The following is a 72089-nucleotide window of genomic DNA, read 5'->3' as shown; positions in this document are numbered from 1 at the left end:
TACTTATTTAAAGCTGCTTTGTGACAATAACCACTGTTAAAAATGCTTTATGAAAACATAAATCCATAAATAAATTGAATGGCAGACAGACGTTGTAATGTCATATGTCAAAGGTCAGTACAAAATCAGCAAACAGGTTAGCTAGCAAGCTTAGGAATTAATAGGAGTTCTGGTACTGTGGTGATTTTGAAGTGAACCACATGGCTGGCATGCAACAAAATGTGTTAAGTATTTTTAGCTGAAGCCATATCAGTAAGAAAACGAACTAGTTCATTTTAGTTCATATAGTTAGATCACACAGCTGTTACAGTCATGCTAAGTGTCAGTAGTTAGCTTGCTAGCTGATATTCCACTAGCAGATCAGATGAAAGACAGCTTGAATGAAGGTGGCACCAAACAGGAAGAACGGATGAATGTAAGTGGAATAGATAAATGCAGAAGAGAAAAGTCCCTGAGGAGAATGTCTCTTTGGGAATGTCTCACAGACTGGCATGTCTCTTTTTTCTTTTTATTCACCAGAAAAGACAGCCACGGCTCATCAATGTTTCATATGCAGATGAGGCTCATTAGAATTAATGATTGTCCTCATTTAACCAGAGACAGGAGATGAGAGAAAGAAGACATGAGAGAGAGAGAGAGAGAAAGAGAGAGAGAGAGAGAGAGATGATGTAGAGGAAAAAAGTTGCATCTCAGTGAAGAAAAACGATGTGGAGAAAAAAGATGAAGTGAGGAGAAAGCAACACAATAATGAAAATGATGTGGAGAGAAAGAGAGAGAGAGAGAGGAAGATGCATCTCAGTGAAGAAAGACAATATGAAGAGAAAAAGACAGTTTGGAGAGAGACCTAGTGTAGTGTAAAGAAAGAGCAAGAGAGAGAGAGAGAAATAAACAGTAGAGAGAGACAGTTCAAAGAGAAACATATTCGTCTCAGTAAAAGAAAGGGGAGCTGGAAAGATAGGTTGTAAAGAGAATAAGATCTGTGGAGATCCTGAAACTTTTTTTTTTTTTTCATTCTAACTCAATGTTAATTTCTTTGTATTTCTTGTGGTTAAAACAAACAATAAAGCTCCTTGAATCATTGAATCTTTAAATTCTTGAAACAAGACAGCCAAGACAGTTACAGGGAGACCATTGAGTAAATAGACACATAGATAAACAGGGAGAAGGACAGAGAGTTGGGCAGACAGACAGACAAACAATGAGATAAAAGACCGAACGATAACGCTATCAAAAAGACAGACGGGCTGGCAGATACACAAAACAGACAGACAGATGGGTAGGTAGTCAGACAGTTGGACATAAACAGGTAGGAAGATAGTCAGATATGCAGGCAATAGAAAAGACAGATAGATGGACAAACAGACAGTCAAATAGTTATATACAGAAGGTAGTCAGCTAGACAGACAATAGATAGTAAAGAGACAGACATATAGAAAGTCAGACATGCAGACAATTAGACAGATTGAACAAATTTGTAAAATAAACTGATAATTAGACTGGTTGATAGACACCTGGATAGACAGACAAATTAGTCAGATGAACAAACACAGTCAGACAGGCAGTCATAATTACAGACAAACTGATAGACAGACAGGTGTATAAGCAGGCAGAGAGATAGACATAACCAATAGACAGACAAACATGTGAATAGACTAACTAAACAAAAGAACAAATAAATAAATACACTGCCTGGCCCGGAAAAAAAAGTCATAGACTCTTTAGGCTTTGATTACAGTGCACAATGTGGTGGCTACTTCATACGTGGAAATGATTCCTCATGTGCCCTGAACTATTTTTATTTTTTTTTTACAGAAAAAGGTCATCAGCTGACTTCATTTCATTGAAATATAACTTTGCTAAACCTTGACCTGACCAACTGACTTGGCTTGTACAGTGAGCACTATGCATGATGGATGCATCGATTTATGAACTTATCAACTTTTCAAACTAAACTCACCAGACCACATGACCCTTTTCGTGCTTCCTAGCAATTTAGAGCCTTTTTTTTTCTGATGAGGCCCATTATGTTTATTTTTCTTATGGCCACATAGCTGTTTAGTCTCAATCCTGTAAATTCCAGTCACATTGTTTGTTAACATGAATTCTTACTTTCACTATTAGACAAAACTACAGTTTTTCCAACTCCCCTAGGTGTTTAAGTCATCTCCGATCTTCTTATTATATTTGCAAATACATTTCCTTTACAAAGTTGACAGTATTTTTTTGATACACTGCTGCTTAGTACCTATCCTGTGAGTTCTCATCATGTTGCGTGTGTTTATGTGTGTGTGTGTGTAAATGCTCTTAATTTCACTATTAAACATAGCTCTGATTTTAGATCCAAAGCAACTTCACCAAGCATTTTAGCCATCTCAGATCTTTTTTTTTATTATAATTTTTTTTTACCACATTTCTTTGAAAAGTTGATAACACACCACTTCCCTTGCAGGGTTATTAATGCATTGGACAGTTCTTAGCCCAATTTCAGAAATTTCAAGAATCTCCTAAGATATTTTCATTGCTTAACGCAGGTCCTTCTGAAACTTTCTTCTTCTTTTTTTTTCTTTGAGCCAGGCAGTGTATAAACCAATAATAAGACTAAATACATGTGCAGTGATGTGACACACAGGGGGTGTCCACAGGGGCCTGAAGAACTAAATTAAGGGTCTAATCTGTGTGTGTGTGTGTGTGTGTGTGTGCCAGAAGCAGGAAGATGGAGGACTGGAGTTTTTTTCTTCTTTTTAATCTTCTGGGTGGAGAAATGGAGAGATAATCCCTGAGAGGGTGCAGTGCAGGGTAATTCACAATAACAGGATGATTAGATAAATGGTTGCCACATTGGAGCTCAACACATGCTCGCACTCTCTCTCTCTCTCTCGCTCTCTCTCTTGTGCTTTTTTACTTGGGCTTTACTAAATCAGAAGCACCTGGAGGAACACCTCGGTTCTCATGTGGAGGAGATTTACAGAGAGATAAAAAAAAAAGATGCCGATCTTTATGGTTCTGTCTCATATCCTGCACTGCGCATTGCATTCATACACTATTTGGAGCTCAATTCTTGTGTGTGTGTGTGTGTGTGTGTTGTGCAGGCGGTAATGTTGGGGGGCATCTCAAACCTTTCAGTAGCATAAACAGAAATGACAGATAAGTGTGCTGTGCCTCCACAAAAGTAACTGACCATTTTACAATCTAAAACGTGTTCTATAAACCTTTTTCTGTTCTGTGAGCTCATAATGTTGCTGTGCTTGCCATTTGGAAGAAAAAAATCCCCCATCACCTTTAATACTAAAAGTGGTCTGCTTGCAAGGTACAAGTTTTAAGTTAGACTTGATTACCCAGTTCTTATCTTGATTGCATAAAGTTTAAACATTGGTTACCTAATGTGAGATAATTCTTTAACAAAATGAGATTAGGAAACATACACACAGCAGTATGCTATTCCCCTGTTGGTTGCCTCGATAGCCGGGATTTAAATTATGAGGAAGTATAGTTGGTTTAATGGTAAAGGAAGTTTGATGATTAATTGCGTAAAATAATAGTAAGTCTTAGTCTATGATTGTTTATTTGATAGTTTGTTTCTTCCCATAACTTTTTATTTAAAAAAAGAAAGGACTTTAAAAACATAATGCTTTTGCTTAGGTGGAAGGTAACTTAATACATTTACTGTGTTACTTTGTTATGTACTAAGTACAGTACATATTTCATGGATCTGTAACTTATTTGAGTAATTTTATTAGATGATATGTTTTACTTGTACTTTAATACATTCTACAACAAATACCTGTACTTTCTACTTCACTACATTTCTGCATGCCATTGTGCTACTGTACATAAGTAGAAGGCTCAGTAGTATTTGAAGGTACTATCGCCACCTGCTAACTATTATGCATAATTTTATGATTTGCAATATCATAAAATATACTTAATCACGTAGCAGGTGTTTAAAGAGAGAGAGAGAGAGAGAGATTGATTACTTTTACTCAACCACAAAATAAATGAAAAAACAATAAAAAAATTGAGAATGAGAAATAGACGTTTTGTTATTATCAGGATTGCTAACATCAAATTTAGTCATAAATTCTAAACATATTTATGTGGTTAAAAAAAAGAAAAAAGCTACTTCTACTTTTATTAAAGATCAGTAAAACGTTTTAGGGAAAATTTGTGCCACATGTGGTTTTTATCAATGTCATGACCCCAGGGTGGATTTTTTTTTTTTCCTCGCTTTTTTCTTCCTTTGGTGGTTGGATTCTTGCTCTGTTTTTAATTCTGTCCAGTGTGTGTCTGTTTGCTCGCATGTGTTGCTTGAGTCATAATGAAATTACAGTCGCAAAGAGTAACTTTTGGAGTTTAATGCTGTAATGCATTTTAGGAATCACAAGACCACAAAACCCCCGTTTTTTTCCTTTGAAGTGCACATTAGCACGGAAATCACAGAAATACTATACACTCTAGTAACATCAAACCACAGTGTGTGTGTGTGTGTGTGTGTGTGTGTGTGTGTGTGTGCGTGTATGAAATATTAGTGTAATAAAAACTTGCTTCTGATTGGACTTTGCATTAGAAGCACCAAATTAAAGAATTTAGTTTTTCTACATTTTGCATGGTTATTCATCTTAACACATTCGTTCCATCATTTTTATCAACTCTATATACATGAAGTATGAAAAGTAAAAAAAAAAAAAGTAAAATGAATGTTAAATATAGTGTGTGGTATGGTTGACATTTTTAAAGCCTCTTGCTCACTGTTAGAGCCTTTGTGGTTATTTTATGTGATTTTTTTTTTCTTATTCTCCACGTAATGGCTTTCTGTAAAAATAATGGGCTGGGGCTTTATTTAAACATTTTCAGGCGGCAGTGCATGTATACAATTAAACAAGTCCAAAAATCAGCTCTATATCAAACCGTTCAGCAAGTAGATTATTAATCTTAAAATGATAATAATAATAATAATAATAATAATAATAATAATAATCAGAGATCAACTTAAAAAGTGCACTGATGAGCTACGTTAACAGACAACACAGTAAAACTGAATATTAACTATATATCAATAAACTGGTGACAAGATTGTGAACCCCTAAAGTTTCCCCTGGCCCACTGGGACCATGGGATGCCATGGGATGCACCAGACAAACAAGTCCAATTTACAGAGGCCCCATCCCACAAGCCACAGCACCAAAAGAATCTGTTGCCAAGGTACTGTGATCTGTGCCAGGCACCTCAGCACACCTCCAGACGACTTGTGGAGTCATGCCCTGAGGGGCCAGAGCTGTCCAGGCAGCATAAGTGAGGAACCTACACAATACTGGGCAAAATGTTTTGCATTTTAATGCTATGGGTGATCGTTGTATGTGCATTATTGGCATGCAGTATATCAGGATAATTTTGATTGTTCAGGCTTTTGAATGTAGCTCATGACGTGCACATATGCCAAACAAAGTGGGCGGAGTTTTGTCTTTGCTATTTAATACAATTGCACCTTCCATTATAATAGGAGGACCTGTACACCTTGTAATTTATACAATTATCCAGAAAGCTGACCTTGTGGAAGCAGCACAATGCATTCAATTATGCAGATACTGTAGAGTGCAAGAGTGTTATTCGATGTTCATACCAGATATTAGAAAAGGGATAATAACAAGCTTATCTTGTTTATCTTCTAGGTTTTTTTACAATGTCTAGAGTTTTAAACAAATTTTCAAAATCACAGTGTGTGTGTGTGTGTGTGTGTGTGTGTAGAGAAACCAATGTTAAAAAACAATTCCAAGTTCTAACAATAGCTTGAAAAAACACACTCGTTTAGGACACTGTGTGTAAAATCTGACATTATACCTGACATCTCATACTTCTGCTTTCAGTGTGTGTGTGTGTGTGTGTGTGTGTGTGTGCATGTGTGTGCCCTGCAGGAGATTTCAGGTTTCATGCCGAGGCAACCTGACCTGTGTCTCTGTTTTTACTTCAGCTGGGGAAAAAAATGTCACACTGATTTACACTCAATAGGCGAGTGTGTGAGGGTAAAAACTTTTTATAGCAGTAATATATATATATTTTTTCAAGAGAACAATATCAGTAATAAAAAGTTTTAATTTTCAAGTTATTACATAGCCATAGTAACAATTTTAATTTATTCTGTACTAGCATATGTCATAGTAGTTAACACAGTCTGAATATAAGTAATTAATATACTCATTTTAGAATATAAGATAATCAAAACAGGATAAAATTTATATATCTCAATGTATTCATTAGAATGTGCTGAGATAAAAAGTTAATCATCTATATTCTTGTTTGTTTGCATTTTTGCCCCAAATACTGATCATGTGCCTCTGAACTCATTCACCACCACTTCAGTATATACGAATAGTGGTGGTTCAATCTGCTAAGGCTTTTGTTTACTGCTGAGAAGTTCAGGAGTTCAAGCCCCAGCAACACCAAGATGCTGTTTTTATCCTCTTGAGACCTAAATGTTGTTACATGAAGACATGACATTTTCTCCCACCTACACTTACAGTTTTTTCAGTATCCTTGTGCCATTCTCATGTTGGGACCTTTTTTTTTTTTGCCAAACTTTGATATGAAGACAGTGATTAAGTTCATAGTTATTAGGTGTTAATAAAGAGAAGCCTTTAGGCTTTGTACATAACATTAGTTGCCAGTCTCAGGAGGTTGAGGACAAAGACAAAGTTAAGGCCTTGCAAGACCTCTTAAGCGTTTGCCAACTTTTATCACTGTTTCAGCAGAAGCTTCAGTATATAGCATCCTCACTGACCAACTTTGTAAAAAAGAGCAACAAAGAGCTTTAGTTAAATACATCACCAGAAATGTCTTATTTGGAACCTTAAAAAAAGCTTTCAACTCAACCAACAAGCTAAAGCATCATAATTTGTCCCAGACTTTCATCTTGGAGGCCGATGTCTCAAAAACAAGTGTGCGAGACAAAATTTGCAGTAGTATGAAGAAAAAGTCCTTAGTCTTGACAGGAGTGCAATGGACTGGAAGTGCTTCCGTCTTTTAGCAATTCTATCAACCACAAGAACCTAGACTGCTGTACACCAAGTTGGCCAAGAGATTAAATTCTTGCCCTTGGCCATGCATTTAGCCTTGTTCTTTGTTTAGAATTCCCAGCAGTGTTCACTGTGTTAGTTTGTGTTCTCGTACTTCTGAGACAGGTAAATCATCAGGATCTATATGTCTCCAGACACAAGATACCCTAGCACTCACTGAACGCAGGAAATTAAACAAGTTGCTGGCGACACCATCTTGTTTAATTTGTGTCCTGGTCAAAGTTCCTTGCACCCGTCTGGCAGATAAACTCCTTCCCCTGCCTACACTGCAAAGACAAATGTTAAAAAAGAAATCTGTACCAGTAAACAAGAGAACTGCACACATTTTTTTCTATGGTCAGACAATGTGCAGAACTCTCTTAGGCACCCTCCAACCAATGCCACATCCTTTCAGTTGGTCCTGAAGTACAAGCCACCTTTGTTCGCATAGAATGCTAATTCCACAAACTGAATCATTGTAGACAGCTGGTTTACAAGGAGTCACCAATTAATTAAACATAATCATCTGCACTTTAGGGCCAGGGGTAGCTCAGTGGTTAAGGCATTGGATTACGGTTCGGAAGATCCCAGGTTCAAACCCCACAACCACCAAGTTGCCACTGTTGGGCCCTTGAGCAAGGCCCTTAACACTTAACTGCTCAGATGTGTAATGAGATAAAAATGTAAGTCGCTCTGGATAAGAGCGCCTGTCAAATGCCCAAATGTAAGAGTTTGCTGTGAGAGCTGGACAACCTACAGTATATGTTGAGATGTAAGAGTAAGAGTTTGCTGTGAGAGCTGGACAACCTACAGTATATGTTGAGATACTTGATATGAACCCGGGCAAATGAGTATGTCTTTCGACTAAGGGCCTAAACATCATGGGGGGGTGCAAAAAGCTTTTTTTTTATTGGGTCATTAAAAATACTGCAATTGTTATCTACCACCCCCAACTGCCAACCACCCAGCCATTTCTATCCATGTACAGTATCATGCCTTTAGCCCATCATGCCATGTCCCTTTACAGATTCTACTCCTCTTTCCACGTCCCCAAATCCTCTTAACATTAAAGGCAAATGTGTGTTCATATATGTATGATGTAGAGAGGGTGAATTTTAATATCTGTTGACTGGGAGGGCTATGTTCTGTGTCAGGAGTTCCAGGCATGCCACTCAAATCATCCAAGTTTACAGCCTAGTACAATGTGTACAACATGGCCTACAAACACAGCTGCCACAAATTTAGCACACGTTCATTATAAACTCTCCCATGTTCACATTCCCAGACTACTGATCAAACAAAATCACAATGAATGCACTGTATGAAGACTTTCTCCAGTTGTAATTACTGTAAAATATGATGGTTTTCTCAGTTACTCAGCCCTTACCTGTCCTTTTTAGATTGCTAGACCACTATCTGCATCTTGATCTTTACCTTAATCCAGATGGTAGATTTGTTTGCTATGATTATAAAGATTTTTTTTTCTGCAGAGCTCTGGGCTCACTTACATTTCTGCACAGCTTTTCTGTGCACTTTCAAAAGCTTTAAATTAAAACCTAACAGAAATCCACTCCAAAAGTGACTGTAGCTCATGGCTTTCACCTCATTTGGGCATTAGATTATGCTCTATGCGTGGGTGTGAATGTGTACTTTGCAAGCTCTGCCAGCCATGCCACTCTCGCCACTCTGGCTCACAGCAGACGCTGAAAGCACAAAGAAATACACAAAATAGACTGTAAGTAATAAACCACAGGTGAGAAGTCACACTTAATACCTACCTCTACCGGTTCAACCTGCTTCCTCTCCATCCAAGCTTGACCACACCCCCACTGCCACGTACTCTGACTGCTCAACTTAGGCCAAGAAGCCATCTGGCTTGTAGCTGGCAGGAGAGGTAATCAGCCACCACCATCTGTGCCCCCAGCCTGTGGACTACCTCAAACTTTAAAGGCTGAAGTGCCAGCTACCAATTCGTGCAGTGGAACCATGGAATGGGGCACAACAGGAACAAAGGGGCAACATACAGTAGTAGATAATATCAGAGAGTAATGATTGTCCACAGTATGGCCTAACACTCATATTGTTCTTTCTCTTAATAAGAATGTCTGGCTGGTGTGCAGCATTGGATACGCCTCATCCTCCAATATACCAGCCCTTTGTCCATTACATCAGTCTGCAAACCAAAGTCTTTAAACATAGCCATGAATAGATGTGAGACATGAGAAGGTAAAGTTATTCTTTAGTATAGGTGTTCTGTGTCTCATAGTACATGACATGTTGTAGAGTTTGGTGAAGGCTGGTGAAGATCTTTATTACATCAAAAGGTTTAAAGGCAGCGTTTAAATTTTCCTTGACTATGGGTTATGGCAGCAAAGTTGAATAAAATGTCATCACTGGCTCATGGCTTTTTGCTTGTTCAAGGTTAAAGTCACACACAGAGCATAGATCTGAGAGTGCATGGAACGCTGTGCTGGATGTGCCACTCCCGCTTTGGCTCAGTAGTCACCGAAAGCATTAAAAAAAAAAATAATAATAATAATAAGTAGGCTGGTGGTAATAATAATACTGGTGAGAGATAAAAATCATAACACATTACTATCAACCCACCTCCTCTCTGTCCACAGCAGATGCTCAAACATGCCCCTGCTCGTATGAATGATAATGAAATTGCAATAAAATGTATCTAATTGTGCTTTGTTATTCTTTATCTAGGTATTTTTTCAATCCTTACAAACAGACACATTTTTAATAAAAACAAAATAGCACAGATTTTCTATAGCTGCTGTTTATTTACCACTTTAATTGGAATGTATTTAATTTTATGAAATGTTTATCAGCATTATTAACATTGTCATTAATATGCCAATATTCTTTCAAGACTGTAATGTTAGAGTGCATTCGTACAATAATATGGCATTTCATTTAGCAAGGAATTAAAACTCATTAAAACTTAATACACACTCTTGCACTTTGTTTTAGTTTTTTTTTAATGGCCAAAATACTGTACATACTAGTAATAAGTAATAATAATCCAAAATGAGTTTATATAATTTAATAATTAGCAGGGATATTTAGCAGAAATAAACCACTTATGACTTTTGACCTCTGTCTTCAGTGTTTTACCTTTACACTTTATTTCATTCACATACTCATTGCTTAAGTGCGGGGTAACATGGGTAAGATTCACACTGAATATTATTAGTGTGAAAAAACAGTACAGTAATAGTGATCAGCAAATTGTACTCTGGTAAGTGTAGGAACAAGGCCACATGTTTATTTCCCTTGTCTCCAAAATGACTAAAATGCTTTCTCATGCTGCTGCTGTCAGACATGATTTATTAGCATTTACCCCATTAACATTCTCATGGAGGATCTGCAATGTGAAATAAAGTTGGGCAACTCAAGGTAAAGTTAGGAATATGGGTCAGAAATTATGCAAATTAAATATGAAAGCCAAATAGGTATTTTGGCTGTTGGCCTAAAAAATAACACTCTTATTAATAACACTCTGACATAGTGAACAAGAACGAGTTCCAGATTTTTTATTTTCCCTGTAAAAGATGAACAATATGGTCACCATTGGCCGTAATGGCCTATATATATAATATTCAGTGGACAGACTAGTGCAAAGTGTGATGTGCAATTGAGGTATATACTAGTTATAGCAATTATAGTTATAGATTGAGGTAATGAAGGTCAAATGCAGATTAGGGTAAATGATGAATAGATAAATATGACTATGAAAAATGAGTCTGTTATTAATGAGAGCTACGTGTGTAAATGAGGGTGTTGTAGTGGTTAAGAGACCACCATGACCAAGAATCCCAATCACATCCCCAGGCACCTTAAATAGGTGTTAAATCAATGTATTACTCTATTAACAAATAATTTCCTGAGTCTGTCAGTAGAGAAGCTTCATGGAAGAAGTCTGCCACTGGGCGTGCTACATACTGCATGGTTGGACTTGAAGGACAGCATTTTGTTCAAGGTCCTCCTTACTAGCACTAATTAATAATGAAATATTATTCCAAGCATGAGGATTGACTACCTTGTTCTCTTCTCTCCGTTTTTAATTGTAGCTTGCAAAACCAGGTGCATACTACCACCTGCTGCACTGGAGAGTGAACGTACACAAGTATAGAGAATAATACTTATTTAAAACTAATTTCATCACTGGATATCTTCTGTTATGCATTGTTGAGTACTAACAGGCAAGATATGGATAATATAGACTTCTGTCATGTAAAAAACACATGGAAAGAAGACAGAAGTGGAACAAAAGCTATCAATTGCTAGGATACTCCTTTCTGTTTAAAAATAGGCAATCTTGCAATAAAATCTATTTAGTTAACTTCTTACTTTTGTCATCTGCTGTTGTGACTGATGTCATGCTAGTCACTTGAATACAAAAGGTCCATAAAGACATTTTAAAATGTGGATCACAAATGATTATAACTAAATAAAAATAAACTGTTAATCTGATCCCAAAGTTAATATGAGTCTGGGAAATGGATTAAGGACATATTTATTTATTGCAGATACTTTATTTCACCTTTAAAAGCAATCCACAAGAGATGGAAAATAAAATCTAAGTCTGTGTCTAATTTTCTGGTTAAAAAGACTAAATTAAAACCATAAGCTAAGCGCACGACCTGATCTTCGCCAGCCAAGCAACACTACATATAAACTTCTCTATTTTAGAAGAAGCTCAATGTCCAACCAGAAGCTAATTATTCTGCTAAGAACAATGACAATTTTGCTAAAAATAATCATCACTACTTACTTAGAACAATCCTAGAAAGCTAAAATCTGTTACACATTGATTTTCCCATATTTAGCTTCTTAAGTAAAAGAAAATCAATCCCACATGTTTGATTCCTCTTTGTGGGGAAACAATATGTGAGCAAACATTGTAATCTGTTTCTCATTTCCTGGCTATAAGCATGGTTTAGAAGAAAGAATATGAAAGAGAAAAATGGAGAAAAAAAAGCATAACCTCACTAGGCAACACCGCATGCAAATAAGACACTAGTTTTTAAATTTGCTGTGGTTTAGCATTAGGAGCTGCATAGCCATTCCCTGATTGTGCCCAAGAAATATGCAAATGAACCATTAACGAGGCTTCATGGGAACTTATTCAACAGATTCATGAGAGAGTAAAAACACAAACTCAGCTATATTGTTTTCCTTACCACAAAAAAAGAAAAAAAATCAGGAAACTAAGGAACTAGATATCTAGCTGCACTCACAGGCCACTATAATAGGTACACCTGTTCAACTGCATGTTAACACAAATATATAATCAGCTGAGACTAGTTCACATGGCAGCTCAGGGCATTTAGCCATCCACAATGACTTGCAGAAGTATTCATATCCCTTGAACTTTTGCATATTTTGTCACGTTACAGCCACAAACATAAATGTATTATGTTCGGATTTTATGGGCTAAACCAACACAAACTGCCACATAATTGTGAGATGGGAAGAAAATGATAAATGTTTTTTGTTGGACTCTATTTAATAACTAGGTGACTTCTGAAGGCAATTGGTTCCACTGGGTTTTAGTTAGGGGTATCAGAGTAAACGGGGTTCTGAATACAAATGCACACTATACTTTTCAGATCGTTATTTAAAAAGTAAAAATGAAAACCATTTATCATTTTCCTCCCACTTCACAACTATGTGCCACTTTGTGATGGCCTATAACATAAAATCCCAACAGAATACATTTATGTTTGTGGTTTGCATGACAAAATGTCAAAAAGTTTAAGGGGTATGACTTTGAATATAGCATGCCAGACTGCTTGGTCTGTATATTTCCAAAACTGATACATAAAACGTATTCTATTGAAGGGTATATGTCTGGTGAATATCTGGAATTGTATTAATTTATAAGATGAACACTGCCATTCCTAAAGTGAATAATATAATTAACATTTCATAAATTGTTACCTATATATTAAGTAGAAATATATCCAGTTGTAGATTTATTATATATTTTATTGTAATGCATTCTACAATGATTGGCATGTACAATTACTTATAAATTACACTCTGTAGCATTTTTTATTATTCTTGTTCCTAGACAGAAAGTGTTATCTCCCTATTGTTTATGCCTAAAGTAAATAGAAAAGACCTATTTTTATTTTCAGACTTTGCTTTTGTGACCTTCATAACAAAATGCGCTATTTTTTTTTTTACTCATAATCCATAACCTTTCAGAGTTATCCAGAAACTTCAGGGGCTCACCGATCATCACGTCAGTTTAGCTCTAGATACCTAAGTAAATATATAGATCTATCCGAATTTATCAAAGACGACGTCAAGAGATGCCATCTGCCAAAATATTTGATGCCTACAAGACATAGTTTGGCATACTGGACATTTAACGCTGCTATTAAAAAGTGTATACAAAAAAAAAAAAAAAAAAAACATGATGGGATATATTTGATGAATGAAAGTGATTTACATTACAGTCACAAATAAAAAAAAAAATCTCACTTCTAAATGTTTGTTTATTTTTGTATACCTTTAATGTTTCTAAAGTATATAGGACACAAAAGCAAAAAATGAAGCAGATAAAAGCCGTTTTCTAAATTTTTTAACATGAGTCCCTGAGAAATATAACAGACTATCCAGGAATTTGTGATTCTTCTTCTTCTTCTTATTATTATTATTATTATTATCATCATCAGTATTATGTCATCATACTGTTTCTCCTTTACTTCTGGGTAATTTTGCTTGGCCAATTCTGGGTAAGTGATGAACCATTACTCAGTTTTTCCGTACATTGCTTACAGTTCCCTTTGAACTGAGCAGTTTTCCTCCCTACAGTTTAGAATTTTATTTAACATGGCTTAATAGCCTGTTCAGTCCACTTTTCAGGGAACTGACTACTAACCTATTGGAATGCAGGCATTGTGTTCTGATTGGTTCCAGATATATTTTGTGAAGGTACTGTACTGTGGTCTGATTAGCTACAATTACACTTTAAAAATTATGGGAATTATGTTCTAATTGGTGACAGTTGGTGACAGGAACTGACTGTAGTGAAACTGGTTACAGTGCCACATGGTTGGTAATTATACACAAGTGATTAAAAACACCAATTTGAAGAGTAATGTAAGTGCCTTTGATTACTTAGACGTTTCGTTCATAAACTTTGGTCTGATTGGTTACAGTGACAATTTGGACAGGAATTTTGGTTTAATTGGTCACAATGGCTGATTCTCATAATTCTCATACAATAATTGTAGTCTGAGTGCCTCCAAATAGTTAGATGAAAAGGTGTGCTATTCATTTAACCCAGCTCTCAGCTAATAGATTTCCTGTACAAGGTTATGAGGGCCTGAAGCTTATCCCATGGACCTAGGAGGCATGAAGTGGGGTACACCCTGGAAGTGGTGCCAATCCACTACAGGGAACATACTGTATTTACACACATGCGCACACGCACACGCACACACATTCACATTCACACATACAGTAATGAGTAATTGTGTAAGTGCCCCTTAGCCTAATGTGCATGTTTTTGGATTGTGGGAGATCCAAGTGGAGCATCATGCAAACTTAAGACATGCACCTCAGACAGGGATTAAATTGTTACCCAAGAGTCCAACATACTAACCACTACACTGGTTTTAATTTTTTTAGAAAACAACAAGTGAAAAATAGTCCATGAATCAAATTTTATGCAAATTGCAAAAAAAAAGAAAATCTGAAAACAAGCATTCTGATATTTGAAACTGGATTGATTATCATTAAACGTATTGCTGTGCTATTATGAGGTATTGCTGAAAAAATCTTTTCTGCCATGACATTTTGTGAGTTTGGTCCTGTGAGACAGCAACAAAAGGTTTTGATAAATTAAAAAGTCAGAGGATTTCAAAGTGGACATTTAGCGGTTAGTGTGAAGCTGATGCCTTGCTGACAGACTGACAGGCTGCTGAATCACGGCCGATGTCACAGGACGAAAATGTCAGAGTGAGAAATGGAGCTCAAACTCAAACCCTTACTCTTGCAAGGAGATCTAAATATGTTTCTGTCTGAGCAAGAACTTTATTTAATTTAGAGAAAAAGGAAGGCTTATTTGCTGAAATGAACAGACATTAGTAGAAATTGAATATTAAATGTTAAAGACAGCAACAAACAAAGATAATTTCAATAGTGGAGGAGCAATTTTCATAATAATTTAAGTTAATACACTTTGCGAATTGTTGGAAATAATTATAATTTGTATATTTTTTTGTTATTTTAAAAACATAGTTTGAAAATGTCATCACGGTCTATCATAAAACTAGAACAAATAGAAATGATAAGAGCAGTGAACTATTTAACATTAAGCCACAGTAAAAATATGAATAATCAATAGTTTATCTGTTCCTAAAAATGAACAACAGCAATGTAACAATGAAATATATATTATAAAGTATACATTAAGTAAAGCCTTAGCTGTCTTTAACTAGCCTTTTTATAGCATTGATTGAAAACTAGAATTAGAAAATTGTTGAACTAGAACTAGAAATTAGAATAGTGGATTAATTGCTAGTTGTGTTTGTATTATTTATTTATTTATTTATTTATTAATTAATTAATTAATTAATTTATTAATTTATTTATTATTTTTTCTGCATGAAGTGATAGGCAGTTGCTTATTAGCATGCAAATTAGCATAATTGTTTAGCCAATTATTTTGGACATTTTGAAAACAACAAACAAAGTAATATTTTTACCATGACAGCATATGTATAATCGAAGAAAATTTAAATGCAAACATTTGTATGTTAGTCAAGATTTTGTAACAGCAATTAGAGTCCAACAATAAAAAGGACTCTCATAAAAACAATAAAAAGGAAAAAGGCTATGGATAAAGATATATAGAGATTTTTAAAGTTTGAACACACTCATAAAGCCGTGTGGTAAACATTTTTTGCTTACTACATAATTCAGTGTATTATTTTTAATGTCATCAGTATTGTTGTGCAATGTAGAAAATGTGGTTTGCATTGTGTTCAGTAAAATGCAATGCAAATTATGACACACATTTCAGTACTAAAAGCTTAGTGAAATAAATAAATAAAAAGACGTTGATGCCGCTGTGGTTGCTATTTTTATTTACTGTATTTGATTCTTTCCATTTAATTACTACTCATCGCTTAGAGTGGAAAATAGGAAGCGAATATTAATACACTGCAATTATCCCTAATATACAAGGTTTAAATTACAAGGCATCATTATGATGATTTATATTGTTATAACAAGAAAGTGTAGTAAAAAACATTGCTCATTAGGGTATTATTATTATTATTATTATTATTATTATTATTATTATTATTGTTGTTGTTGGTGGTGGTAATTCCTTTTGAACATTTGACATGAGTTCAACAAAAATTATACATAAGCATTGGAAGCCAATAGAAAATTCAAAACAGGCTTCACTTTTATTAAATGCAAAAAATAAAGTATGGTCATAAAATTTCACAATTATTTTTTGTTATCCAAGTTTGTTACTGACTTTTATTATATATATAACATGCATGGAAAACATTGTTTAAACCCTTTACAATGAAGATCTGTAAACTTATTTGGATTTTTACAACATTATATATATATATATATATATATATTTTTTTTTTTTTTTTTTTAAGTAACATATACTCAGCAAAAAAAGAAATGTCTCTTTTTCAGGAGTGTGTATTTCAACAATAATGTTGTAAAAATCCAAATTAGTTTACAGATCTTCATTGTAAAGGGTTTAAACAATGTTTTCCATGCATGTTCAATTAACCATAATCAATTAATCAACATGCACCTGTGGAATGGTTGTTAAGACCTTAACAGCTTACAGAAAGTAGGCATTTAAGGTCACAGTGCTAAAAACGCAGGACACTAGAGAGACTTGACCCAGGGTCCCTGCTCATCTGCGTGAACGTGCATTAGGCATGCTGCAGGGAGGCATGAGGACTGCTGATGTGGCTAGGGCAATAAATCGCCATGTCCGCACCGTGAGACGCCTAAGACAGCGCTACAGGGAGACAGGAATCCTCGGAATCCTCATCCTCGCAGTGGAAGACCACGTGTAACAACACCTGCACAGGATCGGTACATCTGAATATCACACCTGCGTGACAGGTACAGGATGGCCACAACAACTGCCCGAGTCACACCAGGAACACACAATCCCTCCATCAGTGCTCAGACCGTCCGCAATAGGCAGTCCATGAGGAGGAGATGCACTGCAGTACTTCAAGCAGCTGGTGGCCACACCAGATACTGACTGGTACTTTTGATTTTGAGCCTCCCTTCATTCAGGGACACATTGTGAAACATTTTTAGTTTATGTCTTATGGTGTTGACTCTTTTAGTGTTCATACAAATATTTACACATTAAGTTTACTGAAAGTAAAAACAGTTGAAAGTCAGAGAAAGTTTTTTTTTTTGCTGAGTATATATGGAATATACGCAGCACAGTGGCACAGCACTGCACCTCAATTCCTTGCCAGGTTCAATTGCCACCTTTGTGTGCTTGGAGTTTGCATGTTTTCCCCATGGGTTTCCTCCAGGTACTCTGGTTTCCTCCGACAGTCCAAAGACATGCAGATTAGGCTAATTAGCATTACCAAATTTTCTGTAGTGTATAAATGAGTTTGTCAGTGTGTATGTGTGTGTTTGCCTTGTGATGGATTGGCACCCTGTCCAAGGTGTACGCCGCCTTGTGCCCTAAGTCTCCTGGGCTAGGCTCCAGGTTGCCCGTGACTCTGTAAACAGGATAAAGCTGAATAGATGATGAGTAAATACGTGAAATATATGGAATATGTGTTGCCACATACTTTTACTAACCTACAGTACTTAGCAAAACAGTATTTTTTTGTTCGAATGATTCATTGGTCACTGTATGGCTTAACAGACAAACAAACAAACAAGCAACAATCCTCTGAAACTGCTCAGGTACAGGGACTGAACTGAAAATCAGAGCCAAAGATGAGAGCCAAAAAGTCTTTCAGGAATCCTGAAGAATTATTTCTTAATTTTTTCATAGTATTGTATTTTTATGCTTTTTAGTATTAGTACATTATAGCTGCCTATGTTATATAAACATATAAATAGTTTAGCAAAATGTTTGCACACAGTTATGCATGTTGACATAAGCAGGTGTACTAAAACAAAAACCTGCACCACACACACCTTCTTACTGCCAGCACAAAATGCAAACATGCCCACACCCCTAATGTGCACACAGAGTAAACAGATGTTCATGTACACACACATAAATGTAACACACATTAATTTGTTTAACCTGTGCAGGAGCACCTGTTTTCCTTCAGGGAAAAAAAACATACTGTAAACATGCTGCATTGTAAAAATCTGTGTGTGTGTGTGTGTGTGTGTGTGCACATGCGTGTGTGTGTGTGTGCGCATGCGCGTGTGTGTGTGTGTGTGTGTGTGTGCGCGTGTGTGTGTGTGTGTGTGTGCATGTGTGTGTGTGTGCGTGCTTGCGTGCATGCGTGTGTGTGTGTGTGTGTGTGCGCGTGTGTGTGAATTGTGTAGGTGTGTGCTACATCCCACTTGCATAATTCAAACCAGGTCATTTTTTTCTATTTTAGTATTTGGTTCATAAATCACATATTATATCACCATGACAACAAAATTATGCTATTATTTTAAATGTCAATTGTGTTGCGGTTATATGCAGGTGTGTGGGATGATTATTTTTTATTAATTTATTGTAATTTTTATAGACATATCTTACATCTATAAAAAAGTATTACTTTTAATATCCTCTTTGGCAGTGAAGCATAGAATGATGAATTCACCTCATTAAAAATGGAGAATTTTAAATGTTCAGAAAAGAAAATCCACAAGGTGAAAGAGTGACTGTGTCATCATGGAAATGACAGATGATGCTGATTTTTTTCCCCCTTCTTCTTTCTTCTCCAAAAGACTAGAGCTGACCCAGTTGAGAGCATAAGAACTGGCTTTAGTTAATTTTGAATCTCTATGATCTTTATGATGAGAGTAAATGAAGATGAACATGACGTTTAAAACAGGGATTTCATGACTAGTGTGTACAGACTGTACAAAGACTGACTGGTAAACTTTGTTTAAAAAAAAAGCTACGTTTACTAACAGAATTGTTAGTTGTTGTTAGTTGTTTATTATATCCAGGAAGAGATTAAAAAGCAGAAAGTAAATTTTAACACTAGTGTGTGGGATATTGATTTATGCAGCATTTGTTTGAGCCTTTCACTCCTTCCTATTCAGAAAGTGTGAAATCCAAAGAAAGCTTCTTCACCAGACAGGTGTTCTTAAAGGATCAGGTAAAGCCTGAATGCCTGGAGGCTTAAGCCTTTACCCCAAAAGAGAAGAGCAAGTTTTATATGCATCTGCGTCTCATTTGGGCACTCCTGACAATCCTGGAATTCATACAGAACTGTTAGTGTTTACATTGTAGCCGTGTTTGTATTGACTGGGGCAACCTTATTACAACATTTAAATAAAGAAGAGTACTGTCAGGGCTCTTGTTAAGGCTAATGAGATTAGTTATCCTGGCATTGGACAAAGCTTTATATCATTGTAAGCTTTGATGAAACCTGATAAAAAGGATTGATGGAAGAAGAAAAAAATGAAAAGGAACAAATATAAATAAGTACTGACAGGGAATCAAAAAGGCAAAAAAGAGAAATGATTCAACTTTAAATAAAAAATAATAAAAACGTAGGCAAAAAAAAATGAAAACAATTCCAAAAAAGAATATGAGTACAGGATTGAAACGTGTCTTTCCACTCCACAAACCATGAAACCATGAAACGCAATGAAATGATTTGTGCACTGAATTACTTCCCATTTTGGAGAAGTGAATTTCTGATTGAAATGCAGTAGATCTTTTCAAGCTTTTCGATGTCTCATTTTTAGATTGAACCAAAAATGAGTAAGCTGAGACTCAGGGGAACAAAATGTGTGTCTGCACAGGTTAAAACGGAGTATTAGAATATTTAAAAGGGAGATCGGGCTTAGGTTTTTTAGGGGTAAGTGCAAAATTCATGAACATATGGCAGATATGTGAAAATATGGAAAATATGAAAGATTTGAATTTTGATCTCTTTGAAAAGTAATAAGACACAATTCCAGTGGGGAAAGAGGATTGGGCTGCTTCACTAGTAATCGATCACCCAAGTTAAAAAAAACAAACAAACAAAAAAAAAAAACACAATAACATTAGTAGGGGTGCCTCAAGGGCAGCACTTCAGGGGAATAAAGAAGAAACAGTAAATAAGTGTGTGTTGTGTATAAAAGTGAAAGTGCTTATTGGTTGGCAGCTGTCAGCTGCAAATTTAATTCTTCATAATTCCCTTACTATTTGACATTTTAAATATAAAAACGCTTAAGCTCTATAACATTTATACCAAAATAAAAAAATTAATACATGAATACACTAATAAATGCATAAATAAATAAGAAAAAAATCACAACACCTCTTGCCAACCAATCAGAATTAAACATTTATCAGCACCATTGTAATAGGTATTAACGTCTCTATACAAACTCATTTTCTGTTCCCACTTAATTAATTTTAATAAAAGGATATTTAGTCCACAGATACATTTACTTTTATAACAAGCTCTTGATCCTTTTATTTCCTACATACTGATCCTTAAAGGATTTGGGAGGAGCTTCACAGAACAGCATCCAGCGGGATGTGTGAAGAGAAAAAGTGTACAGCTTAACGAGGCAATAATACATCAATGAAAGTCTTCTGTTTAATTATTAACACTTAGGACACGTCCAATTTGGTCTAGTTTTATCTCCAATGGCTCTGAATATTTAATAACCACATCCACCAAACGCCAGCATGATCTAAAGCCTTAACGAGCTTCTCTTTATCTCACTGAAAATGGCCATCTCGTTGTTTTATTCAGGAAGCTAATCTTGGGATCTCACATTGATTTGGAGTTAAGCTTGTGATTGAGTTAAACATGAAGCCGCATATTCAACAAGACACATTCAAATTACTATATAATATGCAGGTCCCTTTTAAAGATAAGGCTTAAGCTTTATGATAACATCTTAAAAAAAAGCCATTAAAAGACTGTACAGGTCACTACCACTAATTTGTGATAGCTACTGTATAGCAGTTATTGTGTTTTTCTGTCTTACTAAAAATATATACATTTTTATAAATAAATATATAAATAAATATGTGCATACACACATACAGTGTGTACAGGGTACACATACAGAACCCTGGATTACGAGTATAATTTGTTATGGAAGTCGGCTCGAATTTCAAAACACTTATAAATCAAATCAATTTTTCTTTTAAGAAATGATAGAAACTCAAATTGTTCATTCCACATCCCCCTAAAAGAAATACATAAAATAATTAACACAAAATTTTATTTACAAATTAACCTGCACTTTACCTTAAAAAAAAAAAAACTCAAAATAAATCCTGACAGATAAGTGTTTCTATTTGTGTGCGCAGGCGCTGTGTGTGTGTGTGTGTGTGTGTGTTTGTGTGTGTGAAGCTAAAGTAAGCAGCCCCTCCTTCTCTTTCCCTTCTCGTCTTGCACAGTTACTCTTCCTCCACTCTTTTCACACACGTGCGCACACAAAGGAAACACTGTTTTATCGGAAAAATAAACAAGAAATCTTTCTAATGACACTTGATTGAGCGACATATGAACAAAAGTAAAAATTAAACAAGTTTACCTGCACTTTACCTTTGAAAACAATCGCGAAAGAGCAGTGTTTCTGTTTAGAGCAGAAAGAAAGAGTGTGTGTGTCTGTAAAGGCAAAAGTAGGAGGGGTTTGTGTGGCACCATGTCCAATGACTCACATGCACACAGACACAAAGAACAGGCTGATACAGAAAAAGAAAACGGATCTTTAACCTCTCTAATGAGATTTGTTTTTGCTTTACACGTGCGCTGTACACACACGCATACAGACATAAAAATAAAATATGTTTTACACACACACCCGTGGTTACAGTGTTATAGTAAACAGTACACAGATGTTAATTATACCAGTGAGAGACGCGCGCCAACAAGGGACCAGCAAGACAAAGCAGCGGAAACGATTACCCACAATTCCACAGCGCCAAAGAAAAACCGTTGGCTTAGTTGTGATCGTGTGATGCTCGGCGTCAAAACAAGAAGCACGATACATGATACTCGGTACTCGTAAACCAAGACTTGTTCCTTTTCCAAGTCAATTTTTTTTTAAAAAATCTTTGCTCGTCTTGCGGAACACTCACAAAACGCGCTACTTGTAATGCAAGCTTTCACTGTAAGACACCAACTACTGGGGTGTAGTCACTGGCTGTAGTCACTCGGGTTCTGTGGTGTGAGATTATTTATAGCTTTATAGGTCAAAAATAGTATTTTAAAATCACTGCACCTTTTTTTCTGGGTGTGGATAAGATAGAGGTGCTTATATCTTCTGGCTCTAGTGAGGACTCGCTGTTGCATTCTGAACTAATTAAAGCTTGTCCATGCACCTTGTTAAACAGTCAAAGAAGTAAGGCATTTGTTAAGGCAATAGTCCGACCTAGATGGTGATAAAAGCATGAACTAATTTTCCTGCATTGTGTAGTTACAATATACAGTATTCCTTATCGTGCCACTATTTCTGAGATTAAAGAATGCTATCCTGATAATGTTATCTACATGAGCTTCAAAGGAAAAAGTGAAATGTATAATCACACCAAGGTATTTTACTGTTGTACTTGAAACAGAAATGCCATCCTGAGTTAATGTATGATCAGGAGAGGAGAGAAGAGGAGAGGGTCTTTTACAATTTTTCTATGAAGGAAAATACTACAGTATGTAGTAACATGAGCAAAAAGACTCAACCATGATTAGAGGCCAATAGAAGGTCATCTAGTACTTTAACAAGCGCTGTCTCTGTGCTGTGATGAGGCCTAAATACTGACTGATTCATTGCTATTTCTACGTAGATATGAACATAGCTGCTGCGCTATTATCTTTTCCAGGATCTTTGAGATAAATATACGTGTATGTGTGTGTGAGATGAAAAATATATGTATCAGTCTGCTTCACAGACATTTTAATTAACAGTAAGCCCTGAACAAGGGTGCTTTTTGCTGTGTGGAATAGAGGGATTATATAATCTACATAGTGCATTAGCATTCCATTTTATACTATTTCATTAGATTCATTAGTTAACTGAAGCTATTCTGAGGTGGAATAATAAAGGGAAACTTACAGTACGGTTGATAAAGAGATGTACTAGGATGTCTACCTCCTCATGTGTATCTTTTTCTCATCTTTTGGCTGGATTGGGAAGTTTTGATTCCAGATACCAGATGCTGGATTGATGCAGTATGCTTGGTAGTACCTACCAGTTTGCTGTTGTGTTTGTTCACATGGAAAACTTATAAACTGACTAATATTGATAGTAAGCCAGTGGTAAAGATATTAGCCTATGGATCAGAAGGTCACAGAAGGTTACATAGGTCAGAAGGTCAAAGATTCAAACAGCACAACCAAGCTGCTACTTTTGTGGCAAAATTTCACATACTGTTCAACCTGATGGTTGTTCCCTGCCAACCATCAAAAATGCCAACCATTTCAAATACCTGGATAGCCAGAGGAATGTATGGACCAAATATAAAAAGCTTTCTTTTAAATGAGTTTCAAACATTTGTCTGGAAAAGGGTCATTATGGTGAGTCATCAGAATATGCTGCCTCATTTCCCATCATGGAGGGGCTGCAATACATGATTCATTGAGATGGCCTCAGAAAACTGATTTGTCTGAGAACCTGCATCGTATTGCATCTGCTTTGCCTGGTCTGCATGGTAATATGGGTGAAAAAAGTAGGCAATGAGGGTTTAATCACACTGCTAATTTGACATACTCAAGATTTTCTGAAAATGATGAGAATGCGGAACAACAGTCTAACCAGAATAGCCATTCTTCCAGTGTTACCTCAAAAGCTAAGTGTTTTAAAGATCCCCTCTCCTCATAGCTTATTCAAGAGGAAAATGAGTACCTGACTACCTGAATGTACTCAGTGACCAGGTTATCACATCTACAGTATGTAGTTTTTTTCTTCCCTGATGGCACAACTATATTCCAGGACTCAGATTGTGAAAGAGTGGTTCTGGGAGACTGAGGAATCACTTTCACACATGAACTGTCCCCCTCAGAGTACTAACCATAAACCTATCAAAATCTAAGGGATTTTCTGGGGAAAACTTTACTGAATAATTTGACTCATCCGTCATCAAAACAAGCACTCTGGATGGAAATGAATATTTTTCATGGTGCATAAGGTGTCAAATTGTCAAATATGTGTTGTAATCAAAGCATAAGGCAGTCCAACAATATATTAGTTCTTTTTGTTGTTGTAGTTTTTAAAGATTTTTTTTTTTACTTGATTTGTTTCTTTTTCAGATGTCTAGATGATTATGATGTCATTAATGAAGATGATTACACAGCAATTCAGAAACGCTCTAAGGATTTTATTCATGAAGAGCTAGAAGACAGATGGCATGTTTATGAGGCCATATGGCATTATCAAATATTTGCAGTGGCTAAAACTTGGAATAAAGCCCATATTATCCGTGTCACCCTTTTTTATGTGAATGATGGTAAGTGTGGTTTAGTATTAATAAATTCTCTTCTCCTCTTATCTTCTTCAGGGCTGATTGGACCACTGAGAGAGGATACTGGTTACATAGTCACAATCAATACAACAGTAGCACAAATTCTGCCATCTTCGATCTGCTCTCCATAAAAATGAGACCCACTGCTGTGGATGAAGTGGATGGTCGGAAGCGGCCTTGAGATACCAAAATGTATTCTTCCACAGCTTTAGTTTCAGGAAGGGACACAACTTCTAGGGCACCTGCCATACGGTTAATCACAGTCCCAGTGCAGTGCAATTTCAACTAACCACTTTCTACTTCACTGAAACTCCACACCCCTTTTCTAGCAAAAGCTCTCTGTTGCTTTTTTGACTTGTTCAGTCAATCCAATGTTTACATTTACATTTAGACATTTAGCCTTTAGACACCCAGAATGACACACATAAGTGCTTTAAAGTTTCCGTCCATAGATAGACACTGGTTACTAGGTTACTAACTATGAGTACCATCATCAAACACACTTGGGAACTTCCTTCCACCCCAAATCTCCTTTAGTGGACGTACAGATCCTGAACTGCATCTTTACTCACATCGTAGACTGAACCCTGAAACAAGGATTTAAAATACATAGCAAACATTTAATGACTAAATAAAACAATAGAAACAAATAACGAATAAATAGGGGAAAGGAGGGAGGAAAATTGTTGGAGGGATATAAATGTTCAAAATAAAAGCCAAATGACAAATAGAAACATACAATGAATTAAAGAATAAGAAATTGATGCAAGGAATTAAAATAAATGGTATGTAGGTATAAGAAAGAAAAAAAGAATTGAGGAAATTCAAGAAAAAAAATACAAAAGGAAGAGAGTATCACATACAATGGTTTCCAAGAAGTAAGAAAAGTCTTTGTTCTGTGTGATCCTTTGCGCTGTAGTTGGTAGTGTAAAGCTCTCGATGGAGGCACTGAGAGCTGGAACACATCCTCAGATTTCAGGAGAAAATCCCACAGCAGCATATGTGACATCAGCCTCAGGCCAGACGCTGTGTCTGTTCACGTCTCTGAGCTGACTCGCATTCCAGATCCTGCAGATATGCTTGTTCTTCATCTCTCCACATTGCACTATCTCTTTATCCCTGTTGGCTTTTGAAGTGTGCGATCACTGCCCTAAAGTCATGGGTAAAGCTGATGATTTAACACATACCACATACAATATACATACAAAACACTGAGTTCATTAAGATCATTATATTTAAGGGGTGCTTTTTTATTTTTGAAAACCCTGTTTTTAGTCTTGAATGTTGAGCAAGGCTCTATGTAGTGAATAACCTGCTACTACGTAATCAATAATGAATTACATTGAGCAGATTAGTATTTATTAGCAGCTTACTTATCAACTTATTCATGTTACAGCTAAAACAACTGTCCAAGTCATCCTGGTATACACAAACAATGCATACGTTATGAAAAATTTCAGCATTCAAACATGCTCTGATATAAAGAAAATTAATTTTCACTTACTGAACTGACGACTTAGAATCTAAGACTTAACAGTGCCCTGACGTACTCTATGTAAGGTTTTCTTTAACTAAACAACGCTGATAACAAATTGTACACAAGTAAACTGGTGACAGGATCATAGGCACCCAAGTCTCACTCATGTCTACAGGGACCCAAGGCTGGCCTGTCTTGTCCAATCCCACAGAAAAGCCAATGCAGCACAAATTGTCAAAAATCAATCAGTCAATCCTGGCCATGACAAAAGGCACCAGAACACCCAGTGCATCACAATCTGACATGTATGGGACTTCAAGGTTGTTGATCCGCCTCCAATTTCCCCATATCTCAATCTGCCTGTGCATTCATGGAATGTTCTCGACAAACAAATCTGATCACTGTAACCCACAGCACTCAAAGGAGTCACTGTAAACATTCCGGTGCCAGACCCCTTAGTACATCCCCAGAGGTCTTGCGGTGTCTCTGACCAGCCAGAGCTGCCCAGATGGGGCAAGAAAACCCTACACAATACGGGGCTTAATGTTCTGTGTTACAATGTTATGGATGATCAGAGTATATTCTATTCATTTCAGATGTGTTGGCTTAACTGATATGGAGGACAAATTAAATGACACTGATTTTTGTACAAAGTAACCATGTCATACATAACCATGACAATTAGGCAGTACATAACAAATATGCCAAACGTACTAACTTTAATAGCCAACCAATATTTTAATTGTATTTATGAGATACTTTAAAGTGATTCTTCATTTCAACCCAATTGTTCGTTCACTGTCAAAAATTACAAAAATAACATGAGCACTTATTTAAAAACATACAACACTTTGATGCTTTAACAAACACATGTAATGATTGAATAAAATTATACATTTTATGTCAATCAATCAATCAATCAATCAATCAATAAATTAATAAATAAATAAACTGCCTACAGCAGATTTTCTTGTTCCCTATGTGATGTTCATGTAATAAAAATGAGACCCAGTTGTACAATTATCACAGCAGGAATTTATTCAGTGGTTAGTCTTCTGAAGGTCATCTTTCAGTGGTTTAATTTGGAGAGTATAATTGCATGTGTCACTGGCCAGAAATGTGATCTAAGCTTGGAGTAAGGGAGAAACAGAAACCTGAGCAAGTCTACTTAGTCATAAAGAAGCACAGCTCATGCTCCCTCTTTTAAGCTGATACACATACACACACACACACACACACACGCACACGCACACACACTCAAAAAGATAATAATAAAACATAAAGAGTCCAGACTGAAGATTTACACCAGAAAACCTCACATTAGTGCAGTAAAGTACAGAGGTATATATGCAGGGCCAAACATCTGTAAAAACATCTGTGTGTGTGCGTGTTTGCATGTTTTGTGTGTGCATGGGAGTGTGATTGGAAACTGTGCGTACATATTTAATAATCATTAAAATGTATGTAAAACTTAAAAAATTGGGACTCTGAAAGAAGGAAATGAAAGAATAAGACAGGGACAAGGGACAAATAACGACATCAAGGAAGACAAACATGAAAAAGAAATGCCTCGGTGGGGGGGGGCATTGATTGATATAGAAAAAAAGAAAGAAAAAAAGAAAATGAAAAACAAACCATATAGATTTCTTAAATCAGAATAACCGTGGTTACCAAAACAAAAACCCAAGAGAGCAAAGTGTAAAAGGATAAAAAGTAAAGCAAGACAGAAAGACAGAAATTGATAATGAAAATGAAGAGGAAGAAATAAATAAAAAAATTAAGAACCAAGGGCATAGAAGAGCACAGTGATGGCAATAAAAAAGAAAACACAGTAAACATTTCAAATTCAGTTTAGAGAAGGTAAATTGGTCAGATGGTGATGTGTGCACAATTAAACATGTAGCATGCGATAATGAGCACATATTATTGTTTTATTATTTAAAGTACATTGGCTAAACTTACTTTCTCTCATTGCACTTCCTGCCTTCTGTCCCTCAGATGGAGTCATTAGAAGTGAATTAGCTAAATCACTTACACGACAGCTATTTGATTATGACCTCCAGTGCCCATGTTGAATTATTACACACACACACACACACACACACACACTTTTTTTTTTATTATTTATTCTGGATCCTGGAGGTCTGTTCAATAGCAGAACCACTCATTTAACATTTTATGCTAATCAAGGCCACCCAAGGACATTTCCACACTTTCTTGTGGGATTTCAGTTCCATTACAGATGACACTGAAATTCCACAATCCCTCTTTTTATAATTTTAGGTAATCTACAAGAACCCCACTAGCTGCTAAACTTAGAAAAGGCAGCATTAGCAAGCTGTCTGCTGCAGTTTAGACAGCCATGACTGCTAAGACACCGTTAGCACTGAGCTAGCAGCTTTGGACATTATTAGAGAGACACAGGATGATAGCTGTGCTTGTAAATACCCAGTGGAACATAACTTTACAAAAAAATACACATTCTTCTAATATGTATGTATACAACACTGGTAGTTCCAAAGAGCTTAGTTGTGTTCTTTAATTTAAAAAAAATGCCACAAAATGTAAGTGTTATAAATATTTGCAATATTTTTATGTCCTACATGTCATATATCAAGGGCAGGACAAAACATTAGTGCTAACAATAACCTTTATTAAATAAATAAATAATCAAACACCCCCCTTCCCACAAGGTTGAAGGGTACACAGTAGCAATTAATGAAATTTCATGACATCCCCACCAAAATCTGTGGTTTGTCTGATGCTGGTTCATGGGGCCTGGAGACATTGGATGAACTGGACATATGTGTGGGATATGAGCACAGGGACATGAGACCTCGGTACCAGCTTGACATCCTTATAGCTGTGTGGTGGCTCCAGCATGACATCTTTGAAGCATCTTACATTGTGCTTACTGTGCATCCTATCTTTGAAGACATCATGTTTAATCAATGCCCCTGCTCTTGCAGCTTCTGTACCCATGAACAGTACGCTGTTCTCAGAACACAGCCCAGCAAATGTCTTTCAGTATGACAAGCTGTGGTGCTTGCTGCTGGATGACAGGGAGCTGCACCCATTGCTCTGTGCTGTAGGCCCTTTGTTTACATGTGGTACACAGACACTCTTCAACCTGGACCCTCTGCACCAATCTAGTCAGCCTTTTGTTGACATGGAAGTGATGGGAGTCTCCTAATCCTGGACACCTCTGCACCTTGCAGCGTCAACCATTTATATGATACACAGTACTTGGAGTAATATCTTGACACTCTTTGCCAACAGTTTTTTTTTTTCACTGACAAGCAGGATGAGGTTTCTTTTCACCCTAGACACCCATATGCTTTTTGCCTTTGGCGCATCTCATCAGCGTTCCATGCGAGAAGCTTATCTCTCTGCTTTTGTGCTGTGATTAAAAAGGCTTGTGGTGAAACACAGGCAAAAAGAACATCTAACTAGGCTTCCTTATTCACAATGTGTTGCTCATGTTTTTTCTGATCACCCTTCAGAACCCTCCTTGCTGGCCCACCATCATGGCGGCTTTGCATTGCCACATGTTGAGGGTGAGGCAGGACATAAATGCAAATAATAACCTTTATTAAACCCATAAACTAAACATAAGTAACAAAAATTATAAACAGTGGCATAAACCAAACCCAACAGAGATACAAATAACAGATTAACTGTAAAGTTTAAAATTTTATGAATGAACTGATAGATCTATTTGCTGTGCTTTTACTGGCCTCTTGGGAGAGAAACAAACATGCATGCACACAATGGAGTGTCAGAGAGTTCTTTTGTTTATTCACAAATGAAAAGCGCTTACTGTATGTGAGACCCAAGGCAATGCCCTGAGTAAACATAAAGTAAATGCATGGTCCTAAAATCACATGCAGACCCTGTGAGGGGGGGCATGGGGTACCCCTGCTACTACTACTACTGTACTACTGTACTACTACTACTACTACTACTACGCATGTACTATAGTCAGAAAGTACAGGAAGTATTGCCATATAAGGAATGTGTTAGGACTCAAGTGAACAAAGAGCAGGGAAACATGCTGATGTTTACATTTGTTATAGAAAAATATCAGAAAATAATAACATTAAATTAAAGCACAGGAGGACCAACAACTTAAATAAAAATGTTACTAAATTAAACTAAAACACCCGTTAGAAAAACACAAAACAGTGAATAACTGGGTTAAAATAAAAGTACCAACCTAAGGTCAAAAAAAAAAAAAGGCAAACAAACAAATAAATAAATAATGTTAAAAAATAAAACATTCTTTATTGAGAAAAAATCTTAAACTATTTTTCCTATGAGAAAATATGCATGTGGTTAGCAGACAGATTTTTTTTTTTTGAGTGTTCTAAATATTTACAATATGTTTATTTTCCACATGTCCTGTATCAGAAGGAAGAAAAAGGATCTTTGCTAACATTAACTTTTGTTAAATATATACTACCCCCCCCTAAAAAAGGTCCTAAACCATGTAATTATATGAAACTGCCAGTCCAAAAAAGGACAAACAAACAAATAAATTAAGAAACAACATAAAAATTATTATTATTATTGTGGAAAGACAAAAAAGCTTATGAATGTAAAGACATGCAAACAGTTCAATGAATCTGGGGTGAATTCTCCCACCTTGTGCCCAATGTTCTCAGGATTCACTGTGATCATGAACAGGATGAAAGAATAAATTTAATAAATAAAAATAAAACAAAAAATTATAAAACAAGTTGTTGTAATATAGCAACAATTAAATATTTTTTGGGGAAATAAAAAAAAATCTGAGGGAAGAAGTCTTATGAGTTTTAACCAAATTTACAATGTTACAATGTGGTTTTAACACACTTTCATTAATAATTGATACAAGTCAATATTAAAACCCAGACATCAGGAGCATGTGGAGTTTAATAGTGTTGGCAACATATCAGGAGGGGTTTATTAGCCAATCTGGCTAAAAAGCTCAAGCTAAGTGTTTCTGCTGCTGCAGCACTGTAAACGTTTTTCATTAAACTTTAATATGTGATGTTTTATTTCATTCATTTTGATGTGGTTTTCATTAAAAAACTGCAGTAAATAACTCTCGCACACACACAAAACCATGCAGAAAAAAAAAATGCGGCAGCTACATGGAGAACTGCAGCAGTAATAGGGGTCAGAATGCTACCATCAATAAAACCAGGTATAAATCGCAGTGTTCTGCAGAAAAGAAAGTGTGAATAAAGAAGGCTAAGTGGCACACACATAGGCATTTCAGGCTGCTAATGATGTTGATGCTGACTTTTTAATATTTTTGAAAACCATCTAAGTTTGTGTGCGAGAGTTGGTGAGGGTTTGGGGTTACGGGTACAGAACACAAATTCCTTACACTCTTACACTGAATGGATGTGGGTTTGGGGTACAGATACAGAACACTCAGTCCTTAAACTGATACATAACAGTGTAAAAAACAATGACACATTAAATATTATCTGGACATCGGAGGTGCTAAAACATAGAGCTAGATAAACATAGAGATTCCCAAGAGCAAATATTACTCAAGTAAAAGTAAAGGGTCTCCATGTGTACTTAAGTTAAAGTACAAAAGTACTTAACTTCATATTTGACCCAGTTATTGAATTCAAAGTTCATACAGTACATGGACTATGCTGAATTTTAAATGCATTTTTTATGTAAAGTTTTTAACACAGTTAACAGATGTTTTCAAGATAATAAATAAAAAAATATTCATATGCCAATGAAACAACTAAATAAAACAAAAAGAAAAGTCCAGGAGCAGACATGATCCTATGATCAATACAACATCTCTAACACAACACCAACTTCCCTCATAGGAATTTCTCATAGTCCTTGTGGTAGAAGAGAATGAGAGGGAGAGACAGAGTGAGAGAAAGAGAGAGAGAGAGATGTAATGAGCAGAAAAAAGAACCAACTTGACCTTTTGCAGTTTTGCCTTCAAAGAAAAAGGAAGCAGAATCCCATGAAATATTTTTATTTATAGATTGTTGTTGAGGTATGAAATACCTCTTTTTTGAAGAGCAATTTACTGTTATTTTAATCTTTGACGATCATACTAAAGTGAATCCTTTTGATTAAGTTTTGAGATTGTAAAAGGCTGTTTATAATGATTATTTGTCTGTCTCACAAACAAAATATGTGAAGTATGTGAACATGTTTTGCAAATAACTGATGTACCCTACAGTTTTGTGGTCAGTTCTTAGTTTTTTTCTATACACTGGATATTTTTTCTATACACTTACACCTAGGTGTGTTAATCAAGTTAGAACATTTCACCTTTGGTTAATGACTTTTTACAGTAAGAACAGTATATGAACAAAATATATTAAAGTAAATTAAAATGAACACTTAAAGTTGCCAAACTGTTGCATTCAGCTTTTTGTTTTGTTTATTTTAAAATATTTCAGGTTCCTTTTTGATGAGTTAAATCCATGTTAAATGGGAAAACATCTGGTGATTGTCAAGCCTAAAGGGTTATTTTTTAATTCCCCCTGATAAAGGCCTTTGTTGTGCTCCTGAGTGTTTTGGTTCACTGTCAAGTTCTTCTAAAATACATTAGATGCAATTCCCTGTAAACTGGCAGAGAGACTGTAGACTGTAGACTTTTGAAGTCATTCTCCTATGCTACGATCACTAGGTGCATCATTAATAAAGATTAGTAAGGCTATTTTAAAAAGCAGCCATGCAAGTCCAAACCATGCTTGAGAAGTGAGCTTGTTGATGTTTTACTGCTGTTGTTTTGGATTCTTTGTTTCTCCAAATGTAATTTAACTTTAGTTAAGCTTAATTTTGATTGCTGAACTTTTTCAACTTACCTATGCATTTATTTTGCAAATTACACAATTTTCTTGAGAACTTTACTGCTTATGAGTGGTTTGCATCTTGAGGCATCTCCATATAGCTGCTTTTAAAGATTCCTTCAAATGATGCATTGAAACCTTCCCTCCTGCCCTGTGGAAGTTGTTAATGATGATGCTGACTGTTGTTTTTGGAGTATTTTCCACAGCTATTACAAAAATGTTTCTGTCATCAGCTATTAATTATTCAAATTTTTAATCTAACAGTGCACATGGGCACCACCAAATACTTGTCAGTCACATATTGTAATCAGAGGGGGTAGAGTAGCCCTAAATTTACTTAAGTAAGAGTAGATGTACTTTAAAATAAGATAACTCAAGTAGAAGTAAAAAGTAATCTTCCAAAATATTACTCAAGAACTGAGTATCTGTTTTAATTGTAATATAAAAATAAATTATAATAATTATATATTAATAGGTGTATATGGTAACATAGGACTACCAGAAAGGGGCCATTTGGCCCTATCCCCCTAGCTCTACCAGAGAGGGGCCATTTGGCCCGGTTGTTTTTACCTAATATCCTTAATCACGTGTGAACAGTTGCCTTTGTTCTGTAAATGTGGCAATTACTTACTTAATTACTTACTTAAATGAATGGGAGTCAATTGTCGGTGATTAAGTTGTTAGTTTAAAACCGAGTGTACAGTTAAGGTTAACATTTTATTACAAAAACATGAAACAATCATTCTATATTGACCACAAGATTGTACACTAACCACAAGATCCTACTAGTAGCAGTAAGGATTTATGGCTGTTTCGCAAAATTAGAGAAAGATGCAGAAACTTTTGCTTTTGCATGCGCAATGAGCGTATGTAAGACGGATTCACAGGTAGAAGACTGGCTGAAGACCTAATTGGTCAAACAGATCATTGTTGCTGCGTATGATTGGTGAAACAGTCAGGTGGTAGATCCCCTGGATACATGTGTAGAATAAATGATTAAAAAAGTAACAAGTCAAGTGTAGCCGAATGTAAAGGATTAAAAGTAGTTTCTTCTTCACTAATCTACTCAAGCAAAAGTAAAAAGTTTGTAATACTTCCAGTCATTAAATTTAAAAGCCGGGGCATATAGATAATGGATGGATGGATTGGTTGATATAATGGATGGATGAATGGATGTATAGTTCAACCATGACAAAATATGAAACTATATATATAATATATATGAAAAATATATACAGTACATGTATGTGATTTATTATCCAACATACTTGTCATTTATTTAATTTCTTGTAATTTAGCAATAAATAACTACAGGAATGTGTATTATGTCACACCAAAACTTTTTCTTCCATCTTTTTCTTTTCTTAAAAAGCTAATCTGTTAGAATAGCTATTGAAGAGCATACACCTTATGAACTACTATGCAAAATGACTCAATAAGTAGTCCAAGGTAACATTATAAAATTTACCTGCTTATTTTACCCATTTACACCTGAAGTTGAAGCGTTGATGATTTTAAAAACACTCTAAAGAAATTTCATCATATAAGTCTGAAGTGTTAAAATCCATAAATGTAAATACTGTAAACAGCAGTTCGTTTATGGTCCTCCTGTCCAGAATTGACTTCAGAGAGTCAAGCTCCAAGCCAACCAAAGAATCAACTCTTCTGACATCCTTGTCAAGACGTGTGTCATTCCTGCTCTTAAGACACTGAGCTCTGTGTTGCAATCCCACATTCTGATGTATTGTAGTCTCCTTTTGATGTATCTGTAATCCAGGTCACAAAGTTTGTGTTCACATGCATTTTAGTCAGTTTGGTTATTAAAAACAGGAGCTGGATGGTGTTCAGGGCACTGGGAAGTAAAATTACATGATAAACACAGCACCCATCCCCTTGTTCAGATAAGAGTAGGTCCACTTTAACAGATTTGTATTGGAATTGTCTATACTACTCTCGTAAATATCAACTGCATGGTAGACTCGAGGTCTGACAAGTTTTCATGATGTGAGAAACCAGTTCCATTGGTCTGTATTTTTTAAGCTCTATCAGGTAGCTCGTATTATGGACTAGAACAAGGTACAATGGTTTCCAGAGTTTAGAAAAAAGTCTCGGGTTACTTTGCTGTAACCCTGTTCCCTAAAAAGTCAGGAACGAGATGCTGCGTGAAAACGCTATAGGAACATCTTGTTATGTTTCCGGTTGTGAAGCATGTGTGTATCAAACACGACAAAATTTTGGCTTTTATAACCTTGGTCAGGTGACGTCATCTGATAGGACGCACCTGCAGGTTATAAATAGGAGTGAACCGGAAACATTCCTCAGATTGATTTGTCTGAACGGACGTCCGGTCACGTAGGCAGTGCGGCATTGGGACGCAGCATCTCGTTCCCGCCTTTTCAGGGAACAGGGTTACAGCAAAGTAACCCGAGACGTTCCCTTTCAAAGGCTACACCCGATGCTGCGTGAAAACGCTATGGTAACGAGAGTGCCAACACCGCCGCACTGCAAGTGTCTGGAGTCCTAGGTTGTGTAGCATGTGCTCACAAGGCTGAGAAGGTCTCAGAACTATGTCTTGGTAGCTGACTCGCGGACCCGTGGGCCCGGAGTAGCATGAACATCCAGACTAAAAATGTAATAAATGTGTGCGGAGAGGACAACCCTCCGTGTCACACACTTGCTGCAGGGGAATACCTCTTGCTAGTGCAATAGTTGATGCGATCCCCCTGGTTGAATGAGCCCTGATACCTAGAGGCGAGGTGAGCCCACGCGTCTCATAGGAGGGGGCAATAGCCCAGTGTAGTGGGGGCCACCCCCCGTTGCGGCCCCAGACCATGTAAAAGCTGCTCTGACTTACGCCACTAGCTGATGCAGTGGACGTAAATGTGAAGAGCAGGTACTGGACAAAGTAAGTGAAGTCTTTCCTGCTCCGAAGCTGTAAAGGCGGAGGACAGAAGGCTTCAAAACAATAGGATGAATATTGGCAAATGTGTGCGGAGAGGACCAACCCTCCGTGTTACACACTTGCTGCAAGGGAATACCTCTTGCTAGTGCAATTGATGAGGCGATTCCCCTGGTTGAATGAACCCTGATTCCTAGAGGCAAAGTGAGCCGACGCGCCTCATAGGAGAGGGCAATAGCATCTCTCACGCAGCTTGTGGCCCCGAAACATGTAAAAGCTGCTTTGACTTACGCCACTGGCTGATGCGGTGGACGTAAATCTAAAGAGCACGTACTGGACACAGTGAGTGAAGTCTCTCCTGCTCTAAAGCTGTAAAGGCGGAGGACAGAAGGCTTCAAAAACAATAGGGATCTCCGATCCGCTTAGAAAGGTAACACCATTTAGAAAAACCATCTTAAGGGTCAGAAACCTGAGGCGCTGACTCCAGTGGTTCAACAAGGGGGCACAAGCCAGAGGACAAATTTTTCCTGCAGAAACTCCAGCACTGAAACAATTTGGCAGTGGACTGGGTCTACCTGCTTCGTCATGCACCAACTTTCAAATACATTCTATTTGAGGGGAGGCAGCCCTAGCACTTAGAATAGTCTTAATTACGCTGGCTGGAAGACCAGCTTGACTAAGTTGGTCCTGTTCAGGGACCGCCAAGGCGTCCAGACGCAGGGGCTGGAAGTCAGAGAGTAGTAAAGGGGACATTTGCTAATCTTGCGAGGCAAGAGGTCCACCTTCGCTACATGAAATTTTCCCAGAATGTAAATCGCTCTGAGGGACAGGAACCTGGTGCGCTAGCTATTTAGCGGCGCGAGCACAGTCCGCCCTGGCGATTAATATATGAGACTGCCATAGTGTTGTCCACCGGCACTAGGAGATGGTAGTCTCAACTGCTGGAGGAAGTGCTTTAGGGCCTGAAATAGAGCCATGATTTTGAGGCAATTGATGTGCCGCGCAAAAAGATGGCCTCCCCAGCTCCCTTGGGCTGGACGGTCATTTAAGACCGCACCCCAGCCCATGAGGGAAGCGTCTGTCGTTAGCATCTGCGATGACAAGCTGAACTTAAAGTGGGACCCGAGTTAACGACATCGCCAAGTAGGCCGGGAGGCGAGATGGGGCATCGAGGAGGAATACACGATCCTTTTCCTTAATGCCCCTAAGATTCAACCACAAATGCCTCTCTGCGGAGACCATAGCAGCCATAAAATGGCCAATAGCACGAGCCGAAGAGACAAGTCTGTGGCCCAGCGTAGGTCCAATACGCCTTATCTTGCAGAGCCCCGCCAGTACTCAAGTCTCTCAGCAGGTCAGCCTGGTATGCGTGCAAAACCGCCATGGTGTGCAATGGAGCACCACCCTGACCTGCTGCCTGAAAAGCTTTTCCCTCCAGGGAAGATAAAGAGTCTACACAGCTTGAAATGAAGTAATAGCTTTTCAGGAAGGATGATGTCCCAGAGGAGAGATAGCCTGGAAGCGTCTCTTCTATCTGGGTGTTATCATATAACTCCGCGTTTATCCCTCAACTATATTTAAATAAATAAATAAGTTGATGGCAGGAAAACACGGGATGAATACAGCTTACTCCATGAAAGGGTTAACTCATATGGAGATTGCTAAGAAAAGGGGAGAGAGGGTCGTTAAGACTCCACCCCCCGGCCACCCGACAGAACCTGCCGTCTATGTTTTTATTTATTCATTTTAATTAATTTATTTTCAAGTGCTTAGAGGCTATTACCATCTCCGCGGAAGCAAGAGAGGATGTTTATCCTTGCCCATTCAGAAGAAGTGCAGCGCGCGCTTGCGAGCGGACAGAGGGATTTCCCGATCCGATGAGAACGCGAAAAAAAGGAGTTTTTAAATCCGTCTCTTACTGCTCTGCCGGATGCACGAGTTTAAGCCCCAGGAATGCGCGGCGGCTCGAGGCTTCTCAAGGAATGGGAGGCGCGCGCGTAGCACTTAATCGAGGCAATAAAGTGTAAAGATCGCCCTCCGATATGGATTACACACACGGAGGGACATCTCGTTTAAACTCTGCCATTATCGGTGAGTTAAACACTTATTTTGCTGGTTAGACACAACACGCTCACAACTAGGTGAAGACAAGAATCTAAAAAAATTTTTCCGGTTCACTCCTATTTATAACCTGCATGTGTGTCCTATCAGATGACGTCACCTGACCGAGGTTATAAAAGCCAAAAATTTGGCGTGTTTGATACACACATGCTTCACAACACAGCATTGAGTGTAGCCTTTGAAAGGGAACAGACTAGCTGCAAAGAGAGGCTGAATATACACTGAAGGGGATCTCTCAGTTACAGGGAGCCTTTCAAGTCAGGGGTGAGAAAGTCAAACCTGTTGTAGACCACCTGAACTCAATGGTCCTTTCCACATCTCAGTCTCCCCACTACACTGTTGCCATTCTTCTTAAAGCCTATGATTTTTTATGCCATCCCAGATCCCAGACTTCCTTTTTTTTGGTTTCTGGCAACTTCTCTTTACTTTTGTATGTTTCTTTGGCCTGGCTCAACCTAATATTAAGTTCCCCGAAATCCACCTGAGCCCTTCTTGCTCCCCATCTTTAAACGCCTTGTTTTTTCAGGTTAAAGAAGTCATTGACCTCACTGAAAGCCAGGATTGGCTAATAGGCAAGCAGCACACAGAAACAATGATGTCTAATGTCTGTCCACAACAGAAGTTGAGGTAGTCAGTCATGTAGTGTAACCCCCTCAGTGAAGTTGATGCAACACACTTCTGTTCTGTAATAGTCCGCAAGGATCTCCTCGGCTTTAGGAGATCATTTACTAAATATATGTGTGGCTCAAATCGACATTTACACTATTAGATACTAATTTGTACTATAGGTCTGTTAAAATTATTGCTATGTTAAAACTTTATGCACAATACATGCATAAAGAAATGCATAAAGAAATAATTAACAAAATGTAAAGACAGAAACCCATGTGCTCAGATGTGTCTCTTTTGAAGCTGGTATTGTTGGGGGTGTTTTGTTGTTTTTGTTGCTGCAATACAGATTTCCCACATGGGCAATAAAAAACTGAATTGAACAACTGAGCATCACACACGTACAAACACGCGCACACACACACACACACACACACACACACAAAGCTTCAGCTGAAAAACATTTGAGCTTGCAGGTTCAATGATCCCATTGAGGGTTATTTCATTTTCTTAAGTCAATAACAAACAGTGATTAATGACTTTTGATTAAAAAACTAAAAGTCCAATCTTATTGTTGACTGATTTATTATTTAATTTTGTTTGATCAGTAATCGATTTTTGTCAGCAAGGTCAGGTACTGTATTTAAACTTACAGCATTAGTAAAAGATTATGTATTTAAATATTTTAGTGATCTGTGTCTTTGAGATGCAATACAATTTGTTCAGCCAATTTAGAGGATTCTCTTCCAACCCAATCTAACACGCCATTTGCCAGAATGCACAAAAACAGTGAAAACCTGCTTAAAACCAAATAAAATGTAGGAGTAAACGAGAGAAAGATTCAGTGATATAAAAGATTCACTATGTCTAACAATGATCCATTGAATGGGAGTGGAACAATTGTTAGTAATGACTTGAAGGACTTGCTGATTCTAAGAAATTACCTTCTTCTTACTCTTACCTATTAAAAGAGAGAGAAGTGAACTTCAAGTCAAATGATTTGGTGCTTCAGACAAAGACCTGTTAATTAAGAAAAGATATAATCAAATGTCATTACCAAAATTTTTCATTGAATAAGAGAAAATGGATCACAGTTATCAGACAAAAACAAAATCACCAGATCACCAAAGTAGGCACTGACCTGTTGAATTACAGATGGATGGAGCTCAATCATGACTAAAGGATCTGCTGAGGCAACAAACATGTAGTACGTCAAATCAATTGTTTAATAATCTTGATGTATGTTGGTAAAACCCATCTGTAGCAACTAAACAAGATCCTCTGTAACTTATTTAAAATATTATTCATTAAAGAAGCAGGTCTAGCATAATCCATTACTTTCACAGCAGATCTTATGTTAGCATCATCACTATCTTGAATGTTGAATTACTTCTTTGGTTTCCTTTAACAGGCAACATGGCATAGTAGTTCAAGGTCTCCAGGGTCAAGGGTTTGATTCCTATCTCAGGTCTCTGTGCATAAAGTTTGCATGTTCTCTCCGTGCTTAGTGGGTTTCCTTATTGCGCTAAGCTAGACTAATTGGCATTCTCAATTTGATTAGGTATGTGCTTGTATGCCCTGTAATGGACTGGCACCCCAACCAGGGTGTAGCTCTAGGATAGGCTCCAAGCGCTATGGACAATGAGTGAACGAGAGTGTCTCTCAACAACACCATCAGACTCGAATAAGGGGTGTGTCTTGAAATCTGAAGGTGAAATTTTACATTGGATTTGAATGTAAAAAGAAAAGAAAAAAAAGCTTACATAAGTTTTGTATAGGTGCTGCATACACACTAAGTTCAAATACTTACTGTAAATTGTTAATTAAAATTTCATGTCACTTTCTGTATAAATAATTACATCTGCAGATCATTAAGGTTTCGAGGGGTGAGGATATAATCCTGCACATGGGAACAAATAACACTGCTTTTTTTGTCCCTTTACTTTTTCTTTATTATTACCTTTTCACTTACACTTCCTGTGAAATATGCATGTAGCCAGGTTGGGCAATAAAACCAGCTGCAGGTGCATTAAATATTCACGACTTCCCTGAGATAACATGCTCATTCTGGCATAAAACCAGGCGAGCGCTGAGTGAGTCATCTGCTACTCGCTGTCTGCTGTCATTGAGACAGGAGAGGCTACACGCTACTAAACCCTCAGAGGAATTCCGTTATTTATTTCTTTATTTTTATCTGAGGAAGGCCGATATTGCCCGAGAAGATAAAGCTGTTTTTTTTTGGTTTTGAATCCATCTTTAGTGTCTTTGCTGAGAAAACAATAGAAGTCAATCGAGCAGCAGCTTTAATGGTGCTATAAAACTACTCACAGGACAAGACACAACAGTAAAAAAATACTACAATAAATAACTAATCAACATTTTTTTACAATGGTATTTACCACACTGTGATGATTAGATGACTTGATCTACCCATCTACAAAATGGCAGGTCTTCTGCGGAGTTCCCTGTGCACACTGATAGGTACCTACCAAAAGTTGTCCAAGGTCATGAGCACCCCAAGATGTGTATGGGGAGTGAAGACTAGCCCATCTGCTCTGATCCCAGAGAAGACATACTGTAGTGCAAATTGCTGAACAACTTAATGCTGCCTCTGATGGTGAAAGGTGCGGTGGCCAGCTGCCAATAAACATGGCAGCACCAAAAAAGTCATGTGACTTGTGTCATGGCTCTGTGAACTGTGTGTGTGTGTGTATACAGTATGTATGTGTAGAAGCCTTTGTAAATGCTTTAATTATGTCATTCCTTCTGAGATGTACCTTTTTATTGTTTATGTTGTATTTTTATTCTGATGTACAGAACATTTTTTTCAGCATACACAGGAGTTTTAGTTTATTTTAATTTAATTTCTATCCAGTAATCCAGTGAGAACAAGCTGCATTTTGATTACTCTATTAACAAACTCGTAAAGTCTCTAATTAAACACACACACACACACACACACACACACACACCTCTATCAGTTATTTGGCTTAAAGCACTTTATAAACCACTCTGCAGGGGAACAAATGAGGGGGGGAACGAGAAAATTTAGCCTGATGTTAATTAGTGAGGAACCTGATGGTGTTTTAAATTAATGCCGGTGACGTGCTGAGAGTGTGTATGTGTGTGTGTGTGTGTGTGTGTAATCCCAATATTTAAACCACCTGTGGTAAGAATGGCTGTCGTCTGTTGATCCTTTACCCATCTGCTGTGGATCTACTTCTGATCCATACCTGATTCTTTTTTTCCTGCAGCTAATAATTTGTAGATTGTCTGCTGATGCGCAGCTGATCCTTTGCTGGTCCATCATTAATTCTATGTTCATCCACGGCGAATCCTCTCCTCATTTAACCCAATCCTTATTGATCCACAGCTGAATCATCTGTTGACGCTTTACTGATCCATTGCTGATCCATGGTTGTTTCTATGATGATCCACTGCAGATCTTCTCTTAATTCACCTCAATGCCATAATGATCCAAAGATTATTATATACACATCCTTTGATGCTCCAAACCTAATCTATCCTAATCTCTTATTGATCTGCTGCGGATTATTTATTAATCCATTGCAGATCATTTGATGATCCATCACTGCTCTTTTGCTGATCCGTAGTTAATTCAATGCTAATACACTGCAGATGCTCTCCCAAATCACCCCGATTCACAGCTAATGCTAACCTACCACTGCCCTTGGTTGTTTTTGTGGCTATCAAATCACCTGTGTGGATCTAGCCACAGATGATCCACTGCTAATCATTTGCAGATCATCTGCGCCATAGTTAATTCTATGTTGATCCAGTGCAGATCCTCTCTTTATTTACCCCAATCCTTATTGATCCACTGCTGATTCTATACTGATCCAATGCAAATCTTCTGCTGACCCATCACTGATCCATTGCTAATCCATACTTGATTCTAGTCTGATCCACTGCAGATCTTCTCTCAATCAACCCCAATAGACAGCTAATTTTGTAATAATCTACCACTGCTCTCAGTCGCTATTTTGCCTATCAAAATAAGTTGTGTGGATCACCCACAGATGATCCACTGTTAATCATTTGCAGATCATCTGCTGATGCACAGCTGCTCCACATCTAATATACAGCTGATCCAGCTTTTCTGATTTACCTTCCAACCTCTTGCTGCTTTCTGTTGACCTGCTGCTGAGCGTCTACTGATCCACAGTTTATCCTCTGCTGATTCCTAGCTGATGCGGTGCTGATCTCCCCCTCTATGACCAATCCTTTGTTGATCCTTTGAAAGCACTTTCCTGATGGGGAAAGTGGAAGTTGGACTGAAATCACATCCTGTTTTTGTAAAGTGATGTAAATAGATGTTGAGGCATCCCATCCTGTTGGATAAACAAATAAACTGGATATTGATAGTTGAGCAAACAAAGCAGATATAGAAGTAGGATTCACAATAACAGACAACATCCAGTCAGATCACGTCACCCACTGTCCTCCACTCCTGTCTGATCTCACCATGAGGATTTTCACTCTTCTGTCATGCTGAGTGCACTGCTTAGCATACAATTTTAAAGCCTTGTATTAAGTTATTGTGCAACTATGTAATTACTGTCTTCATTCTGTTCCTCAAGACTGGAACATAAGTGAGGCACAACCATACTGATTAGACGGATTACAAGAGAAGTCTCTTATCACTGATTTTATTTTTGTTTTTTTATTATGTATATTACCATCTTTTTTAAGGTGCTGTGTTGGTGATTCAAATCTTGTATTCGGATCTTTGAGGCTAATGTGTTCAGTCTTTGGATCGTTTAATCTCCAATCCAATATATGAGAGTAGGATCTAATCCTGGATAAAGGCCTTTCTTGGCTTTCTTTTTAACTCCAGTTTTCTCAGGAAAGTTGTATAAATTATCATTCTAAACAGAAATTAGATAAAGAGAAAATGATATATTATATATAAACACAAAACATGAAACACTGCTTGAGTTTTTTTTCCTCCCATTCTGTCAGAGTTAATTGCACACTGGTGTTAAGAAGGGTGTGATTTTAAATTATTTGTGTGTGCGCGCGTGTGTGTGTGTTTGTGTGTGTGTGTGTTTGTGCAGTCATTCAGTTATCCTCCAGTTGCTTGCTGAGTGCACATTTAAACACGTGCTGTCAGCTCTATCTGGTGGCCGATACGTGAACTTACAACTCAAATGTCCATTTGCCATTAGTGGGTTTGTTTGTTTTTCTGTCACACCTTAAAATAATTCTGTCCCAAATAAAATGTTATAAATAAATTATCAAACATTTAATGCTAAAAAGTCCTGATATCATAAAACAATAAGCTAACTATTTAATGATCTATAGGCTACTCTATGTTATTGTGTTCTTTATGTCTGTATCTCGTGCATATTTTTAGATCTCTTATTTTTATTCTAGTTACTTAAATGCTGTTTGAAAATCCTGAACCATTTTGTCCTGGTTCTTATGTAGGACTCTTGTCAGGTAAATAAGGCTGAAGGGGAAAATCTTGACCTTTAAACATTTATTTTTGTGGCTGGGTAAATTGGCCAATACAGCAAAATAAAATGTATTCCTGTCCTAAGAGAGTCATTAAGACATGTTTATGAATTCATATTTATGGGCTGATAATTTGATATATTATTTACACAACAACTGAATACTTAGGATTTACAGTGCATCTAGAAAGTATTCACAGCACATCACTTTTTCCACACTTTATGTCACAGCCTTATTTTAAAATGGATTAAAAAAAAAAATTCCCTCAGAATTCTACACACAACACCCAATAATGACAACATAAAAAAGTTTACTTGGGATTTTTGCAAATTTATTAAAATTAAAAAATGAGAAATCACATGTACGTAAGAATTTACATACTTTGCAAAATTAAGCTCATCCTGTTTCCCCTGATCATCCTGTTTCCCCCGATCATCCTGTTTCCCCTGATCATCCTTGAGATGTTTCTGTGGCTTGATTGGAGTCATCTGTGGTAAATTCATCTGATTGGACATGATTTGGAAAGGCACACACCTGTCTATATAACCTATATACCCACCTGACCTATATAAGGTCTCACAGTTGATAGTTCATGTCAGAGCACAAACTAAGCATGAAGTCAAAGGAACTGTCTGTGGACCTCCGAGACAGGATTGTCTCGAGGCACAAATCTGGAGTAGGTTACAGAAAACTTTCTGCTGCTTTGAAGGTCCCAATGAGCACAGTGGCCTCCATCATCCATAAGTGGAAGACGTTCGAAACCACCAGGACTCTTTCTAGAGATGGCCGGATATCTAAACTGAGCAATCAGGGGAGAAGGGCCTTAGTCAGGGAGGTGAATAAGAACCCGATGGTCACTCTGTCAGAGCTCCAGAGGTCCTCTGTGGAGAGAGGAGACTGGCACAGAAGGACAACCATATCTGCAGCAATCCACCAATTAGGCACACGGCATGGAGTTTGCCAAAAGGCACCTGAAGGACTCGTAGACCATGAGAAACAAAATTTTCTGGTCTGATGAGACAAAGACTGAACTTTTTCAGCGGCAGGAACTGGAAGACTAATAAGGATAAAGGGAACGATGACTGCAGCAACGTACAGAGACATCCTGGATAAAGACCTGCTCCAGAGCGCTCTTGTCCTCAGACTTGGGCGACGGTTCATCTTTCAGCAGGATAACGACCCTAAGCACACAGCCAAGATATCAAAGGAGTGGCTTCAGGACAACTCTGTGAATGTCTTTAAGTGATCCAGGTAAACTTGAATCCGATTGAACATCTCTGAAATTATCTTAAAATGGCTGTGCACCGACGCTTCCCATCCAACCTGATGGAGCTTGAGAGATGCTTCAAAGAGGAATGGGGGAAACAGGCCAAGGATAGGTGTGCCAAGCTTGTGGCATCACATTCAAAAAGACTTGAGGTGTAATTGCTGGCAAAGGTGAAAGTCACATCTTATGTAGATGTGATTTCTCATTTTTTTTTATTTTTTTTTATAAATTTGAAAAAACTCAAGTAAACTTTTTTTACATTGTCATTATGTGGTGTTGTGTGTAAAATTTCATCCATTTTGGAATAAGGCTGTAACATAACAAAATGTGAGAAAGGTGAACTGTGCACTGTGAATACTTTCTGGATGCACTGTATGATATATGATATATCATTAATTCAGTTGACTTTTAACTGTAAATTTGAACAAAATATTAATTAACATAAAGATATGTTTTCAGAAGAAATTGTTAAGAAAATGTTATTTAGACACTCTGTTTGTTTGTCTGACAGAGTGTACCATATCAAAAGAGTACGTTCCAATTTATACTGATCAGCCAAAACATTAATACACTATCACTGCTTATCAATTACAGTATAAACCAGTAAACTGGTAACAGCCAAGGGCAGCCAAGACTCACTAAAGGCTATATGGACCAAAAGCCAGGCCTGTCTAATCTTACAGAAAAGTCAATGCAACACAATTTAAAGAGAAAAGCCTCCAAGAAAATCATCCAGTGGATCACAGCCAGCCATTCATAGGGCAGCCTGCAAATTTCACAAAAAACAAACCAATTGAGCAACTGATCTTTACAGTAGACCAGGTGTTAATACATAAGTGCCAAGCTAGGGGCCTGTGGGCAAGATACTAAAGCAGGGTACTTAACCCTGGTCAACACAAGATTGATCCTGTGCGCTGACCCCAGCTTCCTATCAAACGGGCAGAAAATTTTCAGGGTGCTCTAGTGTACAGCAATCACATTTAACATTAACTGGTGACAGGATCATGGCCACAGTGCACCACAGCCCAACACAAAAAAGGTCCAGCATTTAAAGAGCCCAAGGCCACTAAACTCCCCAGATCCCAATCTGATCAATTATCCATAGGGTGAAAAGGACAAACAAGTGCAATGTTCATAGGCCTTACCCCATACACTACTGCACCCAAAGAATGCAATGCCAATGACCTGATGAAGGACACCGTAGCACACCCCCAAAAGGTCTTTGCATTGTATCATCATGGCTAATTGTTATACAGTACATTTGACTAATAAAGCCTTCTTCTTCTTTGCTATGGCTTTGCAGATTTTTTTTTATTGAGTATTGTATGGTAATACTGACCTGACAAATTTAGAAATGTTCTTTAAGTAAAGCACCAAGACAACTGCAGATTTTTTACTGTTTTTTATTACGAAATGTTTTCCCATATCAATCTTATTTTTATGAAAACATAACATATATTTCCCCATCACTGTGTGCATCTCATTATAATAAATTAGATAAATTGCTCCATAAATTAGATGTTTTCACTTGTTAAAATGCAGTGAAATAACTTTATTATATTTCCCCAGAAGATTATCGTCCAGTTGGAAAACACTCAGGCTAATGACCAAAAAGCTGTGAAGTCATCAGAAAACAGAGACGTGAACAGATGAAACTTGCTTCCTGTAGTTTTATCCTTGATTTCTCAGACATGCACCACATTTTGTCTTGTCTTGTCTCGTCTCACTGATTGCACAGCTGTTATGCAAAGCCAAATTTAGAACATTAGCACCTCCAGAGAAATCACACACACACACACACACACACACACACACATACACACATACACACATACACACACACACCGTCAGGGATTTCCTCCGAGAAATGAGGTAAAATAGAAAGAAAAAAAACCTTTCAGTAAACCTTGATGTGAGCGAGTCACCTTCAGGAATGATAACAGTAACAAATGCACCTTCCACACTTTCATATCATACCTTGAGCCATGTGCTGGTGAGATTTTCAATCATTTCTCCAGCTTTTAACTAATCATCAACCATATCAATAAAATATGTTTGTGAATCCAAGCATAAGCTCATATCACCATAAAAATCAGTGACTCAGATGACACTTGTGGCTGTTCATGTTAAGTCCATGCTTCATGAGTTTTCTCAGCACTGCTTTCCGATGATAGAGGTTTTCCACCTACAGTATGTGCAAGAATTTATGACAACATAGTTTGCCACTACCTACTTAAACAAATAGGTGCAGCAAATCATAAAACACTAGCATTTCATTCAGGTTCTTCAGGCAAGTCCTCTGTCTCCCAGCTTTACAAAATGAGTTCAAAAACTGTGAAACATAAATAAATTTCAATTATCCGTTTGTTTAACAAGCCGAGCATGATAAAGGCTAGAAAAAAACAGCTTGAGATGACAATAAGGAAGAAACCATGAAAGGATCCAGACAACAGGGTATCCACCCTTATTTTGGGTATATCAGGAGGTCAGAATTTCAGTATAACAAAAAAAGTGTTTGAGTGACTGCAGTCAAAAGCCATTAGAGAACAGCTGTCTGCATCAGCTGAGACCAAGACCATCTTCATGGTTAAGTGGAACCATCCCCAGTCACCACGTGCATCCCAACCACATGGGGGCATTTTCAGCAGAGAGCCAGAGGCCCCAATGCAATGAGAACTTCAACCAGAAGCGGGGCAACAAGATGTGTCAGACAGGTCCAGAGGGAAGAGGAGGTCTGGATCACTGACAATTCAAGACTGCGATGTGTAGCTTGACAAAGAGAGAGAGAGAGAGAAAAAGAGAGAGAAAACAGGTTAGATAAATAACACATAATGTACTGTACTTTAAAAAAGTATTTACCCCTTACCTGTTTTTTTTCCCGCATATTTGTCACACTTTAAATGGTTAAGATCATCAAACAAATTTTAATATTGCACAATCATAACCCGAGTAAATACAAAATGCAGTTTTTAAATGATGATTTCATTTATTCTGGAAAAAAAAGATACGTGGCCCTATGTAAAAAAAAATAAATAATGAGACCTAAACCTAATAACTGGTTGTATCATTTGTTTGCAATAACTGGCAATTAATCCTTTACCTGTGGAATTGGCCAACTTCTCTACCTAGAATGGTTTTAATTCAGGCTGTTTGAAGGGGTTTTTCAACTTTCCACTTTTCCTCGAAGACAGTCCTGTCCTCGGCTAATAAGGACAGCTTTACACTACCACATACAACATACCGTCAAGGAAATAATCAAGATGTTTTTTTGGCAAATATGAAACGAGCCTTTGTGTTCCTTTTGGTCAGCAGTGGCTTTCACCTTGAAACTCTCCTATGGATGCTATTTCTGCCCAGCCTGTTTTTATTATTTCATGAACACTGACCTTAACTGAGGCAACTGAGGCCTGTAGTTCTTTAAAAGTTGCTCTGGGCTCTTATATAAGCTTCTAGATAAGTTGTTGTCCTCTTGGTAGGTCGGAGTCCCAAAGACTTAGAAATGGATTGGTAAACCTTTAAACTAAGACATGTCAAATATTTTTGGATATTTTTATTATGTTCTTGAATTTCTATAGACCATAAATATGGTTTCAGCCTAGGCGTAAACACTGACACTGTGTCTGAGTCTAGAAAATTAATTGAAAGGGCCTGCTCCTGCTGCAGTTTTCATAATATGAGGTACAGACAAGCAGCCTCCATTGAAGTGGGCATTTCTGATCATAAAACACCAGCAGTTCACATAGATACTGTGGTGAAAGATCATTTTGTCCTTTATAGGTCAATAGTAATATTTTAAAATCAATGTGAAAATTCCCTGGGAGCCAATTCAGTGTGGATAAGGTAGGGATGATGTCATCATATTTTAGGTTTTAGTAAAGACTCTGGCTGCTGCATTCTAGACTAACTGGACCTTTTTTATGCATCTAGTTTAACATCCAGACAGTATGGCATCACAATAATCCAATCTGGAGGTGACCAAAGCATGAACTCTACATATAGTAATAATATATTACTTATCTTGGCAATATTTCTGAAATGAAAGAAGGATATCCTGGTAATATTATGTACATGAGCTTCAAATGAAAGACTGGAATCAATGATCACACCAAGATCTTTTACTGCTGCACATTATAAATCAACAAAAAGGTCATCCAGAGTTACTGCGTGATCAGAAAACTTCAAGCTGAGTGCGGTGCTAATACCCCACAAGCATACACTGTCTAAAGTTCCTCAACTTCAGCAAGCTGGTGTCTCTCACCTGGTTTTGCTGAGACATAAAACTGTAAAAAACAAAACCTAAAAACAATTTAGCATAACAGTGAAAACTAATACCATGCTACGAATTATGCTACCCAGAGGGAGCATATAGAGACCAAATAACCAACTAACCCTGTGAAAGACCAAAATTCCCTTTAATACACATAGAATAATCACCATTTACATCTATAAACTAATAACAGTTACTCAAATAAGAGGTTGACTTCTCCAACATTTTCTCAACTATCAAGGAGTATAGAATGGTCAGTGGGGACAAAAGCTGAGCTAGGGTCAAATAAGAATATCAAGAAGACAAAATACTGATCAAAGGCCAGGAGTAGGTTGTTAACAGTTGTTAGGTTTTACTGAGCTTGCTGAAGAAAATGAGCTCTTATGGTAACTTTGTTACACTCGCTCATTTCTATTTTCATGCAAATTCCAGGAGCGTACATTTGATTTTTTGTTTCCATCTAAAAACTGGTCTGTCTTGTACTATATACTGTATATGGCTGTATACATGGTGTGTGTATATATATACAGTGGTGTGAAAAACTATTTTCCCCCTTCCTGATTTCTTATTCTTTTGCATGTTTGTCACACAAAATGTTTCTGATCATCAAACACATTTAATTATTAGTCAAAGATAACACAAGTAAGCACAAAATGCAGTTTTTAAATGATGGTTTTTATTATTTAGGGAGAAAAAAAATCCAAACCTACATGGATCTCCACTACAAATAGGAAAAAGAGGCTACAATTTGCACAAGCTCACCGAAATTGGACAGTTGAAGACTGAAAAAATGTTGCCTGGTCTGATGAGTCTCAATTTCTGTTAACACATTTAAATGGTAGAGTTTGCCAGAATTTGGCATAAACAGAATGAGAACATGGATCCATCATGCCTTGTTACCACTGTGCAGGCTGGTGGTGGTGTAATGGTGTGGGGGATGTTTTCTTGGCACACTTTAGGCCCCTTAGTGCCAATTGGGCATCGTTTAAATGCCACAGGCTACCTGAGCATTCTTTCTGACCATGTCCATCCCTTTATGACCACCATGTACCCATCCTCTGATGGCTACTTCCAGCAGGATAATGCACCATGTCACAAATCTTGAATCATTTCAAATTGGTTTCTTGAACATGACAATGAGTTCACTGTACTAAAATGGCCCCCACAGTCATCAGATCTCAACCCAATAGAGCATCTTTGGGATGTGGTGGAACGGGAGCTTCGTGCCCTGGATGTACATCCCACAAATCTCCATCAACTGCAAGATGCTATCCTATCAATATGGACCAACATTTCTAAAGAATGCTTTCAGCACCTTGTTGAATCAATGCCACGTAGAATTAAGGCAGTTCTGATGGCGAATTGGGGTCAAACACCATTAGTATGGTGATCAAATACTCATTTGACACAGTAATTCACAAATAAATTGTTCAAAAATCATACAATGTGATTTCAGTATTTTAGATTCTGTCTCTCACAGTGGAAATGCTGAAAATTGTAGCCCCCGAATATATATATATAAATTTATATTCATATATTTTACAGCCATGCATATATATTAAGTTATATATGAAAATACTAAATGATTTTGCACACATTTACAGTATGCAGACATGATAAACCTAAATAACAAAATTGGTACAGCATATAATATGGGGCCTAAGACTTTTGCACCCAACTGTATATATATATATATATAATTATTTTTCTTTTAAGTGGAGCACATTGGCTTTAAACATCTGGTCACATGTGGGGTTAGATGGTGATCTAATAATAGCTATTAACTCAGGGTGATCACTGATAATGGTCTAGCACAATGATTTCATGTACATTTAATGCAGTAGGGCTGCACTGTACATACATTATGATTAAAACCCACTTTAAATGAGAAAAGATAATATGAAATAACTTCAGAGAATGTGGAAATGTCACTATATTTTCTTTATTTAATTCGGAGATTATTATTAAATTAAGAGTGTGACCAGCCTTCTGAGTGGGTCCTGCTAATCCATGTTTCTCTTGAACACAGTATATCAAACTCTTGACCAGTGATAATTTCATTAACAATAAGCGCTTTAGATGTGAGGGATCTAATATTTAACATTCCTAGCTTCAGATCAGAGGTGCTGACCATGTATTTTATATTGAATTGGACCAACCTTTTTGAGACTTTTCTGTTTAGCACAGGGAACAGACACAATCTCAGTCTGATGGAACCTAAGCGATGACTCTGTGTAGCCGAAAGATGGTCATATTATCCTGTTTGTCTCCTCCCTGGCCTGGGCTCTGGATAGTAACTGATTTACTAGGTCATTTCTGAGCCTATGAGGTATACTGCAAGAAGTGATCACAGCATCTTCCCGAGTAGTATGGACACTGTCCCACCCTAACAGGCCAGCATTACCTTTAAAGGTACTCTAACTTCATTTATGAAGCCCAGATTGCTTTAGCAAAACATAAACAATATCATCTTGACCATGCTTACATGCCTAAATGCAATGTACTGCATTTTATGTAAAATGAACAACTTACTGCTAGTTGAACATGAACTAGCATGAAAAAAATGAGTATGTGAAATAAAATTGCATAAACAGTTAAGAATAAGAAATGATCAGGAGAAATGCTCTGTCCAAAATCAGCCAATGAACAAGATCATGCAAAATGAATTCATGGAAGTGAAAGAAAAACATTTTTGTTTAAGGTTCATGGGGAAAAGTGTGAAAGAGAGTGAAGAGTGAAGGACGGGCATGAAAAAGTGAGTTACTGCATCCCAATATATAATTTTCATGCTATAAGACAACAGAACACTGTCTAGTAAGAATCCAGTATGTCAGAGACACCTCAATGACCTTGGATTTCTCTCTCTCTCTCTCTCTCTCTCTCTGTGCATGCGTGAGCGTTTGCTGAGCGTGTGAGTGGGTGAACGGAGTGTGGTAAGTGTGTGAAATTTCTTTTTGGCCGTAGTGGCAAAATTTCTTTTTTCTATCTTTTCACTTGTGTTAGGCAACTGTTTCTTTGGACCGAACCTGTGCAGGTCGTGTACCTGCCAGTTCTTTACTGGTAGGATGGCCTCAGGCGTGAGGAATTTAGACTTCCTCACACGGCGTCATGGTGTAAAGATTGTGTCGAAAGCAAGTGTAGAGGATTGTAGAGCAGTAGGAGAAGTGGTTGGATGTGAGAATGTGGTTTCCGCTTCGAGAATGAACAACGCGATTGTTGTTTTTTTGAAAACTACCGAATTAGCGAATATTGTGGTTGAGAGTGGTGTTGTGGTTGACAATGCGTTCGTTCCAGTGTTGCCGTTGTCTTTACCGTCTAAGAAAGTCATACTTTCAAATGTGCCGCCTTTCATTAAAAATGATGTACTTGCACCAGTGTTAGAGAGATATGGGAAGCTGGTTTCACCAATAAAGATGATTCAAATCGGTTGTAAATCACCTTTATTGAAACATGTAGTGTCGTTCAGACGCTTCGTGTATATGGTTTTAAATGAAAGCCGGGAGGTTTTAGATCTGACGTTTAATCTCAAACATGATGAATTTAACTACGTGATTTTTGCTACAACAAATAATATGAAGTGTCTGAGTTGCGGTGAGTTAGGGCATCTTGTAAGAGCTTGCCCAAGGAAGGACTATAAGTCCAAACAGAATGCCGTACCTGTATTAGCCGAGAAAACAGGTGTGATTGAAGGGGAGACTGTTAGAATGGAGCTACCTTCAGTATCTGATGCTGTTGAGGAGAACAGTGCAAATACATCCAAAAATGTTAACCCAGCGGTTGCATCAGGTGACACAGCAGCCTCAAAACAAATGGATAGTGAAGAGACTGCAGTAGTGGCTATGGAGGAAGCTCTTGTAACAAATAAGATACAGTCAAGTAATGGTTTAGGGGACATGCAGAGTTCCGATAAGAGTCAGGACATGGAGCTGGAAGGAGATCAAGATTTAAAGGAACAGGATGAGTGTGTTTTTAAGACACCACAAAAGAGGAGAATGAAACAACGACACTATAGTAAATTAAAAAAAAGGGGAAAATGTCAATCCAAGTCAAACTGACACGGAGAGCGAAACTGACCTTTCTGAATGCAGTGTCTCCTTTGACCTTCCCCAAGATGATTCTTTAAATCAATCTTACACTGTAGATGACATTAAAATCTTTTTGAGAAAAACTAAGAGTGCAAGAAATGTGCGCATTTCTAAATATTTTCCGGATTTGGCACAATTCGCTGAGAAAGCAAGAATTTTTTTAAGAGTGAGGGTCTTTTTTCTGATCAAGAGGTCTTTAGGTTGAAAAAGATCCTCACTAAAGTCACTGAATTGTGGAAGACTTCCACTGAGCTGCCGCAGATCAGTTCTCACACTACTGCCGAAAAAAGGCGACCTGAATGATATCAAGAACTGGAGACCGGTCTCATTGCTGTGCAGTGATTATAAAATTCTCTCTAAGACGTTAGCAAATAGATTAAGTAAAGTTTTAGATGAAATTATTCACTCTGATCAGACCTATTGTGTTCCAGGTAGGCAAATCTTTGATAATGTTGCATTCATTAGAGATTTTCTTGACATTGGTAAGCTATTAGACATAGACTTTGGTTTAATATCAATAGATCAAGAAAAAGCTTTTGATAGAGTAGAACACTGTTATTTATGGGATGTTTTAAAAGCTTTTGGCTTTAATGAGGACTTTATTGATAAGTTAAAAGTTTTATATTGTGATGTTGAAAGTCTACTGAAGGTTAATGGTGACTTATGTGCTCCCTTTAGAGTTTGTAGAGGGATTAGGCAGGGGTGTGCTTTGTCCGGTATGCTATACAGTTTAGCAATCGAACCTTTATTAAAAACATTTAGAGCTGAATTAAAAGGTGTCAGTATCCCTAATTGTGAGAGTGTGTTTAAATTATCTGCCTATGCTGATGACATTGTTATTTTTATTGATGGGCAAAGAGATGTACTGAAAATAACAGACATTTTAAGAGATTTTATGTCAATTTCTTCAGCCAAGGTAAACTGGGACAAACGCGAGGCTTTTTTATTTGGTAAATGGACAAATGGTCACAATACTCTCCCTGGGGGGTTAAAATGGAGTAAAACTGGGTTTAAATACCTTGGTGTTTACCTAGGGGATGATTTAACTGTTAGAAAAAATGTTGAAGGTGTAGAAGAAAAGATTGTAGGTCGTCTGAATAAGTGGAAGTTTTTAATCTCTTACATGTCTTATAGAGGACGGGTTTTAATTATCAATAATCTAGCAGCATCCACTCTTTGGCATTGGCTAAATTGCATTGATCCCCCACCACTTCTTTTAAAAAAAAGTCCAATCCATTCTTGTTAACTTCTTTTGGGACAATCTGCACTGGGTCCCACAAAGTGTATTGTTTTTATCCAAAGATGAAGGGGGGCAAGGCCTGATTCATTTACAGAGTAGAGCGGCAGCTTTTAGGATTAATTTTGCACAAAGGTTTATCAACACATCTATAAATGAAAATTGGAGCCGGGCTGCTGCTGTTATTTTAAGGCAATATGAAGGGTTGGGCCTAGACAAGTCCTTGTTTTGGATGGACCCCAAAAAATTGGATTGTTTTAAATCACCTGTTTATTATTGTAATTTGTTTAAGGTTTGGTCGCATTTTAAAGTATTGAGAAGTGGAAAGACTGACTCCTTGTACTGGACTCTTCAAGAACCACGGATTTTTGGTTCTCGCCTAGATGTGTCAAATGAAAAGTTTCTTCCTGTTTTGACAGACTTATTAATCAAGTGCCGGGTTGTCAACCTTGAAAGTTTAATTTCTATTGTTGGACCTGACTTTTCCAACTGCAATGCAATGGCGGAAAGATTAAATCTGAAGTCATTAAGGATAATAACTCAGTTGTTGGTGAAATGGAAGGGAATCATCACGGAAAGGGAGTCTAAGATGCTCAAAGACTTTACAGAAGGGTGGATTCTGCCCCGGAAGGAGGACTGTTTTCCAAACCTGTGTTTGGTTCCTGACCTGGAGTTGTGTAATGGTTTCTTTTTAAGGACTACCAATTTATTATTGTCGGGAGAGAAAAGAGCTTCTAGCAAAATGTTGTACAAGAGTTGTGTGAAAGTCTTTAATATGAAGAGTCTCGATGGAAAAATAGATACACCTTGGTGCAATGTTTTGCATTTAAGTGTGGTTGATACAGATCTGGCCTTTAAAAAACGCACGTTTTCGGAAAAGGAATCCCACGACTTGCCGCGGCTGCGCGCGGCAAGCTGTGAAAATGCCCTTTAATACCTGTAGGGGGCAGTCGTGTTTTAGTCTAAAGTATTGTGTGTCTACTGAAGCCGAAAAATTTTATGTCTCTTAGGCGCCCATTGACAGCAAGCGTCAGAGCTCATAAACGTGTCAAGCTCAAACTGTTATGTATTTATTCTTCATTTTCATTCAGAATTATTATTATTAGTAGTAGTAGTTCTCCGAATTTATTATTATTATTATTGTAACGCACCCGCGCGTGTGCAAAAGGACTACAAAGATGTATGACGTTAGCCTATAACGGTATCGTTTTATTGTTTTTATGCACTTTAAACGCAGACGGGTACTGGTGGCTCAGTGGTAGGTGATTCGCCCGCCATGCGGGAGACCCGGGTTTGATTCCCAGTGCTCAAAATTCAGGTGCTATTCGCTAAAATGCCACGATATAGCCATTACATTATCAAGTTATGCTTCAGTACTAAATGCATGTTTGCAATTGAGAATTTTTTTTTTTGCTTAAGCTATGTAACACTTTAGCACTCACCTCACAGTTGCTATAATTTAATGATTATCATAAGCAAAAAGTGTAAAACAAAGGATTCACATTTATTACATTTTCACCCAGAGTGGGATTCGAACCAGGGTCTGGACGATTTTATAGGATATACGGATATTATACGGATATTATTTAAGCAACGCCACACCACGTGGAAAGCGGCAAAAATGCTTTAATTTCAATGGCTGTCCCTGAGTGTCAGCTATTCACGACTGGCCCCCGCGGAACACAGAATCCCCGGGCTTTGACTGCGCTTTCTCCATTCGTTATTACAGGGGCGGACTGGGACCAAAAAGTGTCCCTGGACTTCCTGGCCCACAGCAGCCCACACCATAATACATTGGCTCATTAATGTAGAGATACATTTTTAACACCAGTTACTAGTATAAAAATATAACACAATACAGAAATCAATGCTATTTAAACATGTTATTTGAAGTATCATTGAACATATATTGGGTCAAAGAAACTAAAAAAAAGAACATCAAGACAAACAACATATAAATCTATAAAGACAATATTTTAAAAGGAATGGCAATAAAACTGAACAGGTAAGCTGAAATAAAATCAGTAGCAGCAGTAGCTCACGCTAGTAAACTAGTTACTTATTTTAATTATTATGGTAGTCAATATTAACACAAAATAATGCTGAGAAACATTATTTCAATTAATATTGACCACCATCATAATAACTAGCACAAGTTAATGCTGCTACTAATTTTATTCTGTTTGATTGCCATTCTTTTTACTTGGCTCTGGTAGATCAGGGGAGACGTGTTGGTCATCATCAGCATGTATTATGATGTGGGATGTGGTGCGCTGCTGGGTCCAGCCTCACTGTCCCTGACCTGTTATAGGCAGAATCTGTTCATTTGAAGCATTTCACAGCATTTACCTCTAAAGCTTTTTCTTATTTTCGCGTAACCTTTTCTTCTTCCTCCTTTTCATTCATGGAAATTATTATTAATTTGCTCAGAAAATTCGCTGCATCGAGAAAGGATCAATATCTAAAAATTTAAAGATGCCCACGTGTGTGGACAAAGAATACAAAAGTGTATAATCTTTAATAAAGTTAATCTAATACAATGTTGTTTTCCAATGCTGAAGCAAACATGATTTTGTTTTAGTCTATTCATTGAATACAACGCGACAGCGCGCTCCGAGGTGAAGCGCACCCACAGTTACTGTAATCCCCCATCTCACCTTTACAACAGGTGTGAAGTCATCAAACCGGTTTTAACCAGAATTGGGGGTTTTAAAACAAATTAACAAGACCGAGCAGACTTCAGACAGGGGGTTTGGTTGGTTAGAAGTGTCGCTGAGGGGGGGGCGTGGGGTCGGTAGGGAGTCTCGCCCGGGGAGCAATTCAGTGTAGAACCGCCACTGCCTATTTTCCACCACATCACGTACTTCCCTGATCTTCATCTCCGCGCTTTGCTTTTATAATGTGGAGCAAGCCCGAGATCATATTAACGTAGCATTCATCATTCACCCTGAGTGGGGAGCACTATATAAGTCACCATTAAGTAAGAAAACAGGTGATTTACAATGGAGAATTCTACATGGTATTGTTGCGGTCAATGCATTTGTCTCAATAATGAATCATGAAGGTAGTCAAGAATGTCTTTTCTGTTCACAACGAGAAACTGTGTTTCATGCTTTTATGTTTTGTAGTAGGATGAGTCCTCTGTTTTCCTTGATGCAAAATTTATTTATATGTTTTGATGAGTTGTTTTCTATGAAAACTTTTATTTGTGGTTTTAAGTACTCAAGAAAACGTTCCTTTGAATGTCAATTAATAAATTTTTTGCTGGGGCAGGCAAAAATGGCAATTTATTTAAGCAGAAAAAGGAAAATGGAGGGAAATGTGAACACCGATGTGATAATGATCTTTTCAATTTTGGTTAAATCTAGAATTTTAATTGATTTTCGTTATTACAAAGCAACAAATAATGTTTTTTTTTTTAACAAAGACGGTGTGTTAAAAATGTTGTTTGTAACATCATTGAAAATGTTTTGACTTTTAATAGTCTGTTGTAACCCCCCCCCCCCATTGTGTTTCTATGTTTTTATGTTTTTGTTTGCATTGTATTAAAATGGAGTTTTAAAATTCAAAATTTAAATTCTCTCTCTCTCTCTCTCTCTCTCTCTCTCTCTCTCTCTTTCTCTCTATCTCCATCTACCTTTGTAAGCTGCTTTAACCAAATTGATATTTGATGAAAATTTGAATACATGCTATTTATTCATTCTCTGCATAAAAAAAAATAACTAAGGTAAGTTAAATATAATTTCCACAATCATAAAAAGCAGAATACTTAATATATGAGAATGAGAAAAATATAAAATAACACTATCATATTAATAAATTTATCTAAAAAGATCATGTATCTTTTCAGATGAATTATAATAATCTATTATAAATCTATTATATATTTTATATAAAAAAGTAATATGAATAAACATTTAAACCAAGCTGAAAGCTTAAAGACATCAATTAACGCTTTTATTTTTGTTTTGACAGAAGCCTTTGTAAATTACAAAAAAAATAAGAGAAAAACAAAAATACAATATAGCAGTAAAGCTTTAAAGTTAATGGAATACAGAGGCAGGAATCGAACCCAGACCCTAGAGGTGAAAGGCTACAGTTCTTACCCATATGCCACCATACCACTACTATTTAGTTCCAGAAATTTTTTAATATGAGTTGTCTTGCATTGGCTGAGTCAAGGTGTTGTTTTTTCTATAATACAATATACAGTATGTTCTAAATATTTTATATAAAAGAACAGTGAGAGGTATCCACCTGTAGGCTCAAATATTAATGCAAATATTAATACTGTTACTTATTAATTTATTAATTGATTGATTGATTTTAGCATTAGATTCAGTTTTGTTTAGATTATGCTATTATTAGAAGAATAAAGTGTTGTAATTATAAGAGTGAAATAACGTCAAAAGACACCAAATATGAAAAAAGAGTCAGATTAAGATTAAACGATAATCTCTAATAGTGTGCTGTGTAAGTAATAAGTATAAATGTACAGTAGTTAATGCACAGTGCACTTTATAGGTCTTAAAACATATTTCAAGCTCAATAAAGTGGAATACATAAGGATGAGGTATAGGTCAAAATCTTTATTGATCTTCAGGACATGAAGCTTTCCTCCTAATGAATGCTAGAAGACAAGCATGAATATGACATATCGGCACTCAGGCAAGTGCTTATTAAAACGACTTTAGATTTTATCTTAAGATTTCTAGAGCTCAATGTTTATTGATTTGTTTTTTATTAAATAAGTTGGTGGTAAAAAAAAGAAAAAACAGTAAAAGGGAACAAATCATTCAGCAGCTGAGGATGCTAATCAGAGTAAATTGTAGTCTGTGTTGCGTTTCCCTTTTTATCCCAGTAATATTAGTTAATGAATTATATATAATTACTAATTAACAATATCCACATTCACTCAGTCTTTAAGGCTTTTTATGTGGAATTTCTTCAAATCAGCATTGTATTGTCCTGGAAAATGAACAATCAAGTTTAATTCTGATTAGAAGAAACCAAATGTCAGCTGTGACATTTAGAGGAGATGGATTAACTAAACCACCAATCAGTTTTTGTTGTATCATTAGTGGGAATATTCCTTTACTTAACTCACCTCACCAGACTTTCACCATATGCCTTTGTCCACTTTTATTTACAGTAGATATTACATCACCAATGCAAGAGTGTTTGTACTAGTGAGCAGTATTTAATGGCTGGATTTTCTTTGCTAGCTTGCTGGTAGTAGATTCCTGCAGAAGCATGATCTTATTTGGAATAGTTGAGAGTGTACTATGAAGGAAAACTACCAGTCAAATCATAAAATTTAACCGTAGACCATGCATGTGCAGAGAGGCTAAGGTTGCCCATTTGCCCTTTGATATCCAAGATGTTCTTTTGTCAAGCATTACTGATTAAAATCAATTAATCAATAAATAAATAAGATCACCTGGTTGGCATCAGTCAGTTCAAATCTCATCACATGATGATCTTTAACCTTTTGTGTCATGCCCTGGTTAATAGAGTTATACTGTAATGCTGGGAACTATAGGCTGATGTTCTGATGCTATCATTTCTAATATTATTTTCCTTAGAAATAATCAGCAGTAAATTTATCTGCCAACAAGTGGGGTTTGTAGCAGTATTATGCATGCATTGTTTGATGTATTTTGCAAAATAAAGTGTTTTTACAAACGTGCATGCCACCAGCTAATGCCACATTTGTGCAGCTTGAGGAAAAGTATAAGCAGCTTATAACATGTGCCTTAGTTCTCTATGGCTCATTAATTCTCTTTGTCATGATTCAAAGGCATTTGTGTCATTAAGCTGCTACAGCTAGCAAAAAGGTGTGCGGGGAACAACAAGCCAGGATACAGAAACGGAGGGTGGAGTGAAAGAGAAACCTGAAGAAAGCAGGGTCCTCTAAAAAATATATTTTTGAATGTTGGTTGCTATAATTAAATAGGTTATGCCAAAACCATTTTGTATGGTTTTCAATTTTCTTCCATATGACCCCCTTTTCAAATGAGCATCTTCATCTCTATATCTTTCTGCACTATTCTGCTGTAGAACACAGCAGTCACACAGCTCATATGCACATTAGCTATGACACATTTACAAAACGTGCAGAACAACTATTCAGGTCAGGAACATTGCCAATCAAACTAGTTTTACTCACTCAATGTAATATTATTAAAATTTTAAACAGTCTGTGTCCACAGTCCGGGATTTAATGCAAAGCAATTCAAACTATTTTATTAAACCTATTAGAGGCGATTGGTTTTAAGCAGGTCTAATATTAAGTTGTGAGGACTTGTTGTTATTCAGTAAAGGTATCACAGTAGAACATTTCCAAACAGCAGGGACTTGTTTACGACTAAGCAGCATCTGGAATGTAAACAAGTTCCTACTGTTTGAAATTGTTCTAGTGTGGATAACACATCTTTGTACACAATGATATCCAAATGTTTTTGTATGCTTTTTTGTATGGATCACAGAGGACATTTAAATCTCCATCATTGATCTTTTCAAAAGGTGACGAGTGATTAAACCAGACCGCATGTGGTTTTACCAAGCAAACCTTCTGTTAGGGGATATGTCATGGGTGCTCTGCCAACTCGACATCCTTTTTTATTTTTTCTGCATCCTTCTGCATCATCTTTTGCACTATGGAGCTCTATGGAGATATGCCCAGAAGTCTCCTGAAGGTAATAAGTGTATGTGTATATGACAGACTGAGCACATCTACATGTCTTGCTACCACCATTGCATATGACTTACTCTGCTTGCTTAATAAAAATGTATAGTTATTGTGTTGCTTATTGCTGTATACATAAAGATAAAAAAGCAAAAAAGAGTAGAGGTTTTTTGTAGGCATGTCACATTTGTGATGTGCCCAATTAGGAGACAATACTGACTGAAGTTCTGTGCTGTCTACCATATACAAAGGCAGCCAGGAGAAGGTGGCACAATGGACTCATGGCCTGCATACTGTAGGACCATGCTATTCTATCACAGCTTAGCAAGGCTTATTGAACCACATGCCCTCCTTTCCTCACCCACACACGGTGGCCAGGAAATGTAAAACACAATATGTTAATTCGGAATAGTTTTCAAATGAAAATCTTTCCGCTGATTGGACGAGACATCTGCCACTCAAGATCAGCGATAAGAATTTGTTGCAAACTATACCTAACTTTTCTGGGCCCGGTTTCTCGAAAGCTTCTTATCGCTAAGTAGTTCTTATGTTCTACCTTAATCTCTCTCTTAATGTTATGGCGCATTTCCTGAAACGTTCTTACGCTAAGTATCTCTTAGCTAAGTCACACATTCGTAAGGTTGGTCTGGACCAACCTTTACTCATTCTTAGTGTAGTTTCCAGCTCAAGATGCTAGTCGCCGCCACTGAGCAGCAGTCTTTATAAATAAGCGGCGTATGGAAGCACATTATGGCACGTTATCAAAGTCGTATTAATGATGGAATATACTTTAGACCTGTTTATGAATTTTATTTTATTTTATATTAGAACTAGTAGAGTGACTTTTAATTAGCCTATTTTTATAATGTGACTAATGCATTAAAATTGGCGATCACTTTTAATATTGAACAGGTGGCAAACAATTTGGTACAAGCGATACAGCGTGTTGTGCTAAACTGAAGACAGCGCTGTCCGCGGAGCCGAGTGTTTCATGTACATTTTTCCTTTAGGGAAAATTTCAGCCCTTTTTATATTTTGCCTGAGGTGGATATTTAAAAAAAAAGTTTTGCCTTTCAAAGCAACAGATTATGGTACTTAGGCTCGTCATACTTAGGCTCTACGTCCCGGTGTCCAGCGGCTCGCTGCTTTTTTAAAAAAATATGTTTCATTGATCATTAACCATCATTCATGACTGGATGGACTTTTCTTTTGACACGTTTTATTTTATGATAAAATTTGATTTAGTTAAATGAGAAAACGAACATAGGAGTTTTAAACCCCGCATCTTTTCATTTTTCTGAGTGATTATAATGCTTTATACCACTATATCACCTATGCGGTTTGACTCGCTGTGAGAGGCAGTGTTATACCCCTATCTCACCAGCGCGGTCTCGCCCTGTGGCCATTAGTAGGGTTCATCATGATTCAGAGCGAGTTTTTGCGCTGTGATTACGTTTCCATCTTTCCGTGTGAAAAATTAAACATGTTTAATTAAACGCGGAACGTTAAAGAAACATTGCGGGCAATCGCGGCAGCTCACGGTGCCTAACATCGCATCTCACCGTGAGTCAAGCTGCATACAGTAGGTGAGATAGGGGTATTAGGCACAGTGAGCCGCCTCTAGTGCCCGTCCAACGTTCCGCGAAGATTTGCAAGGTCCGCGAGCTTCTGCATGTTAAACATGTTTATTTTTTTGCGTGGTAAGATGAAAACATAATCGCGGCACCAAAACTCGCGCTAAATCATGATGAACTGCACTTATAGCCACCGCGCAAAACCACGTAGGTAAGATAGGAGTATTAACCTTTGTCATCTCATTGTATTCATTTCATAAGTGCGCTATAGAACCCCAACAACTGACATGCTTCACATTGTTTCTGAAGCTGGTGAAGAGTGTTGTCAGCTGTTTGTCAATCAACTATGATTGTATACCCGGTTCGTTTCACCGCCAAAGGTTACACGAAAATATAAGCGACAGTTTGGTGATTTAATTTATATATTTGTCTATTATTGCATGCTATTAATAAGTTAACCCATGTCGAAATAAACGCTATTAAAAGAATTTAGTGCAATGTTTAGTTTGCATAGAAAGCGCGTCTTTCTTAACGCTGTCATGCAAAAGGAGTCAAAAATCGATTCCTGAGCAACCGATGTCAGCTAATTCAGGACCTTCACTGTAGACAGCGCCTTGTAACATCGTACGTAAGAGGCAGCGACTTAAGAAGACTCCTAAGGGACAGTTCGAGAAATACACTTAGAAAAGTTATCACTTTACGAGTCTTCTTAGCGCGCGAATAGTGTGCGTTATCGGGAAAACGGGCCCTGGTAGTTTCTTATTTTGTTAACTCTTACCACTGATTGGACAAGACATCTGTCACTTCAAATGCTGCATATCTCGAGTAAAAATGGATTTATGGGTGGGGTGCAAAAATGGCAAATCATGATGTATTTGATGCCTGTAAATGTGAGTTAACTGTGGGTAAGTTCTTTTGATCTTTTGTCATGGAGTTAACTCTTGTGTGGCGTTCATATTTTTGTTATTCAGCTAGTGTTCCAGGTCTAGTTTCTAATTCAACACAATAAATCAATTTTATGTTAAAAACAATATACACAGGATATTTGGTTAATATTTGCAATTTGCCTTTGTTAGATCACATTTATAAATTAAAGTGCTACTGTTTTTTTTCTTCTTTTTTAATAAAATGTGATAAAAAAAGATCAATTATCAATATGAGTGTAAAAAATCAACAGATTAACAAATTAAGCAACTATTGATTTTGATATATATAAACTTAATTAGAAGTTTAACCCTTTCAGGTCATTTTACACAACACAAGCTGAACCATGTCAGTCAAGCCAATACATTTGGCCTTTGATAATACATTGACACAATTTTTGGCCTTCTTGATAAGTTGTTAAAAGGAACTACAAAGCTATATTTGTTGCATCCAGCCCCCAATTTGGAATATGAAAAATGCGATAGAATAGGAGCAAATAAAGATTGGTTCCCACAAGACAGAGGGTAAAGTGAAAGCAGACAGGTGTTGGTGCTTGACAGGTGTCGGTGGATTGAGGCACAATGTTGTACGACAATGTTTTCAACCTTGTGCCGGATGACAGGGCCAAAACACAAAACTCATCTCTCTCACACAAATGTGTGAAGTGGGTTGAGGCTTACGTGAGTGGTTTATCCGGACTGGCAAACAGCACTAGTTTAATTTGTGTTTATAGAAACCTATTAAAAACAGTAATAAGTGACAATGTACATTGAGTAGTCTAATGTTTTAAATAGTTGGTTTTGTTAAAGGTTTCAGTTTATGCACTATAGTTATTGAAGTGACATGGAGAAATAAAGCAACCTCTGTTCCACCATCACCGATCAGCCACTCTGCCTAATTAGCAGTTATGCACCCTCATAGACAGAAAGCTGCAATGCACTGTGCTTTTTTTCCAATAAAAAGGTCTTACATAGCAGTGAATTTTTGGATTTTAATGAGTATATGAAACAACTGAAGTATATTCTTTAGCAATAAACAGTAAGGCAGATACAGTATAGACTGTCGGAGAGGCCTGATATCTTTGAGGCAAAGTGAAATGCCAAACATCATTTATCCTGAATATTGGCTTTCCATACAAATGCTTATCCAATTCTTGGCACATTTATTATTGTATAGATAACACAGGTAAGACGATAAATACAGTACAATAAAAATATCAGAAAATTTGGAATTTATAGCAATAGTATAATTAACCTAACTTTAACCAACATAAAAATGTTGTACTAGCTTCATTCCATAAAGAATTTCTTTATGGTCTTCATAAAGAAATGCTACAAAATAAAACCAAAGTATTCTGTTAAAGATAGAGTTTTAACTTAGTGAACTGCACCCACATTGCCAAAAAGTATATATATGAAGGTTTGGTATATTTAGGTTTTTGTCCCTATGTTGCCAGGGACCTTAACTAACGGAACAAAACTGTAAGAAAACATTGGAAAAAAGAGAGAGCACCAGGTCCTTGTAGCCAGTTGTCAGTGAGAGAATGGGGTCATCAGAGCTATGTGGATGTGGAGAGAAGTTGGCATCTGTGAAGCATGGGGACAGACAGAATATAACTGGGAAGCAGAGATGTGGAGAGGAGGTGACCCTATAAAGCCAGGGAGCGGACAGACGATCAGAAAGGACTCAAAAGGGGCCAGGACTCAGAAGACTGGGAAGCCTTTCTTTACCTCTTTTCCATATGGGAAATCAACAGCTTACTTTACTTTAGTTCAGCACACACAAACTCACGCACACACACACACACACACACACACACACACATTTTATAGACATTGTTTGTTTTTAAAGTTAAGCTTACTGGGTTTCGTTCATTCACCGGGTTAAATTGTGTTTCCCTGCCCAGCAAAGATGTGCGATCGGCAACATACTGTACAATTCATATTCTTTGCCACCCGCTTTATTTACTGCCTCTTAGTTCACCACTCTCGCAGTAGCACGATAAACAGGTACAGTACAGGAGCAGTAGCAGGAGAAGGAACAGTCTGCTATTAGGTAAACAATTACTGATGACATCGTTCTCCCGGACAGATTTTTAGAATGATTTTTAGAGTGCTTAAGTATACTTGAGATGCTGTCAATATACTGTACTGTATGTATGTATATGTACTGTATACAGTACATACAGGGGTGTGAAAAACTATTTGCCCCTTCCTGATTTCTTATTCTTTTGCATGTTTGTCACACTTAAATGTTTCTGCTCATCAAAAACCGTTTACTATTAGTCAAAGATAACATAATTAAACACAAAATGCAGTTTTTAAATGATGGTTTTTATTATTTAGGGAGAAAAAAAATCCAAACCTACATGGCCCTGTGTGAAAAAGTAATTGCCCCCCCCCCTTTGTTAAAAAATAACTTTACTGTGGTTTATCACACCTGAGTTCAATTTCTGTAGTCACCCCCAGGCCTGATTATTGCCACACCTGTTTAAATCAAGAAATCACTTAAATAGGAGCTACCTGACACAGAGAAGTAGACCAAAAGCACCTTAAAAGCTAGACATCATGCTAAGATCCAAAGAAATTCAGGAACAAATGAGAACAAAAGTATTTGAGATCTATCAGTCTGGTAAAGGTCATAAAGCCATTTCTAAAGCTTTGGGACTCCAGCGAACCACAGTGAGAGCCATTATCCACAAATGGCAAAAACATGGAACAGTGGTGAACCTTGCCAGGAGTGGCCGGCCGACCAAAATTACCCCAAGAGCGCAGAGACAACTCATCCGAGAGGCCACAAAAGACCCCATGACAACATCTAAAGAACTGCAGGCCTCACTTGCCTCAATTAAGGTCAGTGTTTACGACTACACCATAAGAAAGAGACTGGGCAAAAACGGCCTGCATGGCAGATTTCCAAGGCGCAAACCACTTTTAAGCAAAAAGAACATTAAGGCTCGTCTCAATTTTGCTAAAAAACATGTCAATGATTGCCAAGACTTTTGGGAAAATACCTTGTGGACCGACAAGACAAAAGTTGAACTTTTTGGAAGATGCGTGTCCCGTTACATCTGGCGTAAAAGTAACACAGCATTTCAGAAAAAGAACATCATACCAACAGTAAAATATGGTGGTGGTAGTGTGATCGTCTGGGGTTGTTTTGCTGCTTTAGAACCTGGAAGGCTTGCTGTGATAGATGGAACCATGAATTCTACTGTCTAACAAAAAATCCTGAAGGAGAATGTCCGGCCATCTGTTCGTCAACTCAAGCTGAAGCGATCTTGGGTGCTGCAACACACCAGCAAATCCACCTCTGAATGGCTGAAGAAAAACAAAATGAAGACTTTGGAGTGGCCTAGTCAAAGTTCTGACCTGAATTCTATTGAGATGTTGTGGCATGACCTTAAAAAGGCGGTTCATGCTAGAAAACCCTCAAATAAAGCTGAATTACAACAATTTTGCAAAGATGCGAAATTCCTCCAGAGCGCTGTAAAAGACTCGTTGCAAGTTATCGCAAACCCTTGATTGCAGTTATTGCTGCTAAGGGTGGCCCAACCAGTTATTAGGTTCAGGGGGCAATTACTTTTTTACACAGGGCCATGTAGATTTGGATTTTTTTCCTCCCTAAATAATAAAAACCATCATTTAAAAACTGCATTTTGTGTTTATTTGTGTTATCTTTGACTAATAGTTAAATGTGTTTGATGATCAAAAACATTTTGTGTGACAAACATGCAAAAGAATAAGAAATCAGGAAGGGGGAAAATAGTTTTTCACACCACTGTACATAAACATATTCTGGCAGTCTGAAGCTATCTATTATCATTGCATCTTCTTATTTAAAATACCTTAATGATAAGATGCACTTTGACGCACTCCTGTGGTGTCAGACATGCATTCAAATAAGCTACTGTACATTGGAAAAAAAATCTAATTTTGGAGATTGAGCCAAACTCAAAACATGTATCTTTAAGCAGATCATTGGGCCCATTCTTAGCAGCACTGAGTGGTCTGAGTAGAACCAGAAGTAGGGCACCAGGATTAATCAGGCAGGTTCAGAGAGCAAAAGGGTATGGTATGTAGCTCATTAGATAAACACACACACACACACACACACACACAGATGATTAGGTATGCTCTTTGTTACATACTGAATGTGTAAATTCAATATATTTTTGTGAAGCATAGATTTATTTTCCAGTGTGCCTAATATCTGGTTAATTCCTGTGTATTAGGCTACTTTTCTATATTTTATACATTAATTGTCTATTGTTGTACTGTTTTAAGATACTCCGTCTGCTATTTGATTTTGTTCCTGTGACTATATTCCTGCTGTATGTTTCATGATTCATGTTTACTGTCCAACATTCATGTTATGTGGCCTAATGCTGCTGCAGAACAGTGATTTCCATCTTCATTAATAAAGATCCATCTTACTTTATTTCAACATATCTTAAATTGAAAATAGGCCACTTTGCCCGCCTATTGAGTGTAGTTATATTGATTTAGTCAGCCCTTTTTTAATATATATTTTTTTCCTTAAGTAAAGAAGCACATCTCGAGGATTTGAAGGCATATGATGTTTTGATGAACTAAAATGCCCCTGTTGAGGTGCTGGCTTATTTATGTTCCAGGGTGCCTTCATTTCTGTTTTCCCGATTTCTCTTTAATTTATGCTGTCAGAGCTTGTTCAGTATCCCTGCTTAAATTCTGCAAACAATATACGCTTGTTTTTGCTGCAGTAGGTATACCCAATAATATCTTTCTTTTGCTTTCTCAGTCTCTCTATTGTTGAGCCACAAATTATGCTTCTAAGATAGCAGCGATAGGCAAGATATCTCTAGACCTGCAGTTGCTGAAAACAATTTTACATTTAAATATGTCAAACCAGGACTTTTGATAATATTAAATTTTTTTCTAACATAATATAGAAACACCCTATGATCTGGAGTTCTTCACTGATGACATGACCAAGTAGCACCAGAAGGTGTATTTAAATTCTAACCTATCTGGCATAGCCAGTTACCTCCAGGAAAGTCTGGATGACACCCACAACAGAGTGGCGATGGCTGGAGAGACAGCAGACAGCTCTGAATGACGGCAACTGGAGCAGGGAGGGCTAGCCCTCTTCCGACCTGCAGCTCCTGAGAGGAAGCACTCACAATAAGCTACTAAGAACCCCACAGAAACATATCCCCAAGGATGCCCGAAGGGGGGAGGGAGGGCCTTGTGGTGAGAGAATGAGCATCCTAATCGGACGGAATTACCGGTAACGACCCAAGCAAACGAACAATGGAATATGAGTGCAGTCTGTATCTGTGACAAGGTCTGCAAAAACCCGAAGAGCCTGAAGATCCACCAGGCAAACATGGCCTGCCTTAGGAGGGACCAAGTGAAGCGTCATGCCGGCTTCTGAACCTGGTGAGATGGAGGAGAAGCCAGGTCCAGAATCTCCCCACAGTACGCGGAACCTCCAAGCAACACTAATCCCCCTACAAAGCAAGAAATCGGAACATCGCAGGGTAAAGTGGCCTGGTGCAAACAATAAAAAGTGGCTCGTGCTGGATGAGAATATTGATAAGTGCCTACAATCCATCTCATCAGGTAGTGTCGACCTGCCGTTGCTGAAAACAATTTTACATTTAAATATGTCAAACCAGGACTTTTGATAATATTTAATTTTTTTCTAACATAATATAGAAACACCCTATGACCTGGAGTTCTTCACTGATGACGTGACCAAGTAGCACCAGAAGGTGTATTTAAATTCTAACCTATCTGGCATAGCCAGTTACCTCCAGGAAAGTCTGGATGACACCCACAACAGAGTGGCGATGGCTGGAGAGACAGCAGACAGCTCTGAATGACGGCAACTGGAGCAGGGAGGGCTAGCCCCCTTCCGACCTGCAGCTCCTGAGAGGAAGCACTCACAATAAGCTACTAAAAACAGAAACATACCCCCAAGGATGCCCGAAGGGGGGAGGGAGGGCCTTGTGGTGAGAGAATGAGCATCCTAATCGGACGGAATTACCGGTAACGACCCAAGCAAACGAACAATGGAATATGAGTGCAGTCTGTATCTGTGACAAGGTCTGCAAAAACCCGAAGGGCCTGAAGATCCACCAGGCAAAGATGGCCTGCCTTAGGAGGGACCAAGTGAAGCGTCCTGCCGGCTTCTGAACCTGGTGTGATGGAGGAGGAGCCAGGTCCAGAATCTCCCCACAGGACGCGGAACCTCCAAGCAACACTAATCCCCCTACAAAGCAAGAAATCGGAACATTGCAGGGTGAAGTGGCCTGCTGCAAACAATAAAAAGTGGCTCGAGCTGGATGAGGATATTGATAAGTGCCTACAATCCATCTCATCAGCTAGTGTCAACCAGAAGCTCCAGACAATGTGTACCATCATAATGAACATGGGAGTAGAGCGGTTTGGTGTCGTGGAAGGATGAGGAGATAGAAATCCAGCAAGCTTAACCGGCGAGAAGTCAAGATTAGTCAGCTAAGGCAAGAACTATAATCCCTGAGACGTCAGTTCAAGATGGCCAAGGAAGAAGAAAGGATGGACCTGTCAGAATTTAGAAACATCATTAGGAAGAAACTTATTTCACTGAGAGCGGAATGGCACCGAAGGAATGGCAAGGAAAGGGTTCGGAAGCGCAGCGTTTATTGGCAATCCCTTCGGCTTTACCAAGAAACTACTCGCTTACCTGGTAGAGGAGATCGACAACCATCTCCACGCCACTTTCAGTGACACCTTGAGGGACCTTGCCCACGGACCGTGCACCGATTTGGTGGCGGCACCTGAACCACGGACCCAATTCAACAGCGCTGAACCCACGCTGAAGGAGGTGAAAGAAGCCGTGAGAGCGGCAAAGATCCAGCTCTGTTCCCGGTCCCAGTGGGGTCCTCAATAAGGTCTAGAAGCAGTGTCCACAGCTTCTTAGATGTCTCTGGAAAATCCTGAAGGTGATCTGGCAATGAAAGTATGCTGAAGGAGGAGGGTTTTTGCAACATTTAATAGTTTCGTATCATCTCGCTGCTCAGTGTCGAAAGTAAGATCTTCTTCAAAATCGTGTCACAAGGTTTGACAGACTTCCTCCTGAAGAACAACTATATTGACACCTCAGTCCAAAAGGGAGGAGTCCCAGGAGTACCTGGATGTCTGGAGCACACAGGTGTGGTGACACAGCTGATCTGGGAGGCCAAAGAAAGCAAAGGAGATCTAGCACTTCTCTGGCTCAACCTGGCCAATGCTTACGGATCTATTTCACACAAGCTGGTTGAATCCGCACTGGTAAGACACTATGTTCCTGTCAAGATCCGCAACCTCATTATGGACTACTACAACAAATTCAGCACGCGAGTCTCTTCAGGCCAAATAACATCCTTCTGGCATCAACTCGAAAAGGGAATAATCACCGGCTGCACAATTTCTGTATTCTTCTTCTAATTGGCCATGAACATGATTGTCAAGTCGGCCGAGGTGGAATGCAGAGGACCCAAGTCAAGATCTGGGACCCGTCCGCCCCCCATAAGAGCCTTCATGGATGACAGTAACAACAATATCTGTTCCAGGGTGCAGGTGGCTCCTCCAGGGGCTTGAACGGCTTGTCGCCTGGGCAAGGATGAGCTTAAGCCTGCTAAGTCCAGGTCCCTGGTTCTAAAGAAGGGTAAATGTCTGATCATTTCCGCCTAGCCCTGAAAGAGACTACGATCCCATCGGTGACTGAAAAACCGGTCAAGAGCCTGGGGAAGATCTTTAACAGCTCCTTGAAGGACTTAGCTGCCATAAAACAAACTAAGTGTGACTTGACCACCTGGCTTTCAGTGATTGACAGATTTAAAATTTAAAGCTTGGATCTACCAGCACGAAGTCTTGCCAAGACCCTGTTAATCTACGAGGTACCAATATCAACAGTCGAGGGTTTCCTTAGGCCCCAAGCAGCATTGCTCTGTATGG

This window comes from Clarias gariepinus, chromosome 18 (genome assembly GCF_024256425.1).
Source record: "Clarias gariepinus isolate MV-2021 ecotype Netherlands chromosome 18, CGAR_prim_01v2, whole genome shotgun sequence".
In the NCBI taxonomy this organism is placed as follows: Eukaryota; Metazoa; Chordata; class Actinopteri; order Siluriformes; family Clariidae; genus Clarias; species Clarias gariepinus.
This window is presented reverse-complemented; position numbering follows the sequence as displayed.